The 67,931-nt window shown below is 35.0% G+C and overlaps 8 protein-coding genes and 3 pseudogenes across 11 annotated transcripts in view; 4 read left to right on the top strand and 7 right to left on the bottom strand.

Moving 5' to 3' along the window:
• The window catches only part of LOC140826242 (protein TIC 56, chloroplastic-like), a 3,830-nt gene extending 645 nt beyond the window's left edge, over positions 1–3,185 (bottom strand). Inside the window, exons 1-4 of the mRNA XM_073188438.1 lie at positions 3,070–3,185; positions 1,560–2,023; positions 1,335–1,496; positions 1,087–1,255 (exon numbers count right to left, since the gene is read on the bottom strand). Of these exons, the coding sequence (XP_073044539.1) occupies positions 1,228–1,255; positions 1,335–1,496; positions 1,560–1,885 (516 nt within the window). The 5' untranslated portion in view covers positions 1,886–2,023; positions 3,070–3,185 and the 3' untranslated portion in view covers positions 1,087–1,227. The remainder of the gene's footprint in view (positions 1–1,086; positions 1,256–1,334; positions 1,497–1,559; positions 2,024–3,069) is intronic.
• On the top strand, positions 3,120–4,287 carry LOC140826240 (gamma-interferon-responsive lysosomal thiol protein). Of its 2 annotated transcripts, none has more exons than XM_073188437.1 (5): positions 3,120–3,419; positions 3,499–3,564; positions 3,639–3,779; positions 3,872–3,964; positions 4,055–4,287. In XM_073188437.1, the coding sequence occupies exons 1-5, from the start codon at positions 3,120–3,122 to the stop codon at positions 4,184–4,186; spliced, it is 732 nt and encodes a 243-aa protein (XP_073044538.1). In that variant the 3' UTR covers positions 4,187–4,287. The 2 variants fall into 2 exon arrangements, with proteins under 2 accessions (XP_073044538.1, XP_073044537.1); XM_073188436.1 differs by having other exon boundaries at positions 3,860–3,964.
• Positions 4,288–4,566: 279 nt separating this feature from the next.
• Positions 4,567–6,552, top strand: LOC140826735 (xylan O-acetyltransferase 1-like; annotated as a pseudogene).
• Positions 6,553–6,636: 84 nt separating this feature from the next.
• LOC140826238 (importin subunit beta-1-like) lies at positions 6,637–10,521 on the bottom strand (annotated as a pseudogene).
• A 3,151-nt stretch (positions 10,522–13,672) lies between these two features.
• LOC140826237 (receptor-like protein 7) lies at positions 13,673–18,350 on the bottom strand. Of its 3 annotated transcripts, none has more exons than XM_073188434.1 (2): positions 14,802–18,349; positions 13,673–13,691 (listed from the first exon to the last, which is right to left on the bottom strand). In XM_073188434.1, the coding sequence occupies exons 1-2, from the start codon at positions 18,023–18,025 to the stop codon at positions 13,688–13,690; spliced, it is 3,228 nt and encodes a 1,075-aa protein (XP_073044535.1). In that variant the 5' UTR covers positions 18,026–18,349; the 3' UTR covers positions 13,673–13,687. The 3 variants fall into 3 exon arrangements, with proteins under 3 accessions (XP_073044535.1, XP_073044534.1, XP_073044533.1); XM_073188433.1 differs by lacking the exon at positions 13,673–13,691 and adding an exon at positions 14,413–14,452; XM_073188432.1 differs by lacking the exon at positions 13,673–13,691 and adding an exon at positions 14,459–14,608 and having other exon boundaries at positions 14,802–18,350.
• A 5,725-nt stretch (positions 18,351–24,075) lies between these two features.
• Positions 24,076–24,990, bottom strand: LOC140826734 (receptor-like protein 18). The gene is made up of 3 exons (XM_073189232.1): positions 24,866–24,990; positions 24,664–24,757; positions 24,076–24,582 (listed from the first exon to the last, which is right to left on the bottom strand). Exons 1-3 carry the CDS (start codon positions 24,988–24,990, stop codon positions 24,076–24,078), a joined length of 726 nt encoding a protein of 241 aa, XP_073045333.1.
• Positions 24,991–27,712: 2,722 nt separating this feature from the next.
• On the top strand, positions 27,713–31,932 carry LOC140826236 (transcription factor bHLH140). Its single transcript, XM_073188431.1, has 7 exons — positions 27,713–27,811; positions 27,916–28,055; positions 28,577–29,523; positions 30,324–30,942; positions 31,032–31,202; positions 31,421–31,746; positions 31,869–31,932. Exons 1-7 carry the CDS (start codon positions 27,772–27,774, stop codon positions 31,876–31,878), a joined length of 2,253 nt encoding a protein of 750 aa, XP_073044532.1. The 5' UTR covers positions 27,713–27,771; the 3' UTR covers positions 31,879–31,932.
• A 4,314-nt stretch (positions 31,933–36,246) lies between these two features.
• On the top strand, positions 36,247–45,580 carry LOC140826235 (uncharacterized). Its single transcript, XM_073188430.1, has 13 exons — positions 36,247–36,395; positions 36,495–36,653; positions 36,857–37,108; positions 37,255–37,374; positions 38,136–38,216; positions 38,560–38,655; positions 39,785–39,880; positions 40,407–40,460; positions 40,552–40,755; positions 41,194–41,319; positions 41,713–41,778; positions 43,856–44,155; positions 44,903–45,580. The coding sequence occupies exons 1-13, from the start codon at positions 36,333–36,335 to the stop codon at positions 45,374–45,376; spliced, it is 2,091 nt and encodes a 696-aa protein (XP_073044531.1). The 5' UTR covers positions 36,247–36,332; the 3' UTR covers positions 45,377–45,580.
• Positions 45,581–49,113: 3,533 nt separating this feature from the next.
• On the bottom strand, positions 49,114–53,467 carry LOC140826234 (ERBB-3 BINDING PROTEIN 1). Its single transcript, XM_073188429.1, is given in 12 exon segments — positions 49,114–49,380; positions 49,682–49,861; positions 49,982–50,030; positions 50,032–50,074; positions 50,178–50,314; positions 50,410–50,454; positions 50,456–50,626; positions 52,321–52,474; positions 52,595–52,744; positions 52,828–52,912; positions 53,067–53,166; positions 53,299–53,467. Coding segments are annotated over 11 exon segments (1,188 nt in total). The 5' UTR covers positions 53,158–53,166; positions 53,299–53,467; the 3' UTR covers positions 49,114–49,297.
• Positions 53,468–54,172: 705 nt separating this feature from the next.
• LOC140826733 (wall-associated receptor kinase 2-like) lies at positions 54,173–56,575 on the bottom strand (annotated as a pseudogene).
• Positions 56,576–63,302: 6,727 nt separating this feature from the next.
• On the bottom strand, positions 63,303–66,763 carry LOC140826233 (wall-associated receptor kinase 2-like). Its single transcript, XM_073188428.1, has 4 exons — positions 65,690–66,763; positions 65,419–65,586; positions 63,981–65,222; positions 63,303–63,417 (listed from the first exon to the last, which is right to left on the bottom strand). Exons 1-3 carry the CDS (start codon positions 66,579–66,581, stop codon positions 64,006–64,008), a joined length of 2,277 nt encoding a protein of 758 aa, XP_073044529.1. The 5' UTR covers positions 66,582–66,763; the 3' UTR covers positions 63,303–63,417; positions 63,981–64,005.
• Between the last annotated feature and the right edge of the window lie 1,168 nt (positions 66,764–67,931).

Here is a 67,931-nt window from a genome sequence, read left to right as displayed (position 1 = left end):
ACTGTGTTTGACAACCTGGATTTGGGAGGATTTTATGGGATTTGGATTTCAAAATCCTAGTTTTACTGTTTGGCAAGATATTAAAAAAAAAAATTCAGATTTGCTTATGATTTCATGGGATTTCATAGGATTTCCACAAGTATATCCAACTCCCATCAAATTTGATAAGATTTGGTGGGATTTGGATTTTAAAAACATAAAATTACTTTTTTATCCAACACATCATTATCTACCAAAAGTTTCTAAGGGTAGTTTAGTAAAATTTTAAAATTCCAAATTCGAATCCTTTTTTCTCCAAATAAAAAATGAATTTGTAAATACCATTTTTAAATTTTAAACCAAACACCAAATGAAATTTCAAATACTACCCTCATGATTAGACCATGTCCCTGAGATTTGATAAAAGAAAGGTGCATTAGCGGTTAATACGTTGCAATTGGATAAGTTATTAGGAATATGACGGAACGAAAGACCAAGAAGAAAGAAGAATACACCAAAATGCAAGTGCTGCACCAAACACGGGTGGTTGTTTCTTGTTGTAAGTGAATGCAACGAAAAGACCCGGAAATAACGAACAATGAAACAATTCATATATTGACATTTCGTGCTCATTTCAAAATTTCTGCTTTCTTATTCTTATCCTCCGGTAATCACACGATGATCCACAAGAAAGATGGCAGGATTCGAACCTATGGCCGGCCGGCCCGGCCCTGACCTGCTGGGTTGGGTGGTCGGGTTAGCACCCCTCGTAGCCAAAGCCGTTGGAATCTTTTTTTAATACATTGGAAAATTTCGTTTGATTATTAATGACCAGGAAAGGGGAAAAGAATAACGGTAGCCGCCTCTTCAAAAGAAGGAAAGCCCGAAGTCGCAAAAACGTTCGAAAACCTCGGCTTGAAGGCCTGTGATACCGGGGGTCGTGGAAGTAGCGAAAGAGAGCATTTTTATATCTTTATATAACGAATTTGCGAACTTGAGATCACTTGTACGGGGATCCGCATTTAGAAGGGGTCATAGATCACGTTCTCAAGTTGACAATGATCGAATTGCTCAAGCAACTACGAGCTCTTCTCAGGGCGGGCCGGCTGGAGTACTTTGGTGATACCAACTGTCTGCCTACTTGGCCTCCTTTCTGCGACCCTCTTCGCCTTAGTCTGCTTGGGCCTTCTCCATAATCTTGTTGAATCCTGGTATTTTTTTTCTCCAGGTGGCTGTACGTCTGCACGCTCAGATTGTGGAATATCTCAGAGAGTCTCTGCACGAGTAAAACTATGTTAATGAAAGACGTACTCCTAAATGACACGGGCTATATTTAAGAGGTCACAGGGAAATACCGTGACGTCTTTGTTCCATTAATTGATGTATGGAGGGCCGGTTGCATCGAACCAAGGGGTTCTCGATGCCATTTTCCACCATATGTTATTTGATCCATGGCTTGTTCGACACTAAGAACCTCCCATGGCCTCAAACCAGGAATAACCTTCGCCATTTCGATCCTGTCGCAGAAGTTTCACAGGTCAATTGATGAGCAAAGAAGGAAAAAAGGAGATGGGTAATACCTGAGATTTTTAGGGATGTATCTATTAGGCATGTGGTCCTCCTCGAGAAGAGTTGTTAGTTCAGAGCCATCTGCCCAAAGAAACATCGCATGGCTGCCAGGCCAAATGCCATCGTTAGCTTCTAAAGTTACGTCTTTTGCTCTCATATGCTTCTTTGGGAGCTGTTTGTAAGTTTTATTTTCATGCCCCTTGAGAGGGACCCAAGGCGGTATTCCTTTCCGTAGTTTATGAAGAAAAGCTGTTGCAGCAGCACCTAATCTAACTGAAATCAATAGCAATTGCACGCTCCATACCATAGACCATGCCAATGGATGCCACTCGTCCATGTCGTCACCCCATATAAAAGTATATTTGTCTGTCAATTGTTCCTGCACCCCAAGCAGTTTTGAGTTTTGTCAACTCCGATGGTCCTCTAGTACGACCCAATCGATCTTTATAGTACCACCCAGCACTTCTCATGATAACTACAGCAAAAGAACTATGATTGGTCAACTCCATGGAAAATCAGAAATAAATATGGAAAACTAGCCAAGTAGTCAAAGCATTGGAACATGCGCCACACAGCATACAAGATAGAACGTGGGAAAATGGAAGTAAGAGTAAGAGCTACAACTCAATGACAAGCAAAAACAATATCAAGAGCCATATTAGACATGCTTTCTACTGTAAAATGAAAGCACATAAAGTGAAGCACCATAAGACAGCCAAAAACAAACTAGTGCTAAATTTTTTTGCAGGACCGTGTTCATGGGCCAGGCTCAGATGTGTGTGTGTGTGTGTGTGTGTGTACCAATTAATAGAGTTTGACGCTAGACTGAGCTTCTTTATCATATTATAAATAAGCTAGACACTTCAGAGGCTACAAGAAACTCTCCATAATATGAACTAAAGAGTTTGTGCCTAAATCCAATTCATCATTTTCTACAAGTTAAAGATTTATATAAGACTTTTAAATTGTATAGAAGTAAATATATATCTAAAATAAGTTTGAATTATCTTTTAAAAATTAGCAGGCAAACGGATTGCATAGTATAGGGAGCAAACAACTTTACTAAAACAAAAAATTAATGGCAATAAAATAATTTGTGTGCTTTACCACTCAGATTCCTATATTGGGCCTCTTGATCCCCTCAGAGTATTGCCCATTTTATCTGGTGCATTGACCTACACATTATAAGTTTTTGGTATAGGTCTATTTCTTGAACACACATGAATTTTTTACAATTGCTATTAAATAGCTTACCAACTACACACTGATGATTTTTTTACAATTGCTATTAAATAGCTTACCAACTCACCAAACACCAATTACTATTTACCTCAAATTAACATGAGCAAAAGAGAAACATATCCCACTAATTACATAGTATTTGATCAATTCATCATAGGGCAAGTGTGCATTAAATCAAAGTGCAGTTGTGCAATAAATGAAAACCGATCCACAGAGGAAAAGTCAAAAAGTTGTAAACACGAATAAAGAAAAAATAATAGAGCCAACTTTGTTTGATACCTTGCACACACCACAATAAATTGGAGCATCATAGCAAATCAAATCAAGAAATGGCTTCCAAAAGACTCGTACTTGGGTTCATTTCTACATGTTCTCTGGCAATTCTTTGGTCACTTTCTCAAGCCAACAATGTTTATGCAAATAGCCTATTGGAAGATTCATCTGTTCTTGATTCTGAGGACAAGGTTAACTTATCTGTGTACTACGAATCCCTGTGCCCATTTTGTGCAAACTTCATCGTGAACCATCTGGTGAAGGTTTTTCAGACGGATCTTATCAGCATTGTGAATCTTAGGCTAGTCCCTTGGGGCAACACCCAGATTTCACCGAACAATTCTTGGATTTGTCAGGTTCCCAAGATTTAATTACCTCATTGTTCTGCAATACATACACAATTTCTCATATCTAACTTCTATGAATCTGCTGTAGCATGGTGCAGATGAGTGTCAGCTGGATGTTGTAGAGGCCTGCGCCATTAACAAATGGCCTACAGTGGTAATTTTCGCCATCCCGAATTAGCGTCTTCAGTTTTCGTTTTCGGGACTAAAATTTTTCAGTTATTGATACAGGAGACTCACTTCAAGTTCATATACTGTGTAGAGAGACTACATTTGATGAACAGACACACAGACTGGCAATCTTGTTTCGGTTCCTCCGGTTTGGATCCGAAGCCCCTCGAAAATTGCTATAATAGTGGTCTTGGCTATAAGGTTAGCTAGCTTTTCTTTCATTGATATCTATCATTGCCCGAATACTTGTATCAATGTTACATCAGTAAGCAAGAAATTAGAACGTAATGCAGCTCGAAAGAGTTTATGCGGATGAAACAGCTGGTCTCAATCCTCGGCACAGATTTGTGCCATGGGTGGTCGTCAATAATCAGCCTCTCCAAGAAGTTAGCGTCCCTATTACTCGTTTTCTTTGTTTCTTCACACACTGAGACAACTTGTAAACACTTTGCCTCAATTTTTTTTTGTGAGTGTAGGATTTCCAGAGATTTGTGGACTACATATGTAAAACTTACAGGGGGAACAAAACGCCCGAGGCTTGCAAATCGAGTTCATTCGAAATCGAAGCAGCAGCTAATTCCACACCTCAAGTTTGCTATATTACCTGATTGCTTGGTTGTACGCTTCTGAATTAAATACCTATGTATCAAATTTATTTATTTCAGTTTTAATTATATAAAAATTTGACTAAGGAAATGTTTGGATGATATATTTGAAATTGAAAGTTCATTGATTTGAAATGAAATATAGTTAGTAGCGCTTTGAAATACTTTCGAAAAGTATACCAAAATGTGCTGAGAAAGTAGAATTAATTGTGCCCGACTGAAATGTTTTGTTCAAATAATATATGGACACGGAAAACATATAAAACTATATATACAATATATATATATATATATATATATATATATATATATGTGTGTGTGTGTGTGTGTGTGTTTGTGTGTGTGTTAAAAATTTGGGTCCGTGATTTTAGTTTTAGTACTCACTAATTGGATGCGAAAATATGTGTACTATTGTCAAGGAAGAACACCACGTAATTATCTTGGTCTCTTGGTGGGTCTACTCAAATTTTGTATGATAAAAAAAACGAGACAAACTCGTACTCTCTTCCACTTGCAATTTTGAAATTTTTGCGTTCTTTGTGATTGGTAAATTAACTCAAAATTTTACATGGGTAAACCTCAAAACTACTATGGAACATGACAAGAACCATTCGCTTGCATTTAATAGAATTCTAATAGAATGGCCTAAGATACGATCCTTGTGTTAACACATGGCAGATAATGAAATATGCCCTTTAGGGCAGCCCACGAAGCAAAAGAAAAAATTATGGAAACAAGAAGTTTTGGTAGAATTGATTGCCGAAAGACACATTTATAATCACATGCAGGCCAAGAATCAGATACACGTACTACACTCACAGATAAACTCCGTGAAGTCCAAAAATTCTGACGCCAAAATCAGCAACTCGTCCTCGTGCATAGTTACACTGCTTTCCCCATCCCTTTTTTGGGGGTCTTAATGTTCAACAAGATGTAACTTTAATTACTCTCAGTCTCAGATGGCCTGCGTCTCCAAATGTTCCAAGGGTACAAAGCCAATTTTCTTGAACAAATCTGCAGCAATCTAAGTGAGGAAGAGGAGATAGAACTGCCACGAGAGAGCTGTGATTTGTCACAGGGAAAATGGGTTTTTGATACTGCACCCGGCCTCTCGACGAAGAAGAGGAATGTGCTTACTGAACGTCACGTGTTACTTGTGTGAAGAAAGGTAGAAAGGACACGCTGTATCAGAACTGGAGATGGCAACGCAATGATTGTTCTTTACCAAGTAAGCACTCATGGGTAATCTCATTATTTAGTACTCTACACACTCACACGTAGAATTCGAATGGGGGTAGGGGGTGGGGGATTGGTGGTTTGTGGAGAAAAGTCTCGTTAATTCTTATTCCATATTAAACATGTTTTTAGATATGATGATATTAGTTTTGCAATCTAGTAAATTATGCTTTAGAGAGTTTAGCATCGAATTAGTAATGTGAAGCAATAATGTGACAATTGAGTTTTACTCCATTCCTGGTTGAATCAAATTCAGATGATCCACGAAATCACAGCATATCGCAAAGAATTATAATGGCATAATCCATTTCCAAGCATGGATTCCACTGGAAGGATGCAGATATTCTAGTCTTTAACATATACATATGGTGGATTAAAAGTCGTACCATTAAACTCCTGTCAGTATAGACAATACTATATCTAAATATTCAACAAATTTAACTAGGGGCTAGAAGAATTTAAAGTTCCCACTACTATGAAGTTAAAAATTATGAACTGACGGATCAATTATGTAGGTCCTGTTTATGCCATCATTTCCCAATTGGGTTGATGATATCAATGAGGAATTGGAATTTTTGGTCTCATGGAACAGAAAAGGGTCATTTGATGAAGGATCTATGGAATATGACAAGGTTGAACGATCCCGAGCGTATGAACTAGTTTTGACAAAATGGGCTCAAGTGGCCGAGGCAAAATGCTTGTCACAAGCGTATCTCAACGTTTTGTCACCATGTCGGCAGTCCATCAACAGTTATTTCCCCTAAATCCTAATGGTTGTTGGATACACTAAGGTGAGACTGAAACGATGCAATGCAACTACGCAGGAGCTTAAATTGGAACAACAATGAGATTGCTTGTGCTGGAGAGACAACTCCAATATTCAACAATTCTATGAATAAGCGGTGGGTACAGACAGAAGGTTGCTTGACGCTTGCAAGAAACGTGACCAGGGCAACAGATGTTCCAGTGACCTTGTTAGACATTAGCACACTGTCTGAGTACAGAAAAGATGCGCATACCTCAGTTTACACCATTAGCCAAGGAAAGCTTTTGACATCCGAGCAAAAGACTGATCCAGTCACATTTACTGATTGTTTGCATTGGTGGATTCCAGGGCGCTAGACACATAGAATGAGTTTATTTATACCTATATTATCAGATCTTGATGCAAATAATGTGTACGAATGTTATTGAAGTACAATATACAACTCACTAAGTAAGAAAAGACCATTAAATTAATGGTGGTCACAGATTTATAATAATGCAACAGCAAAACTTCTGACACAATCAAGCATATCAGATCATAGTGTACATGACATTGACCCACACCTTCGTGAGTACACAGACAGCTTAATACGTAGAAACATATAAGAATTGGATGAAAGCTGGGACACAATGCTCAGCCATTTACAGAAAATGCACGACCAATCATTCCTTGTGTCCATGCAGCTGTTTCTTTCAGCTGTTCATCATCCGACTGAAGGCACTCGCCTAATAATTCTGCGCAGAATGAACAATCCTTGAACAGAGTCTTTATATTTGACCCCAGTGCATCTGCTACGTCACCCAAAACTGCCACCGCTGCTTTTGTCACACTCTCATCCCTGTAAGTTTACCAGTAGAAGCATTACAATGATAAATAATAATTATAATAATAACAACGATAATAACAACAACAAATAACAACAATAATAACAACAATAATAATAATAATAAGTAAGGAATGAGAATGATAGATGAACAAATGAATTTAGTCAATATACCTCTGTTTGTCTTTGGCAACCAAGTCTATGAACTGCAGAAGATGAGGAGCATATGGTAGCATGAGCCTCAGCCTTGGAATTCTTGAATCCCTGAAGAATCCCGGAATAACCCTCGAAAATACTACGTCTGAGCAGGTTGCCATAGTCCATCATCTCTTCGTCATTGTAATCCATCTGAGCACACACTTCTGAAGCGTTCTGCATCATTGGTAGTACATAACTGATGTACTTTTCAAAATGTTCACTGATTGCAAGAGCGATGTCACCAAAGCAAGAAAATATAGCAGGCTTAACTGAGCGGTGTAATTCAGCACTGGAGAGATCCTTGAGCAGAAGTGTCATTAGCCCATCACAATACGGTAAGATCTTTTCATCCAATGCACGGGAAATGTCGCCAACAACCCCAACTGAAATGGCGCAAACCTGATATTCCTCAAAATTTTGCAAACCCATCTCTAAATATTTATAGAACTCTTGCATGTACTTCCCGAACTCTGGCCCGGTGGCATAGGCCAGTGCACCAATAGCAAGCATAGCTTCTTCATGAACTGTAGAACTACGGCAAGCAAAAACATTGAGGAAGAGCAGCATGATTTGATCAGCCACCTGTAATATTATGGGCTTAGTTTCATCTGCACTGCTTAGTTTTTGAATGATAACCTGAAGCACACCACAAAGAGAGGCTTGTAAATCTCCTTGCTTTTCCCTGTCGTCAGACGATATAATTTGAAGATTTAATGTTTGTTCCAACTTAGACATGACAACAGGGAGAAGTTTGGCAATTATCTGAGATATCTCAACGAGGTTTGAACTCCTAACAACCTCGTTTAGAGTTTCATAAGCAGAAGATCTGAGTTTAGAGTCACTGCCATCAGTCCGATCGGCTGCGGTGATCAGAGAAGTCATGATATCTGGAACGTAATGTGTGAAAAGGGAAGAGCTTGGCCCAGCATCCTCGTACCCCTGAGCGAGAAAATAAATAGCTCCACAAACCTTCTCAGCCACATGTGGAGCATCTTTTATACTTTCCAACAAGACGCCCAAAATTTTCTGAAGGTTAGCAGGCGTGATTACAGAGAAACCACTAGCCGGTGAGTGCAACAACTCAAAGATACGACTAAGAGTCCAAGCAGTCGTATCTTTCACGTGGCTGTTTTCATCTTTCATCGCATTGAGCAGGAAATCTAGCCCCGCATTCACCATGGGGGATAGCTTCTCAATGCTTGGACCTTCGAGGATTGAGCCGAATGCATATGTAGCGGCCTCCCGTGATCTCCAGTCGGCCTTCGATATGTTTGTTTCTACAAAAGGCATCACCAGAGGAACAACAGCATCCCCAACAGTCCTGGCAACAAGACAAAGGCACGTGCCACCAGCCATGGCTATATTCCAAATCCCATCATCCTGGTCTTGGTCCTCGTCCTGCTTAAGTAGAGTTTCAAGCAGCATAGGCACTAAAGTTGGTAGAGCTTTTTCAATAAAACTGAGAGTGAGAAGCAATAGAATCACCACTCTCGGGGACTTCGTAGTCTTGAAGCTCTAATTCTTCATCACAAATGGAGCTCCAGAACTCTACTGCTTGAAGGGCAACGGCCTCCTCATCTCCTCTGACTGCATTAGACGTAAGCTCAAAGATCTTTTGCATATAAGGTTCAAGTACCTCGTAGTATGTAGATGCAATGGAAACTAGACACTCGAATGCGGCCTGTCTGATTTCTGTCTCTTTTGCCAACGCAGCATCACATGTCACCTTCATGATATAGTTCCTCTCCATCTCGTTTTCAAAGTTGGTCCGAGCAAAATCAAGGGCATTCAATAAAGCCTTAGTTGCAGCAAGACGAACTTCCGGGCTTTGCTCTGAAACATTCATTCCTTGAACAACAGCTGTTAGAACAGAATTGACTTCATCCTGAACAAGATCTTCGTGAGATATCTCCTCACACACATAACCAAGTGTTTCAAGTGTAGCCTGTTTCAGGGATGCAGGTTTATCTGGTTGAGTCATATTGGCAAGCAATGAACCAACAAGTTCTGGCCATTCTTTCCGGGGAATTTCAATCGAAGCTATCTTTGCAATTACTTGGGCAGCAGTGTGACTAGCTTCCTGAACAGCGGATCCGAGGGTGTTCAACAGAGAGCTTTTTATCTGACATTTAGAAGTGTTGTCAATTGCTATCCATTGTTGGACAAGCTGATCCTTTGTCGCAGCTTCCTTAGCATCCAAGGAGTTCTTAAGGACAATACCAGCAAGTCTACGAGACTCGGTAGGTTTGCCATCATTGGAAAGTTCAACAGACAACGATAGCAAGAATCCCGGCAAGTTCTGATCCCGGAACTGACCAAGAGAATTTTCTGCCCCAGTCCGAACATTTGCATCAGGGGATTGAGCAGACAATAGATATTGGGTGATCTCCAAAGCCATTTTTCCTGAATTTAGTTGGTTGATTTATTAATCCTGAAATTTACACGAGAGAATATAAAAAGTGACACACTCCTAATGATCATTAAGACAAAATCTGATGAACGTAACATCAAAGACAAACAACATAGGCCCATCACATAATGTTTTCCTCCAGGAATGATTAGAGAAATACCCCAACTCTGTTTCTGCTTTAATCCACCAAAGATATTAAATTGGGTAAGCATAATCCAATCATTTCTCCTTAATCTTTCTCCAAATAAAACGAACAGAAATTTATGGGTTAAATAAATAATATTATCAATCACAAGCCGAGCTCAAACCCTGAATTTTAGCCTCAAACACGTCAATGGAAACATCTAATAAATAAACTAAACAGCTTAAAACACCAACTTCAGCACCACCACAATCACGAAAATGAAGCAGTACTCAAATAAACAAACCTCAAAACTAGCCATACAAATCGTTTAATTTAAAATCAATCACCTCAACAGCCAAAAACAGACTGGAACATTTCGCAAAATTAACTCACATACAAATAGAACTAAAGTCAAAATTTCAACACAAACACAAGTACCTACCTAAATAACAATAACAAAATCACTTCAACTTAAACTGCAGCAGCTAGGGTTTACTCTTCTCCTCTTTGCTCCCCCACCAGCTTCCAGGTGAAACCTTCAACCAGTATACAACTTCCTTTGCTCGAATCGATAAAAAAATCCCAATATAGATACGGAAATAACTAAATAAATCTTCGCACTGTCAAAATTGAAAATCGGTGCAGAATTGCGGAGACCAGGGGATTTCGAATAGCGAGAAGAAGCGGGAGCAAATGGATGAGTGACGTTTATTGAAATCGTTCAAAAAGCAGCTGCCCGTTCTGCCCGAATTTGGCCACCTCGTGAAACCCTAAAAGCAATTAAAGTCGCACGTGGATCGGTGTGAAAATACTCCGTTGGGCTGGGTGATGAAATATGAGGCATTACAAATTGGGCTCACTTAATTTGAACTTGTTCACATTTGGGCCTGACTTGATAATATCACTAATCAATATGACTCAATGTGAAATCCTCCACGATCGACCGAAAGAGAAGCTACTGGCTGATGATAATGGAGATAATCACTTTGTTGTTTCACCAAGGAACAAGAGAGCAGCGGTCTTTATATGCTTTTTTGATGGAAAATATGGAGAGTTGCGGGTAATTCTGATCAGAAGATCCATGAAAATGGTCGTCTCATCCAAGTATTTACATATTTTTCGAATGTGGTATCAAAATATAAACGTTATTATCACATCACCTTCTATTATATCAAGCTTTGGAGAAAAAACCGATTCTTATATTAGATTCAAAATCATATGTTTAAAATCGATGTACTATTTGGTTCGAAGAATATTATAATTATGAAATATGTATAATAGATCTATATATATGAATAACATGGTAATTTATAATTCTATTCTTTTGTAAAAATTGAGTCAAACATTGGATATCTTTTATAAAACTTGAGTCAAACGTTAGATGAAATCAAGATGTGTAATCAATTCATGTATTATCTTTGGATGTTTATATAATTTGTTAAGTTGGTCTTTGTTGCCTGATATGGAACCAACATGTATGTGTACGACTTAGATATTATTAATATTTAATTCCAACAAATATATTCCCTAATATTTGACTTATGAGTGAGAGGGTTTTAGATTATAAACACTATTACTGGACTACCTCCCAGAAACTCTAACTTTTGGGTCGCATGTATTATTTTTATTAAAATATTTTAAGTACCATACTAATCATATCACACCGACCTTCTATTATATCAAGTTTTGAGGAAAAAATGGATTCAATATTATATTAGATTCAACATCATATGTAACCTTCTATACACTTCAATAATAAAATTTAACTCTTATATTAATTTTATCAAATAACTCATCTTTATACTACATTTAAATATTTTATCTTTTTAATTTTTTCTCTACATTTTTTTCCAATTATTTTATTGTAATTTTTTTAATTATATGAAGTGTGGATAATGTGCATTGTTTTCCAATTGTATAATAACAAAATTATTCTATACACACTTCAAGAATATAATGTAACTCCTATATTAATTTTATCAAATAACTCATCTTTACACTACATTGAAATGTTTTATGCTTTTAATTTTCTCTCTACATTTTTTTCCAATGATTTCAGTGTACTTTTGTAATTATATTTTTATTGCAATTTCTAATTAAGTAATGAATTATAGTATCACAAAAAGATATATGAACGTTTATTTCTTTTGATATGTTTCAAATTTTAATGGTGAAAATCATAACAATAGTTTAAAATCTATATTTAATAAATATCATATGAGTTTATTTGATATTTACCATACAATTTTATTTGAATGATCATTTCTTTACATATGTTGGTTTATATTATTTTAAAATTTATTTAACGAGAAATTAATAGTCATCAATGTTAATATATGAAAGATCGATATATAGAATTTATTATCCATGATATATAATTGTAAAAATAAAAAGTAAAAAAATTCTTGAGGAGGTTAAATTAATTATTATGAGTTATATTTTACTATCAATATTACTATTTCATTTGTTTTAATATTGTTTTTATGAGTCAGTCACATTGATTTTAAATTGATAATTATTTGTCTTAAGTATGTTTCGCTTTTGTAGATTATGATTTATATATTGATAAAATCCATAATTTAGTTGATTTTTAGTTTATTATGCTTTGTACGTGGTGTTTGAATATATAATGTTTTTTTAAAAAATATGTTTCAGTTCATTTTGTTATATATATTATGTTCATTACAATTTATTATATAACATAAAATCAACTGCTTGAATTTTAATTTGAGAAAAAAATTTGAAAGTAAGTTATATAAGATCTTATAAATCGTCTAATATGATAAAAATTAAGTCCAAATAAATAACAAAATTATTCAAATTATTTTTTAGAAAATCAATTTTTTTAAATTTTTATAATAGAATTTATTATCCATAATATATATATATATATATATATATATATATATATATATATAATATGATGATTTATAACTTCAATCTTTTGTAAAACTTGAGTCAAATGTTAGATGAAACTAACAATCAATTAATGTATTATCCTTCGAAATCGAACCAAACTGGTGTAAATAACTCGTTAAGTTGATCGTTGTTGTCTCATCTGGAATCAACATGTATGTGTCCAACTTAAGATATTGTTAACTCCAACAAATATATTCCCCAATATTTGACTTATGTGTGAGATGGCGTTAAAGTATAAAAACTATTACTGGACTACCTCCCATAAGCTTTTAACTTTTGGATCGCTAGTTCCTTTATGCGTTTAAAATATAAATCATAATATCATACGTCACTTTATACGGTTTATACGGCCGGTTTTGAACAACGCGAAAGTGTTCTCACACACTGATGAAAAAGTGATTTTAATCTAAACTGGTAACACGTTAAAGTGTTCTCTTGAATCTGGGCTGGTTGCTTATTGAAAGTTGATGAACATTAAGTGTGCCCTCTCTTTTTCCACACACTTGTATTATTTCTCATTAGTCTTCATTGATCTTCATTTTATATTTATAGGCGTGAAACTTGATCGTACAATGTGACTCAATTATTGTATCCGTTGCATTTGAATACATTCCTCGATAATTGATCTGTCCTTTCTGACAGTTATTCTGGAATGCTTTGTCTTTAAATTCTGATGCAATGTCCATTATTATCCTTTGACTGGACAAAAACTTTTCCTCAAAGCGCGCAGCTGGATTCCACCTTTGATAAGCTTGTCGTGTTCTGAAAACTGGTTGATTTCTAACTGATGCTCTGAAATGGTTTGGTGAAATCAGTTGGCTCGTCAACTGACGGATTTCACTGTTTCAGTTGAACTGGTCAGTTGGACTCCTCATCATCTGGCCGGAATTCTAAAGATCTTTTGCTGAACCGCCTATCAAAAGAACAATCAGTAGAACTGTTCTTGATACATCGGTTGGACTGGTTCAGTTCGGTTAATCATTTGATACTTTCATTTTGCATTCTCCGATAGTTTCAGTTACGTTCAACTAACTGCATACTTAAGTAATTTCATTATTAACAAAATAACAAATTTTGTTAACACCAAAATCAAGCATTATTGCAAACATGAAATGTTTCAACACATTATATTATTCAAATATATGAAATTATAAGTTATATGTTACACATCATTTATCATTTTATCTTTCGATCAGAATGATACGTTAATACAGTGATAGAAGTTAGTCCATGATATTTTTAACTCTAATAATTAAAAGAAAGAGTGTAAATTTTTAAGAGAGTTCCATAATTCATGAGAAGTTGATTATTGTTAAAGATCAAATATTGCCAGAAAAGTAACATTTGAACATAAATTTATTATATTTTAATATATAATAATAAAATTATATATATATATAAAATTTATAATCCCATTGAACTAAAGAGAACCGATCATCAGTGTACGATCAGCTCCGATGATTCTCCAGTCTTCACAATAATGAGGCAATATTGCTTCTTTTACCTGCGCCTGAATTTATCATAAATCGGTATTTTATATTATCTGAAACTATTGCCTGTTTTGGTTTCATATTTGGCATGGATTCCATTCTAGCTTCAAAACCTGACGCTTCTCCTTAGTTCTTGGTGGATAATGCATCATCCCATTATGTACTATATCTTCTGATAATCTTTAGGTCCTACTGCTATACCTCTTTAGTTGTTGTTATAATTTGTTTGTCATTAAGAGTAGAACTGCCATTTTGGGCTGCCATGATCTTAATGAAGTCTAACTGTTTTGGCGTGAGTTCCACCTGTTCGTAAAATGTCCTCAAGCAGTATGGTAAAGTGAATTGACGTTTGTGTGTGTGTGTGTGTGTGTGTAAACAAATATTTTCACATGACATTGAAAAGAAATTAGTCTCATTATCCCATATTCGGGGGAACTGCATGCTTCAACTATAGAGTATCTGTACAAAGAAAAACATGGAAATTAATTGAGAAAAGATTCAAAATTTTATACCATACATGAATAATATAGATGATGATGATGATGACATAGTATAAGCGGAGAATGTGTGCGGTAAGTAATGGCATGTACATTCGGTATTGTGCACTGCATTTGTCATTTGAATGTCAAATTTGGTGCAAAATATGCAGTACCTTCCACGTGACAAGTCATCTTCCTTGTTATCTTCATTTTCATCTTCATTGTCGTCATCCGAAGTCTCATATTCGATGTCTTGTCTCGCTTCAAATTTCCCATCATACCTGACATAACTGAATGCGTATCTTGGAAATATAAGTCCTAGAAATTGGTCCATGTGCTCGTTGCACTGATCCCTCCATTGCTTGCAGAATGCAAGAGGTGCAATGACTAATGCAGCTCCAACCCCATATCCCAAACCAGTGAGTACAAATTGCCAATCAAATTCTATTAGACTGGAGCTACGTAATCCCTCGGCTGCTGGTGGAGAAACCTCACAGGTTGTGTTCAAAGGGAACCCACATAGGCCTGTGTTTCCTATGTAGCTTGATTCAGAAAATGTTTGTAATTGAGGACCCTGGGGGATTCTTCCACATAGCTTGTTGTAGGACAAATCCAGGAATGAGAGGAATGTGAGACTTGCTAGCTCCACTGGTATCATCCCTGTTAGCTGGTTCCTTGAAAGATCAAGTGATCCGAGACTTGTTAAATTTCCAATTGATTTTGGAATTGTTCCAGTGAGACTATTATGCGATAAATTGAGAACATATAGTGAACTAACTTGTCCTACGGCTTCGGGTATCTCTCCTTGAAAATTGTTGCTAGAGAAATCAATTGATGTGAAGATAGTCAAAATCTTGACAAGCTCCAACTCTAATCCTTTGATGGTTACTGTCACAGTGTCCTGGTAGTATAAGTTGGCCAGGTGCAGATAGTTGAAGCTTATGTGGCCAGACCCATCACTTTCCTGCATCATTCTTCTCCAACGTGAGAACCAGGATGCATTCAGATACTCGACAAAGTTGTTTGAAGCTATATCGATGATTTGAAGATTTGACCAGCTTTGGTTTGCCTCAGGACATGTGATACCTCCATGAAATCTGTTGGAGCGCAAGACCAGAACACGCAAGCTGGATGAAGTTTGTAGCATGCATGGGAACTTATCGTAAATATTGTTGTTTCCAACATTCATGACTTCTAAAGATGTGCAATTGGCTAAGGATGCTGGAATTTTCCCTTCCAAGTTGTTCTTACTGAGGTCAAGAGTTTTTAGGCCACAACTGACAGAAAAACTATCAGGAATATCACCACTAATGTAGTTTCTACCAAGATTCAGTACTCCAAGACTCTTGTTATTTCTTAAGAGACAGGGTGGTATACTACCACTCAGTAAGTTGTCAGATAGGTCAAGAACTTGAAGGTAACTTGCATCACAAAGGGATGTAGGAACCGATCCAGTAATGCTATTATTTGCCAATGACAAAAACGAAGCAAAGCCAGTGAAATTGCCAAAATCATGTGGAATGGGTTCTTGAAATCTATTACTCGAGTAATCTACATATATAACTGATTTTGGGGGAATTGGAAACTCTCCATGGAGTTGGTTCGAGTGCAAGTCTAGCATGTAAAGCGTACGAGTCATGTTGTATGGCATTTGTAGACCAACCAGAATATTGTGAGAAAGATTCAAATGCGTGAGGTGTCCATTTCCAATTTCCCAAATCCAACTTGGTATTTCTCCGCTAATAAGATTATTTGATAGGTCCAAGAAAGTCAATTTTGTGTGGTTCCTCAGATCAGGAAAGTTGTTCAGCTTACAGGAGGCCAAATTTAACCTGGATAGACTTGAATTTGTGGTTCCTACTTCAACTGTCAAGTTGTTGTAACCAAGCTCCAGCCTCGTAAGTTTGGGAAGCGTTTGAATCATTTCCAGCTGTGTGCGGCCACTGAAGGAGTTGAAAGAAAGTGATAGGACATTAAGCATTCCAAGGTTAAAGAATGACTTGGGAATGGGACCTTCCAACATATTACTGCTCAAATCTAGTGTATCGAGGTTGGAGGAATTCGGTGTGTAAAATTCTTGGACTTGATCACTAAATTGGTTGTTAGAGAGCTGAAGTTTCTGTATTGAAGGGAGACTGAAGAGAGACGAGGGAATGCTACCATTGAGTGAATTAAAACCCAAATTTATAAATGTCAGATTTGTGAGACCTTCAAACTGCCTGGAAGATATCGATCCCATGAGTTTATTATAACTGAGGTCAATGTAATTAAGTTTCTTGGACATTTGTAATGTTGGGATTGAACCGGTGAATGAATTGAATGAGAAATCCACGCTAACCAGTTCTGTTAAGTTGGTTATTGTGGATGGAATCGGTCCAGTGAAATTGCAATGAGAGAGGTGTATCATGGACAACATTCTAAGATTGCTAATGGAATCTGGTAATGAGCCTGAGAAGCTGGTGTAGGTGAGCATTATTGTCCTGAAAGATCCAATTTGATGAAACTCGGGTATGGTCCCCTTGAGTAATACATTGTTGGATAGATCAAGATTTTGCAGAGTGGATAATTGGAAGGTCATCTCTGGAAAGGAACCATGTAAAGAGCAAGAACTTAGACTCAAGGTAGTCAAATTTGAGAACTTTGTGAAAGACTTTGGAACTGTCGATGACAGATTGTTCCTATCTAGGCGTAGAACTGAAAGAGAAGGAAGCTCTGAAAGAGAATCCAATGGACCTGGCAAACCACAATTCCGCAAGCTTAAATTTCTTAAATTGGGTGCAGATGAAGATATAGTCCGGGACCAATCGCTTGGTGAATCTGAAATTTTAATACCGTCAAGATTGAGTTCCATGAGAGAAGTGAGGTTTTGGACAAGCATCGTGAAATTTGGATTCTCTAGTGTTAGGCGATGGAGACGGTCTGGGAAAAGGGTGGAGAGATCAAGACTGATCAAGCTCCTTAATGTGGATAGTTCCATGGGAATCTGCCCAACAAAACCAGCATTTGAAAGATTCAAAAATGCCAGATTCGTGAGATTCTGAAGCCCTTTTGGAATTTCACTATTGTAGAATCTGTTGAATGCCAAATTTAGCTTTTCAAGATGTTTAAGACTGAAAAGACTCGAATCCTCGATCCCACGTGAAATTGACTCACCATCGAGCTCCAAACTTATCACATGCCCTGTGCTATCACAAGCTATCCCATCCCATTTGCAGCAGTCTACATTCTGGTTCCAGTTAACCAACCTTCTCGAAATTGCGGAGTTGTAAACAAGGCTGCTATTCAACTGCAACAACAGTGATCTTTGATCATACAAACACTGGCCAAAAACCCAAGAAACCGACAGAATTTGGAACAAGAACAGCAGCAGAATCCATGGAAGGAGAAGAATTCTCATTAGACGGAGTACTCTACACACCCTTGAGCCAATCAAGTAATCAATATGTAAAATTACTGCCCATCAACTTCAACTCTCTAGCCTTTCCTGATTCAAGCCAAAAAAAAACAATTCATTAACGGCTATGAAATAGACTTCGGATTAAGGGATGCAGGAAACAATGAAGGGGTCAACAAACTGGGAACTGCGTGTTTTTATATTCTTCTTTTTACTTTCTTGTAATATATGAGTCTCGACAGATACTTTTCCACGCGCTTTTGGTCTCCCGTTCTAAATTTTATGGGCTGGATTGACTTTGGTGGCACCCTTACACGTGAGAGTACTTTTCCGTTTGATTGATTCTATGGTCATTATCTCTCTTGTATTTCGTTATTAATCAATAATCTATCTTGTCTTTATTGAACATCAATAATAAAAGCCGTGATCATATCTTAATGCATTCTACATTATATCCCGTGTATTATTAATGGTTGCATCTTATAAATATCGTGTGAACTCTACGTATATTCTTTCCACATGGGTGTTTTATTTATTATGAAAATTATCAATTCAAACAGCGATTTGATATCTTTTAATTTAGAAGATATTTGTATCTTTCATAAGATTATACACGAAAATCGTGAATTTTTTAGTTATCTTCCATTCATGACGAAAAGTAGCAATAGAGTTTACGCCTCGAATTGGAAAAGACGTGATTATTCTGTTTGTTCTATTTCACTTTGAACCTCAGACCGAAGCTAGCTCACGTTGCATTTGAAAACAAAAGTTGAATGCACCTAGACCTTGCCACGGGCCAGGTTCGGGTCCACACAATTATGACCCTTAATCGGTCCGCTCATGGTCAGTTAAGGTCTTGGTCACGGAACAGGCTATCCAAGTCCCGTTAACCTTTGGTTCGGGGATTGTTTGGCTCTTTTATTTTTTTAAAACAAGATGTTTTTTTTTTTAAACATTTAAAAATATTTAAATAAAATAAATAAATAAAAAAAGACTTGCACAATTGAACTTATAAAAACTCTAGCAATATTTTCATTATTTCAATAAAAAAATTTATTACATTTCTTCAATAAAAATTATATTACATTTCAACTTTGAACATCTTATATAAAAAAATATTATATTACATTATGTTCAATCACATTCACCTGTATTTCTTCTCTTCATTGTTCCAGATGTTCCATCGGTTTTGTCTTGGTCTTCTTCATCACTTTTATTTTGTTGTGTTCGTCTAATGGCTTTTGACTGATCATTGAGCAAACAATGAGTTTTCAGATTTTACGGTCTAAAGCTAAATGTCTCACATCCAATATATTTCTTCTAATATTAAAAGCATGTTCTATTGCAACCGTTTCTGCATCATTAAAATCAAAAGTAGTTGTAAATTAATTCTCAAATTTCTGACTGGAACTTGATGATCTTTGTGGACGTTTCGTCTGATATCTTAATAAAAGATGTGTTTTAGTAAGTTTAGAAGTAATATTACTAGTTGTAGTAGATTGTGTTTTGTGTGGAACATTGTGTCACCATATTTGATGTTATATTCATTATAAATATCATATAAATGAATTTTAACATCAAACAAACAATGAAATATTAGGAATCATTTCTATAACAGGGTCTAAAGATTCATAATATAATTTTAAGGTTTCTTATAAATGATTTAATTTAAGTCTAGAATCTAAAACAAAAGCACACAAAAGTATTTTAGGAATTCGTAATTTTTTTTTTCTATTTTTCTTTCATGACTTAGTTACATTGAACTAAATCATCATCATTAGATTTAATATATTCACTAAAAATAGATGTAATGTTGTAACAATGTGTTAAAACTAAATGAGAAGTAATAATAAACACCAGATAATTGGTCACTATGATAATTCATTTTTTAAAAAAAATTCACAAATACTAGTGCATATGTTCCATAGATTTGAAAACAAATAAATACCACGAGCTTGAACATGTTGATAAAAATATACATAATTAATCTTTATATTCAAAAGATGATAATAACAATTTATATGTTGAATTCCAATGAGTTGTAATGTCTCATGCAAACTGTTATGTCTCATACTATTTATTTTGCAAAAATTACCTCCTTGTTTCATAACCGGTGAATGTGTCCATAAATAAGGAATTGTGCTCCTAATTGGTTGAATTAATGTCTAATGACAAATTTTTTAGTTAATATTGAATATGCAAAATTAAAATATTACATGTGCACCTAATATAAAATTTTTTACCGCATAATGTTAGTTTACATATTTCAATAAGCTCAATAATATTATAAGTATTTCCATACGCATTATCAAAATAAATTTAAAAAACTTGAGAAGTTATAGTGTGTTTCATTAAAACATCTATATGCAAGTAATGCTTTTTAAATGTTCTAAGAATTATCAATCCAATGAAACATAATACTCATGTATAAATAATTTTGTCAATGATCACTCCAAATATCGGAACACAAAGAAAATTTATTATTTAAACTAACAAATTCTTTAATTAATTTTTTTTGATCAATGACTAAATTTTTAAGTGTGCGTTTGAGATTATTTTGTGGGATGTCTAATAAAATGATTTGTACTTGTAGAAAATTATTTTCAAAAGAAATTTATTACTAAAACTAAAAGAAAGTTGTTCAACTGCACAAAATTTAGCTTTTTTTTCCCTCTAAATTTAGCTTCGTTAAATTTAAAAAGTTGAGAATCATTACCCAACTGAGAAGAAAATGCTGAGACGTGAGTTTGTGAACGATAAATATGAATTTTCACTAGGTGATTTTTCTCCACGTACCACATCAAAATTCCATTAACATCTCCTTAGCTTGTTGAAATTTGTAAGTTTTCGAACAATATTTGCATTTGGCTGACATATCACCGGATTTTCGAAGTATTTGGTTAAGATAGTGGATGTCGAGCGAGGCACAACTCGAGTTTTACTTTTATACGCACTCAGATTGCTCATACTTTATTAACATTGATGCTGACATGTTTGTTGAGCATCTTGTTCACATTCTTGATATTCTTCATCAAAAAAATCAACAACATAACCATTGATATTAAATGAACGAAATTCGTGAAAGTCGAACTCGGACATTATGTGTTTTCTCTTTCCTTTGTCACCCCTACAATTTGATCCGACTCCGACTATTTGTATAAATATGAAATCGAAGTAATTATGAAAATATAAATCAACAATTGACAACAAACTAATAATCAAGACTTCATGTTTTGATAATCAATAAACAGTTGAGAATTAGAGATAAAGAAAAAATTGTGTGAAAAAATGAAGGGGTGAAGGGTATCTATAGAAAAAAATTCGGACGAAAAAATTGCAACAGTCGACCCGCTGGTCTGGTATACCCGTTGGGTAGACTGTTACACAACGGTAATGTCATTATTGATCATCAACGACCACAAATCATCCCCGTTGATTTCAAAAGAAATCTATTTAAAAAAAGAAAACCATCGGCCCGACAGGTTGAGTCACGTGATCAACCGATCGTGACCGTTATATATATATATATGTATACTGTTCAACCTGCACCTGTTTATTTTTCTTTTTAATAAAATTAATTAAAAAAAAGAGGCACCTACTTACCAATTTCCTAACCTAATTTTCTAGATAGGGTTGGTCGACCATTTTTTATTTGAAACTTAGGTTTGAACGTTTTATTTTATTTTTAATTTTCTATAACTAGTTTTGGTCGATTATAAAATGTAAATATTGGATCTTAATTTTTGTCTTTTCGCCTTCCTTTTTTAATGTAAAAAGTACCACCAATGTAATTGCATTCCTTAAAAAATAATTCAAGTTGTATATATATAAAATTAAGTTAGTTATTCTGTAAAAAAATACAATAAAAATTAAATTTTGCCTAGGTTGAGAGGGGGGAGGGATGAGTTGGGAACATTTCATAAAAAAATAAATCAGGCCTAGATTTAATATATCAAAAAAATAATGTGAGACGATTTCACGGATCAATTTGTGATATGAATATTTTATTTAGACCACTAATGAAAAAATATTATTTTTATACTAAAAACATTATTTTTATTAAATATGAATATAATTTACCTTCTCACAAAAAAATTAATGAGATCTTTTTAACATATCCTCCAGATATCTAGAAGGGGACAAAATTGCGTCATTAATTGTTCGATGAAATGGTATCATCTTACAAAAATAATTTATCGAACATCTCCAGAAAAACAAAGATAAGGAAATTGCCGTCCCTTAATTATTGGGCCCTCCCATGACCCATCCATTTTTGTCAAAGAGACTGTGATTTTCGTTATGACCAAAATATGGGTCTTCCAAATTCTACACTCATTTATTCGCAGTATATTTCACTGAATTTAATGTATGACTTTTTGTTTTTGCATGCATCGGTCTCGACTTTTTTGTGCTGTTGATATTTCCTTGTAACTTCGTCTTGACTGGTCTTCCGCCGCTCATCCTTTGTCCAAAGGCAATTATCTTGTTTCATACCTGCTATTATCACGTAGCATATATCAGAAACTTCCAATTCCAACATGGAATTTGGCTAGAGTTCAAGGGATTTAATTTTTGTGTACTTCTATTCCAATATGAGAATTCGCCCCGATAAGGGACGGAGCCACCCCAAAGGTTGGGGTGGGCTCCAGCCCAGGCTAAAATTTTGGCTCAAAGTAGTAATATGTATTGGGTTTTTTTGTATTAAATTTTAGCCTTCTTAGTAAATTTTTTGAGCTCACTTTAGCCCATTTCTTTCAGCTAAATTTTGGCCCAAAGTAGTAATATGTATTGGGTTTTTTTGTATTAAATTTTAGCCTTCTTAGTACATTTTTTGAGTCCACTTTAGCCCATTTCTTTCCGCCTATTTTTTTAGGCCACTTTAGCCCATTTCTTTCAGCCTATTTCGTTGATGAATGACTTGCTTTTCATTTTTTAGGACAACAATTATATGATTATGATATGCATCTCAGCCCAAGATAAAAAAAATTCCTGGCTACGTCCATGGCCCCGATCCACTGCTGTCATCTGCGTACTTATAAACTTGCAACACTGCAACCTCATCACTAGGGAATATGACCATCAATACAGAGAACATATGCATGCATCTATCAAATAGGGGCAAGTTGGTTCTCTAAGGATTCATTTATTTCGAATATTCAGTTATATTCAAGGCAGCCGCTACTCAGATTTATAATTTGGCACACACTTTGAATCGATCCTATTGTAAATGTGAACACTAAGCAGCGTGAGCCTAAATATCGTGACCAGCCCACGTGACCACGTTATGCGCCCTATGTCGTCTTAGCCAAGTTTATGCTCCTCCAAGAGCTATATACCGGCCTCATGGGAATTGGATGATTGGCATGTGTATCATTTTTAAACAAACGAAGAAGAGAAAGTAATAAAACAATATAAGTTGAAACATGTCAATCATCCAAAATATGGGAGGAGGATAAACTTCGACTGGAGACTTCATCAAATTTCAGTCGTGAGATTTTGCATCCATGGGACACTCGTCTAGATGTTATAATTGCTTGATGTATTTTAAAATGAGTATGATCAGTGTGCGATCAGTGTTCTTGTAGTTATATTTTAGATACATGAAATTTGTTCTCTAATCGCATAATTTACGAAACATCAAAGATGCAGCAGTCTTCACAGATCACGTTTTCATGCAAACTCCAACGATTATATCACGAAATCCTTCACAAACAATCAGGCGTACATAAATTATCTATAAAAGGATAAAACTTGCGCATGCATTCGCTGGAATACAACAACTGAAAATACGGTTGACTTAAATTAGATTCCCTATTTTGGAAACATCAGCTTTAGAAAGCGTTTCACTCGTTTGTTCCACCTGTTGCTCCATTTCTTGCAGAATGCAAGCAGCACAATGACTAATGTTAATCCAAAAACATATCCAGAGATGAACATGCATGATTCTCCAATCCAATTCTGTTATAATTGAACTACTTTATACCTCCGCTGCTGGTGGAGAAACCTCACAGGTTGTGTCAAAAGGGAACCCACATAGGCCCCTTCTAAATAGCTTATTGTAGGATGGATTCAGGAAAGAGAGGAATGCGAGACTTGCTAGCTCCCCTAGTATCATCCCTGTTCCTTGTAAGGTCAAGTGATTCTAGACTTGATACGCTTACGATTAATGATTTTGGAATTGTTCCTACAAAACTATTATGCGATAAGTTGAGAACATGAAGTGAACTGAGTTGTCCTAAATATTGGGGTATCTCCCCTTCAAAATAGTTGTCAGAGCAATCAATCGATGTAAAGATAGTCAAAATCTTGACAAGCTCAAACTCTAGTCCTTTGATGGTTACTGTCACTGTGTCCTGGTAGTATAAGCTGGACTGTTCCAGATAGTTGAAGCTAATGTGGTCCAACACATCACTTTCCCGCATCACTCTTCTCCAACATGAGGACCAGTTTGAAGTCAGATACTCACTGAAGTTGTTTGAAGCTATATCAGTGATTTGAAGATTCGACCAGCTTTGGCTTGCCTCAGCACGCGTGATAGCTCCATGAAATCTGTTGGAGAGCTAGCGCAAGACAAGAACACGCAAGCTATATGAAGTTTGTAGCATGCTTAGGAACCCATCGTAAATATTGTTGTTTCCCACGTTCATGACTTCTAAAGATGTGCGATTGGTCAAGGATGCGGGAATTTTCCCTTCCAAATTGTTCCTTCTGAGGTCCATAGTTTTAAGGCCACAACTGACGGAAAATTTGTCAGGGATATCACCGCTGATGTTGTTTTTACCAAGATTCAGTATCCCGAGTCTCTAGCTATTTCTTAAGAGAGGGTGGTATACTACCACTTACTTGCCAGAAAGGTCAAGAACCACAAGGTAATTCGCATAACAAAGGGATGCAGGAATTGTTCCGGTAATGCTATAATTCTTTGCCAGAGATGTGAAATTGCCAATATCATGTGAAACACAGAACATCGTGTCTAATAAATTTCTTGTCCAAACACAACCATAGTACTTCTATTTTCTTCTTATTACATCCCCAATCTCAATTCAACTCAAACAGATTACTCGTATCTCTGAATTAAAAAAATAGAGACCAAAGTATGCTTCAAGCAATAGAGATTAGGATGCCCAAGTATAGTTTTATTAATTTCACTTCAGACAATAGCCTTCTTAGATTGACATTTGGTTTTTTGTTACATCTAGCTAGGATCAATGTGTAACTTTTTAACTTTTGAATGTAACTAACACCTGAAGGTCATGTTGTGAATTTAAATGTGATGAATTCCTTGATAATATTACTGAGGTATTTGCTTCACTACCTGAAATTCCAATAGTAATATTTTCCTATCCAAAAAATTATGGCAATAAAATGTCATTAGCTTATTTGATGATTGTTTATCCACATTTCTGTTTATGTATTTGTAAATTATTAATTACATTTTGATTTTTAATGTAGATATATTTATTTCAAAATTATGTATTATCATAAAAACAAATATGTTGTCATTTTAGTAGCCTGAAAACACCAAGTAAAACTGAATTAAAAAGTACCAGCAATTATATTGTGTACTTATATAATTTTTTTTGTCTTTTGTATTTTTATTTTTATGGAGGCTCTCTGCTTCTTTTATTTTTCTTATTTTTTCTTCTTCAAATTATTCAGTATAGCTATCTAAAACTATTTATATATATATATTGTTTATTTTTGGTCTATAAATAGAGGCGCGAGGCTTCACTTTTCAATTACCAATTCCGAGAGTTCCAGAGCGTTTTAGTCGTTTCTGATGGGTTTCTAGCTTTTCCCGAGGTTCGGGCACTAGCAGGGAGCTACTGGCTTTGTAGCGGAGCTGTGCTCTAGTTGGGAGCTAGCGGCATCAGTGGGCTGACTACGGACGCAGGTATGGTTCTAGGTTCCCTTGAGATTTGGAAGTATCTATTAGTCTAGTTAAGGCTTTTAGATGTGGTTTAGTGATATGGTATCACTTGGATTGTAGGCTTGATTCTAGGACTGATTACTAGGATCTACTGGTTTGAGGTACGGAAGTACTATCCGAGATATCCTGGTTGAGTATGCTTTACTATGTGTTGCATGTTTATGTGTTGCATTATTATCTGACATATTATGCATGGTTTATTATGCGGCATTTGCATAATCATGTTGGGCCTGTTTATCTTATGAGATAGCCTGTTCAGAGGGTGCTCAGCCCTCGGTTGTTGTGGATGGTTGGACCCCGTTGGCCGACGGTGGTCAGGATACCGGTATATCCACAGGTTTATGGTATGGGAGCCACCTCCTGGTGCGACGGCGCAGAGTGCTACATACCTTGACGTCATTTGCCTGAGCAGTTTTTCGTTATACCCAGACCCTGGTATCCAGTACATTTTGCATACATGCATGTCATAGTCTTGTATACTCATTCTTTCGGTACTGAGCGTTTTATGCTCACGTCCTCGGTTTATCTCTGTTTTGGACACCCTATTCGATGGGGCAGGTCTCAGGCTGGACGGTCCAGGAGGGAGAGGACAGGGAGCTAGCAGGGGTTGACCTGTAGTTGCTGGTATTTTATTCTTGGGATTTAGTTTGATTTGGTTGTTTTAGTATTCGTACTTGCTGATTCGATCGGGCTGTATATGTTGTTTTTCCGCTGTTTATCTGATTCAGTTTTATTAAGTTAATTGCATGTTTAAGTTCTGATTAGTAGGTGATTCTGGAACGGGTCACTACAATTTTTGTTGGATAATTATCAAATATTAATTTTCAAATTACATAAAAATAATGGCGATAATTGTAATTTTGAAGTGGTCATATCAAGATAGTTATTCTAAGACGTCCCTCTTTATAATAATGTATAGTATATAGTATAAAAGTGTAGAGAATGGATTATAACCAAAATAAAATAAAATTATAGATCAGTGTTAAATGGTTTATGTAAATAAATCATAATTTTATTAAATATATATATCAATTTTAGGTAGCCCATTATTAAATACCTGTGGCATCGGTATTTGGACTTTCGAGGATTTTCTTCCTCTAGGAATGTCGTATGTGGAGATTTTCGTTTCAGCAAAAATTATTTTTATTGCTATTGATTACCTAACCGTGCAAGAAAAATTAAGTAACAAGGATAATATTATTTGAAGATATAACTTCAAATTTTTATTTGGGTGTCTGATTGGTGCTTAGCCTCGGTCAACGCTTTTTCTTGAAACAGAACTTTTTTCATGGGTGATATTTATTTTTTATTAAGAAAAAATTGTGTGAGATGATCTCATAGCTCGTATTTTATGAGACGATATCACGGATCGTATTTTGTGAGACGAATATCTTATTTGGATCATCAATTAAAAAATATTATTTTTTATGCTAAAAGTGTTACTTTTTATTGTGAATATCGGTAGGATTAACTCGTCTCACATATAAAGATTCGTGAAACTGTCTCACAAGAGATCTACTTCTATTAAAAAATTTAAAATCACAATTTTATTATTTTAAAAGGAATTTTATGATTTACTTATGCGACCTAGTACATTAACAATAATACCTAATTAACATAAAATACGTTAGTTAGTTATTTATAATCATTATTATAAAATAATTAACCTTTTATGTTAAGCGATTGGGCTGTTTGGGGACTTGGGCTCACTTAAGTCGCCTATGTCGGCCCATTAACTGTTAAACACGCTCTTCTATAAAGCGCAGTTCTTTGTCTTGTGAACTGTGAGAGCTGGAGGGAGACAGACCGTCGAAAGGCGATGGAAGTTGATCAAGAAACTCCCTCTCAATCTGAAAATGGTCGGTTGATTTTGAAAAAATTAGTAGATTTCGTCGTGTGAACTTTATTTCACGAAGCAGTAATTTTTTGTTTCCTGCTTTTATTGATGTTTCCTTTTGTGAAGGAGGTGGAGAAATGGAAGAAACTAAAGAAAAGTCGAAGCCGGTAATAGTAATGCTGATGGGCTTGCCCGGAAGTGGAAAATCCACCTTCTGTGATGAAGTAATTCGAATTTCTCGACGACCCTGGGCACGGATTTGCCAGGTTTGTTCTCGTTGTACAATATGAATATTTGCTGAGACAGATGAATTTTGCTACAAATACTTGTACTTGGAGAGATTGATGACATGCTTCAATGGATATTAATTTTATAAAATGTTAACGTGTAACTGAAATGCTTGGTTGATTAATTTGTTCTGTTTTTACTATCATTTTTCATATATAAGCTGTTAAATAAGTTAATGAACTGTATTGTAAGGTCCGCTCGGAATTTTATTAAGCTTTTAGGCTAGAAGGAGAGACGATCTAATGGTAATCAAGTGAGTGTTTTTTGAATGTTTGATGATTGATGTATCTTGAAAACTAGACACTTGGGTTCCGAGGTCAGAGGTCTGTCTTTTTGCCTTTGAATGATCATTATTATATCATATGATCATGCATTTGCTGGTTGAAAGTTAGCCAACATTTTATTTTTGATGTGCTTTGTGAAGGATGTTTTACCCTCTTTATTGATGATTGTATTCTTTTGTTGTTGAACAAGTTTTAATCTTTATCCTGAAATGCAGGATTCTATTAATAATGGTAAAGCTGGTACAAAAAATCAGTGTCTATCAAGTGCTGCTGCTGCATTAAAGAATGGTGAAAGTATATTTATCGACAGATGTAATATTGACAGAGAGCAGCGCACAGATTTTCTAAAGCTCGGTGGCGAACAAGTGGAGAAACATGCTGTGGTGCTTGATCTTCCAACCAAGGTTTGTATTTCTCGTTCTGTTAAGCGGACTGGGCATGAAGGAAACTTAGAAGGCGGGAAAGCTGCTGCTGTTGTGAACCGAATGGCTTCAAAGAAAGAATTACCTAAACTAAGTGAGGGGTTCAATCGAATTACGATCTGTCAGGATGAAAAAGATGTCAATGTAACCATCAGCACGTATGGTTTCTTTGGCCCATTAGAGTCTCTGCCTTCGGGCTACTTTGGCCAGAAGAATATGGATACCAAGACTCAAGTAGGTATTATGAAATTTCTTAAAAAATTGGATCCCTCAGGTAAAACTGGATCCGAGTCAACCAGCTTTCAGAAACTTAATCCTAATGACATGCTAGTAGAAAAGGATTCTGGTTTTCAGGGAGTAAATAAGGGTTCTGATCTTACGAGTGAGGCTTACGAGAATTCAAAAGGACATGATACAACTTGTTCTCCTGATACGATTATTTCAAACAACGTTCCCACTTTGGCATTTCCATCTATTTCTACTGCAGACTTTCAATTCAATCTGGAAAAGGCATCTGATGTTATTGTTGAAAAGGTTGAGGAGTTTGTAAGTAGAATAGGAGATGCTGCACTTGTTTTAGTAGATTTGTCACATGGATCCAAAATATTGTCTCTGGTCAAGGCTAAAGCTGCACAAAAGAACATTGACTCTAAAAAGTTCTTTACGATGGTTGGAGATATAACTCGACTCCGTTCTGATAAAGGTTTACACTACAATGTAATTGCAAATGCTGCCAACTGGTGAGCTTGTAAATCTTAATTTTAATTCAGCAATAACAAGCATCTAATCTTTGTTGCCTGCATGTAGTTGACTGGTAGCATTATTTATTTTTCAGCTTTGAAATCTTTTCATATTCATGATTGTTTTTCTTGGTTATTGTTCGTTTCTTGGTTGTAAGTTGTGTCCTCATGACAAATGTTTCAGTTTCCAAGATATGAACTGGTTATGAGATCTTAAGTTCATCACATCTAACTGTTTGAGGTGGGTTTGCGATTCCTGCATTGTGGTGGAGGTTGGTGCAGGTTCCTAGAAACATGTCATTGTAAGTGGATTGATTGAAATTAATGATTTATCCCAAATCTTTAAACAATAATTAATAGTTTAAATAAAAAAACAAAAAAAAACTTTTAATCTGATAGAAGAAGCTACAAGAAGTTGATGTTAGTGGATAATGAGCATTTGCTCTCTCCAGTTTTGTCCCAGGAGAATTCTGCAGTTCTGTACTATTGAGCTTTGGACATTCTTCCCGTCATAGTGGTCGATTGTGAAGGGCATTAGTTGAAAAAGTGGCTTTTTTTGGAACCAGAATGCAAGGATGGCATAATATTTCTACCTATAAGTTGCTATCTCTTAAGCGCGGAGTGTATCTTTATCTGATGTTGGCATTTTTCAGTTTCATCTTTCAAGCATAGTGATGAGGATGATGGTGGTTAAGTCAAACATATATCTTTGTTTTTATCCTTATGCAGCATACAGTGTCTCTCTTATTACTTATGCTCAAGTTTGTCTTGTTTGTCATTTGAAATTTAACTTAGTGCAGGCGTCTAAAACCGGGAGGTGGAGGCGTGAATGCTGCCATCTTCAATGCTGCGGGATCTGCTCTGGAAATTGCCACCAAGGAAAAGGCAGCATGCCTGAGACCGGGAAATTCTGTAGTTGTGCCTCTTCCTTCATCTTCCCCATTGTTTATTAGGGAAGGCATAACACACGTCATACATGTACTTGGACCAAATATGAATCCCATGAGACCAGACTGTCTCAAACATGACTATGTTCAGGGCTGCAACATACTTCGGGAAGCTTACTCATCTCTGTTTGAAGGGTTTGTGTCGATACTAAAGTCACACTCATCATCAGAATCTGGAGATTCCAAAGAGTTAAACCATTCAAGGGATCATCTGAAGGGAAAAAGGGAAGCTACTTATGAATCGGACAAGAAAAAAAAGTACAAGGGATTTCAACAGGACCTTAAGACTGGTGTCAGCAGTTACTCGGATGAAAAAAACTCCCAGGATAAAAGGGTTACAGAAGGCAAGATCAATGCTTGGGGCTCATGGGCTCAAGCTCTTTACAAAGTTGCTATGCATGCCGAGGAGCATGAGAATGCTCTACTGGAGGTATCGGATGACATTATAGTGATGAATGATGCTTATCCCAAGGTTCTCTCTCTCTCTCTCTCTCTCTCTCTCTCTCTCTCATATAAGTAAAGGAAAAAATGGTTGAAATATTTTTCTTTCTTGTCCTACAGGCACAGCATCATTTATTGGTGTTGGCACGGGCTGATGGTCTCGACTGCCCTGCAATTGTTCGTAGAGAACACATCTCATTGTTGAAAACCATGCATGCTGTTGGTTTGAAATGGGCAGAAAAGTTCCTGAATGATAATCAATCATTGTCGTTTCGCCTTGGATATCATTCGGTAAGTTTCTGATCGTGAGGTCATAATTTTACTGTAGTGGTTGATGCTTCATGAAAAAATGTCAATAATAAATCCAAAGCTTAAAATATGAGTTTATGCTTCACATTTATTTGAATTGTGCTTCTGACGTGTTTCTTTCCGTGATTTACTATCCTGATTAGCATATCACCATAAACATTACATGCTAATAGATGACACTATACTAACCCATCCTCCAGGATCCTTCCATGCGACAATTACACCTTCATGTGATCAGCCAAGATTTTGACTCCCATTATCTAAAAAACAAGAAGCACTGGAACTCATTCACTACTCCATTCTTCCGAGATTCAGTAGATGTGATAAAGGAAGTCGAGGAGCATGGGAAGATCATATTGAAAGATGATGAGTTTTTAAGTATGGAACTTCGGTGTCATCGGTGTAGAAGTGCCCATCCAAACATACCACGTCTCAAATCCCATATCAGTTCTTGTAAAGCACCTTTCCCTGCCGCTCTACTCCAAAATGGCCGACTCGTTTCCTCCGGAAGTAACAACATACTCGAGTAACTTACAGATTCAACTTGCTGTGTTTTGCTTTCTTCATTTTGTCGTTGTTTGACTCCAAGGTGGTTATAAGATAAGTTGTATATACTGACTTGTGTAATCTTCTTGGCTTATTTTTCAGCCCACATTGAACTCGGTTAACGCGGCAATAAATTGGAAACAGAGTAAATGGTGGAGGAATTTAAGTTGGTTTGTACTCATTTTGAAAAATATTTTGTACAAATGTGTTTTTGGAGAAATTACAGTAGAGAACAAATGTATGTGTGCTTTTTTTTTTTCTTGAATGAAATGATATTTTGTAAAAATATCAAGCCACGCATGTCATATTTACTCTTTGTACACGATTTATTTTTATTTAATTTTTTAAAATAAAAATACCACACTACAATTATACAAAAAAATATATAAATAAAATAACAGTGTTTTTAACAACATTAAATTACATAAGAAAACTATGGTTTCGGTTGATTTAAAGTGGCATTATAAACTTGTAATTAAATTATATCATGAAAATTAAGTACCGATTTATAAAGTTTAATATTTTAATTTAAGATAATGTAAGATTCTCGTTCAAGATGTTATTTTTTTCCATTGCCAGCAAAGTTCAATCTCTAACAAAAAATAATATACGTTTGATTCACTACGGAACTAATTTCTATATTACGTTAAACAATCAAACAATGAAAAATAATGAAAAATCAAAATTTGATAAATAATAGCCATCCATATTCGATGTCATATGAAAAATTTGGATTATTTTGTATCAAATATTGGAGAAAAATTATTGTGATGCGTGGAACTAAAATAATAATAAAAAAATTATATACACTAGTAAAAATGAATAGATTTAATTACATATTTTCTATATAAAAAAAAATTTACATATCTGAATCATCAGCAAATAATAGGAGCAACTTGTTGATTTCTTTGAAGAGGGAACGAAGGAAATTTTCACATGGAACCTAATGGTCACCGATGAATAATGGTAGCAATTTCTTTTTTTCTTGAAACAAGAAAATTTTTCAGTGAGAATTTAATATGATATATTTTGTTTTTACTGCATATGTAAACCTAAATAAAGAGTGTAGCATATTGTGACGCATGGAGTGAAGTAGAGGATCCGCAGTCATCTAATCTCAATACACACACATTGTTCAAAATACTTGTCAGAATCGTAACCTTATCATAAAGATACATTCAGAAAGATAGAATGCAATTTTCACCAATATCACATATCTGTTAAAAATATGACATATTTTATTCAATCTTTTATAATTTCAATCTTCATCTAACACAAACGGAATAAATATCATTAAAGCAAAAAACAATATTTTTTCAAGTGACCGATGAGATTAGGGATGTAAATGATTCAAATCAAATCAAACAGTATCAGGCTTGAGCTTGGTTTGTTTAAGATCATTTGAGGCTCTAGCTTGGTTTGTATTCAAATTACTGAGCTCGAGGTTGATTCATTAATAGCTCGTTTAGCATGTTTAATAAGCTTGACTTGAGCTCGTCTCGTTTTCGAGCTCGATAAGCATAGAATGGAGCTCGAGTTTGAATCGAACTTGTTAAAAATTAAATATATCTATAAACTAATTTTAAATCAGACATAAAAATGTAAATTCATTCAAAAATAACCAAAACGACACAAATAAGAGCTAAAAAAACATAAATGAATATATTATTGAACATTCCAAAATCATTCATCTAGAATATTCATTATATACTGATATAACTATATAAATAAAAATGAAATAATTTCACCGCTTTAATACTCCAACTAAGTTGATATATTTCTGTTAATTTATTTTATTTACTGTATTTTAAAGAACATTTTAGTATAATGATATGCAAATAAGATTAAAATGTAATTGTGACTAAATGGTGTGAATTCATAATTTTTTTTTTTTCAAATATGTCTTGTATTCAATTCTTTCCATTGACATTAGTACTAATATTTTTATTTGTCAACTCAACAAATGAGCTAAGCTCAAGCTTACGAGCCACCTAAACGACTCAAGCTCGAGCTCGAGCTTACGAGCCACCTAAACGAGCCGAGCTCGAGCTCGCGAGCTTATCATCAAACATGTTTGCGAGGTCACGAGCCGAATATCCTTAGGCTTGAGCTTGGTTTGATTAAATTTTCGAGCTCAAAATCGAGCTTGGGTGGATATGATTAATAAACAAACTCAAACGAGCTTTTTATCGAGCCGAGCTTCGAATAGCTCGCAAACGGTTTGGTTCATTTACATCCCTAGATGAGATCAATGATCCGTTTTAGAAAATTATCTCGTGAAACAATCTAGATAAATTTTTTTTAGGAGCAAAACATATTCTCACAAATCTAAAGTTGTCACAAAATCAATCTTATAAAACATGACCAGAGAATTTCTTTCTCAACACATAAGGGATTATACTCGATCCAACAAAATATATTCCATATTAGCAAAATCCGATATTCATAAAACAGGAAGCATGTCTCCCAAAATCAAGATAATACCGAAATAATAATCATCAAATTGCAAAACAAGCCAACAAAAATATTCAAATATCTGGTTCAATTTTCACGTCCTCTTGTTTGTTAAGAGTGACGAGAAGATGTTGGAGTTCGGCCCGAAAGTCACAGTTCTCACCAGCAATTCTGACTCTTCCGGTCCAATTTGGTTTCATCCTCAAGAAGACGGCCACTGATTGCACATCATCCACATGAGAGATTTCGATCACCGCCTTCCGTGCTTGCTCCTCCACGAGATTGGCGAGTTCCTGTTCATTCTCTTCGATTTCTTTTTTCAATCTCATGCTTTCATTTTCCAAGGCCAACGCCCTATCTATCAAGTCTGCCGTACTTTCTTTGCACGCCTGCTTCATATTTAAATATAATTACTAAGAACTATAATACACAGATATAAAGTGGAAAATTAATAATTCTTTATCAAGAAAAGATAGATGAACAAAAATCCATTAAAGATGATGTGCTTTGAATAAGCTTTATTCACGTTATTTGAAGAAAGGGAATAAAAAGAACACAAAAACTCCGAGACGGTAGAGAAAGAGAAGATGAGACTAGTTCGCTACCATTGATCAGTCGAAAGGTAAGCTTACGCCTGCAGGGAATTAAAGATGTTTTTTGCAACAAAAAATATTGCGCAAGTCCCATATTATATATAGAGGAGAGGCGGCGGCCCGGATGGAATCTGACTATTAATCTAATTCCTTGTGGATTTGTGAAATATTATTAAAAATTGTTGCACTAAATAATTTTTACTTATTTATAAAATATAAGAATAAAAATTTTATAGTGGATAAATTCTGTTGCATGGCACCGATATTTATTATTCAATACGTAAAATTAAATAGAAACAATAGATATTCTATATTTTTCATTCCCTTGTCAGCTCGGGTTTAGTTTATGGACAAAAACTTATGTGAGACGGTCTCACGGGTATTATTTGTGAGACGGATCTCTTATTTGGGTCACCCATAAAAGAGTATTACTTTTTATGCTAAGAGTACTATTTTTTATTGTGAATATGGGCATTGTTGACCTGTCTCACAGATTATGATCCGTGAGACGGTCTCACATGAGACTCACTCTTAGTTTACAGGCATATGAATTCTAAGCCCGACGGACGACACAAAATCAATGGACATTATTTAAGCGGTAGGTAGGCGATACTTTTGGTATAAAAAAATATTTTTTAATAGATGACTCAAATAAAAAGATATGTAATACAAAATTGATTTATGAAATCGTCAATGAGACCGTTCACAATAGTTTTTCTGTTATTTAAGGAAAAAAAGATAAAAGGACTCGTTCCATCCAAATGCTATTAGTCGTACATTATAAAAAAATGATATGAAAAACGGAGAATAATTTGAAAAATTTACCTTGTAGATGGAGGAGAATTTAAGCTGAGAGACGAAAAGATAGTGTTTTGATTATAGGTTATTGAAAAACTTTTTTTTTAAAAAAAATTTTTTTTAAAAAGCTAATAATTTGGGCTTTTCAAGAAGCTCTAATATTAGCTTTAATAAGTACTTATAAAAAAAAAAACATTAAAAATCCTATCCAAACCCATAAATTCTTTTTAAAAAAAGACTTTTCTTGGAAGAGTGTTTTAATCCAAATGGGCTTTATATGAATAAGGAGTACAGATTATTCTTACGACAAACTCTCTCAAAAATTCAATAATGAAATTTATTTTAAATAACCAAAGAAGTGTAAGACATTGATGTTATTACCCAATAAGTTACAATAATTAAAAATAATTATTTTAAGATACTAAATTAAAAATTATGATAAATTTTAAATAGAATAGAAATTTTAGTGTTGACACTCTAATAAATTAAATGAAATAAATAAAGTAGAGTTTTAAATATTTAAGTCAAAAATTTGTGTAAAACAGTTTCACGAATTATATTTATGAACAAATATTTTATTTGAATTATCCATAAAAAAATATTATTTAGATAATATTATTATGATAGTATTTTTATCATTCGCATACTGTTGGGGCTTAATTCGGAGGAGAACAACATAGATTAGCAAGCTCCTCGCAAATTCTCGTTCAGAAGACGAAGTATGAGGAAACGAGACTTGGCAATTCTGATGCTCTCAGCTTTCGCCATTTTCTTCTCGCTCCAGGTATTCCAAAACCCTTTTCTCTTTTCCCGTGATCTCTAATTTTTGTGAACTACGTTCGGTTTTGTAAGTAGTTAAGTAATTTCGTTTTTGTTTGTTTAGCACGAGGGTGATTTGTCTTTCAGTGAGGCGTGGTTTCACCTATCGGATGATTATCCGATTAAGTATGAGGGTGAGCATCTTCCGCCGCCAATAGTCACCGATTTGAACGGAGATGGCAAAACAGAGGTTCTCGTGCCTACACACGATGCCAAAATCCAGGTGCCGTGTTTTACACTATATAATTTCGTATTGATAGCAGCTGAGAAGCTCAATTGCAGTTGTCCCTTGTTTGCGTTGTGTTGTGTTGTGTTGTGTTGTGTTGTGTTGTGTTGATTTCATTTCGTTCTTTGAAATTTTTTAGCTACTAAGGCTATTCATCTGTCTTAATGAAAATTCTGACCATGATTTTGTGACGGAATTAGATTTTGGAGCCTCGTGCAAGACGGGTGAGTGAAGGTTTTAGTGAATCACGTTTACTAGCAGAGTTCTCTCTCTTGCCAGACAAAACCCGAATAGCCACCGGGAGGCGTGCAGTAGCAATGGCAGCTGGAGTTATCGACAGAAATTATAATAAAAGGGAACCGCGGAAGCAGGTGCTAGTTGTTGTTACGTCAGGCTGGCATGTGATGTGCTTTGACCACAACCTAAATAAACTGTGGGAAATAAATCTGCAGGTACGCATAGAATTCTATATTTAAGCACTGTGAATGTAATTTATCCTTCTGTAGTCTAGCAGTTTTTCTCCATATTTATGCTACTCTTATTTCTGTTAACTCCTGGTTAGTTTTCTCTTATTTACTGATTCTCTTTCTACTCGCAGAAAGATTTCCCCCACAATGCTCATCACAGGGAGATAGCTATCTCAATTAGTAATTATACATTGAAGCATGGAGATTCTGGCTTGGTAATTGTTGGTGGTAGAATGGAGATGCAGCCTCATGTGCGTGGTTTTTCCTTTCTATTACTCTTTACCAGAAAGCATACACATAATAGATAATTGTTAGCTTCAGATTCTAATTCTGTGTAGTAAGGGATTTGAGGATTCTTCTCTTTATGATGACTTCACCTTATTGTATCCCTTGTACTGATGTGGCAATTATTCAGGTAGACAAACATTGAATTATTTAACATATTGTGAATATGCTATGTACTGTTTGGTCCAACAAAAGGCCTGATTAATATTATATTCATATGTTCAAGAAGGGATGTTTGTTTTGCTTCTATGAGTTGTCTATTAAAGTGCTTTCTTTCTTTTTTGTCTTCTGGTTTTTGGTTACTCGAGTCACGCTCATCTTTGTGGTGAATTGAGATGCGAGGATTAGAATGTGCAGTTCCTAATTAATTGTTTGCGAGTTGACCCTGAACACTTTTTCTATAATATGACAAAGCTCATTCATTCTGGATATTCTTCTGCACAATGGACGGATTTTTTTCGGTGAAATTACTAGCTCAACTGGTACCAACACTTTAAGAATCTAGGTAGTTAAGCCTAGAGGTCTTGGGTTCAAGTGTTGGGAGAGGCGAAATAAACCACTTTCCAGGGGTGAGATATTCTATGAGTGATGGTGCATTGGCATAGGCTAGGGCTCATGCTGGACCATCCTAACTACCCATGATAAGTAGTGGTGCATGGGTATGGACCGAGGCCCATGTTAGTTTTCCATTAATGGTTTTCCAAGTAACACTTAATATTTTTTCCAGATGCATGTAGATCCTTTTGAGGAGATTGAATTGGCAGAGAAAAACGCTGAGCAGCATCGAAGAAGTGCTACCGAGAAGGATGTAAGAGCAGATATGAACTTAACTGGTTTATTTTTTACGTGCTAATCTCTCTCACCATCATTATTTTAGCAGTGTGTAACTATCAACTTATTAGCAGTGTGTATTAAGGTGCTATTGAATGTGATGTTAATACCTCCTCTTCCTGCGCTTTTCTCTGGATGTTGCTTTCTTTCTTCTATTTTTCCCCTTTTATGACAGAAGTGTTTCCTTATTTCTTGGATTCACGATGGACTTCCAATGTATCCTTTTTTACATCCTTTTTCCTAGGTTTAAATTGCTAATCGCAAACTCATAAACAATAGTTGAGAAAATGCTCATGTTTGCTATTTTTCTTTCCTTTCAGGTATTGGAAAATGCAGGGAATGTAGATTTGCGACACTTTGCTATTTATGCATTAGCCGGTCGAAGTGGTGAACTACGGTGGAGCCGAAAGTTTGAGGTATCATTTTTTACATGAGTTTGATTTCTCCTATCGATGGATCTCTTTGTACAGTTTAAAGACAAAATATAGGATTCTTTTTTTATGGATACTCAAGAATCACCAAGACATCAAAATCTTAAGCTAAGAAGTCTGTTAGCAGTTTGTGTGAAACAATGATCACCTTGTTCGTGTCTCTGACTCATTGGTACTCCCAAAAGACTGGAAGTATGAAACACATCATTCAGTGTCAGAGAGATTTTTGCGGGGCCCTTTTACCTTTGTATGTATGGTGGTGATCTTTATTTTTTCCTGTTGATTTTTACAAGATAGGAGACTGTAGCAATGGTTGTTCATCTGGCCCATGTGATTTGTTTTGTGGCCCGTGAGCACTTTTGGCAAAATAATGTATATTTTGGTGTTCATAGAGAACTTATAACCAAAAACTAAGCATAGGGTGTTGCTTGATAATCATTAGTTGGAGACTTATACAGCTTATTTGGCTGTGTGTATTCTTGGAAAGTGTAGCTTTATAACTTGTACTTTCTAATTCATAATAAGTAAAATGTTTGATTGTGAAGAGTGTACTCAAGCATAGAAGAAAAATAGGAAGGCGTGGAAAGATGAAATTTAAAAGAGGACTCAAAATGGTTAGACAAATTCACTACCTTATTCAAATATTCATCGTGATAATAAGTATTAACTGGAAGCATTGAAATTATTTTACAGTCTAACCATGGTAATACTAAGTTTCCATAATGCCTCACAAAACTCATCATACTTTCTTAATTATGTTAGTGATGTTAAAACTCAAAGGACCTGACTTGGGTACTGAATCTCTGTGTATTATGGTTTCTTGGAAGAGGAAAAAGTGCACAGAACAAGATTCTAGACGCTTGAAAGTTTATATAACTTCTAACAACAACACTTTTGCCAGCCACAATTTGAGAATGATTTGAGATGTGCTGCTGTCAAAGATCACTCTAATATTTTATGGAAAAATGGGTAGGAATTCATTTGCTTTATCTGGCATCTGTCAAAACTGTTTCAATAAAATAAATAAAATTGCTTTTCCATCTGCCTTCGGCTTTCCCCATTCGAGGTGAATTTCTTTTTCTCTTCTTATTTCAACTTTCTGATGAATCTGCAGAATATTGATGCTCAGTCATCGGATGCCTCTCTGTTGATTCCACAACACAATTACAAGCTCGATGTTCATGCATTGAATAGCCGTCAACCTGGAGAGGTATGCCTATGGGTTGTTGAAGTGAGATTATTACAGGAGAGCGATGATGTTTCACTTGAATATTTCCTTTGGAATCATATTTCCCGATTCATTTTGATTAGCCATCCATAGAAGAGATTGCTCAGCAGGGGTGGAAAATCACCCAAAGAAGATGGGAAAAAAGTTCTGCAATTGGTGATGAATGGGTCGTTTGTTTCCAATTGAATATATCGTTATGACCTTAAAGAAATGAATTCATAGGCATTCTGAAACTGTAACTATGCAGGAGTCCACTTACTTTAATCTCTCTCCCAGCATACTATTTGAGGTGGTATGATCTTTTAGCAGAAGAGGTGGAAGAAAATTTGACCTCTAAGTGAAGGGAAAATTTTACTCCAGAAATGACTCAGCATTCTATTTGTTAGGGTTACATCTACAACACAAAATCACAGTTTAAATTAAGCTGTTCTTATCCTGTTAGGATTAAGTTTTTTGAACTCTAAATAAAACATTTAGAAATGAGTTAATTGAATTGTTTCAGCCATAGTTTGAGTGCAGGGAATTCAGAGAATCTATTCTTGGAGTCATGCCACACCATTGGGTATGCCCTGTATTAGTCCCTATCCTACAATCTAATAGGTTGTGAATGTCTATTGTGATCGTGATATTTACTGGAATTACCTCTTTACCAGGATCGCCGTGAGGACACTTTACTGAAGCTGACACATTTTAGGCGCCACAAAAGGAAAACACTGAAGAAATCACCTGGCAAGATCAGCAACTACCCTTTTCACAAGCCTGAAGAAAAGCATCCTCCTGGAAAGGATGTTACCAAAAAAGTTTCGAATGTGATTGAGAAGGCAGTTACCATTGCTAAATCAGCAAAGACAAAAAAGGTAGATTTCGGTATCTCTATCCAGATTCTAAATATTCCATTTGTAACCCATTATCCACTGATTTATTTAGTTGTTTTAACTTTGAAATTTTTTCTTTTTGATTCTTTAAATTCCATAATGGGAAAAATGCATCGTATTATCTATCATTTTTATATTGATTTGATACTAGGGCATGAATGAATATGAGAAATTCCAAATTCAGAAACTATTTGCTCACTTCTTAGTTGGTTCATGCTGTATTAAAAAAACATGTTCGAAGCTAAAGATTTTAATTTTCGCTAAAGCTAAAGCTAATGCTAGGCGGATTGGTTTTGGATTTAATGTTTCCCTAATTACAGTAATGTACTAATGTTATGGAGAAATTGGTACCCGTATTTTTACTGTGGTATGTTTCAATGTTATTGTTGAACTATCACAATTTTTATTTTTGGTATCCAGCCTTCGCAATATATACCTACCATAACAAATCACACTCAACTTTGGTGGGTTCCTAATGTCATCGTTGCTCATGAAAAGGAGGGTATTGAAGCTATTCATTTGGCATCAGGTCGCACCCTATGTAAGGTGACCATCTGATCCAAAGCACAATTTTTATCTTCTGTTGTATTCTGCAGCGATCAAAACTTTTGTAGCTAGTGAGTTGCAATTCTTGCGTGTGCCTTTTTTCTTCTTCTTCTTCTTTGTTTTTATATATGTATATATTTTTTGGGAGATTCTACCTAAATTGTGATTAGCATACAGCAGAGCATCATGTTTTGCCAACACGGCAACACCTATTGGTTATGTTAATACGTTTCTAGAAATTTTAATGTATGATCGTTAGTTTTGCGAGCTTAGAATCCACTCTCTGGAATATGCAAGGCTTATTGCAAGGGTGTTTTATTAGCAACCTAGAACGTTACTATTCTCCCTTATTGTCAACATCCATTTGACATTTTAACATTTTCACTCACCCAGCTTCATCTTCAAGAAGGCGGTCTTCATGCTGATATTAATGGAGATGGTGTCCTCGATCATGTCCAGGTGAACTTTTGTCTCAGATTTGATTGTTTTGGAGTGCATTTATTAAAATCATTCAGATCTTAATTCAACTTATTTCATTTAAAGCTATATGAATCGATTTAAATATTCTTTCATGCCAACTCTGATATATTTGAGGTGAAGTCCCCTTAGGGCTCGTAAAAGTGTGAACTATCATGTTTGGAATGAATTTCCTTTTGTGAAGGTGAAAACTGAAGTATTACTTGGTTGAATGTTATTGTGTTAGAGTTGACTATATTCACACTCTTTTTAGTGTTTTTTTCATGTCATTTGCATGTTCGGTAAGCACCCATATGCGGTCACACATCACTATTTTAGGTATCAATGTGAATAATTCGTGGGTTGTGTTATTTCTGAATAAGGGAACCATTTTTTGCTTGGAGTGGTTCTTTGCTATAGCTCCTTTGGTTGTCTGTCCAATGCATGTGTTGGAAAATAACTCCTGTCAAGATCATAATTTCCTTTTTAATACCTATTTTGTAACATTTTTTGGTTTGGGATGAAAGGAAATATCTTTTTTTACTGGGATTATTTCCAGATTTCTCAGTCACTATTACTCATGCCTTTTTTATTGAAGGTGACCCACTACATTTAACGGTCACGTAGCTGCATCACTTGTCATCGAGTCATTCTTTTCATGGCATTTGACTCTGATAATTTAGATGGGTATCGTGTTACATAGAACTCCTGATTATCATTTTTTGTTGGATTCAAAAGAAAAACATCAGCGAAGTTCGAAATCATATAGGGAATTTACCAGGATCATTTGTATGCGAAATCATATAGGGAATTTACCAGGATCATTTGTATGTGTACTTTTCTCGTCTTATGCTTGTAAAAGAAAATAATGTTGTTTTAACTTTTATTTTGGTACGAGGGAAAGAAGTTTTGACAATCAAATTTTCATTCATTTCTTCATTAGTTTGTCGGTCCTCTGTGCAACATGGGATAAAAAATGAAGATCTATTATGTTAGGGACCCAATTATAGGGTCTAGATATTTAACAATAGAAGGATCAAGGCCCGAGTCAGGAAGGCCCATATTAGTTACAGTTCACGTGGAAGGAGAGTAAAAGAGAAGCATAAAGTGTGAGTAGAGGGAAGGGATAGGCATTCAGTTATTCTTTTGAGAGTCTTCTTACTAGCATTGCTAGGGTGAAGTGAAATATATCCCTTGTATAGAGATTTTTCCTATCGGAAAATACTTTCATACACCATATTTTAATATGGCAGTTTCATTTCAACATCTATATTTTCGGTTGTTTCTTTTAATTGTTACCTTGATCTGTTAAAGTGTGAGAAAATTATCGTGGTTGCAACATATTATGATGTCACGAACCTGCCCTAGATTTGTTGAGTTAACTCTTGTGAATTTATAAGATTGCATATGATGCCGAGTGAATTTAAGTTTTTCATTGATGTTTGGTGAAAATAGTTGCACATCCTCAGCTGAAATTTTGTAGAATTGCGATACTATCTCACACAAAACAGAAACAAGATTTCCAAGATACCGATAGCAAGAAGAAAATTGTTGTTATAAAAAACAAGCAACAATAATAGCGATTCCTAACAAAATAATGACGAGGGCTTTCATTTAGGAAATGACTTCCCATATATAGAAATAAAACATCACAGGAAATTTTCCCTTAAATACCCCCTCTGGGTCTTTCAAGAGTGAGCCGTAATGTGGGGAGTTTTAAACTACTTGGGCTGTCTTGTATTTACCCACTTTGTCCCAAATCCGTAACAAGCTGCAATCAACCTAAAGTTGGCACTGGGCTCCTAGCAACTGCTATTCCTGATAGATGTAGCATATTGGTAAAATTAATACAGAAAGTAGTTTTGAAGTTTGAACCAGAGTTGCATTGAATGGAAATCCGTAACAAGTTGTAATCAACCTAAAGTTGGCACTGGTCCCCTAGCAACTGCTAAACCTGATACTTATAGCATATTGGTAAAATTAATCCAGAGAGTAATTTTGAGCCAGAGTTGCATTGAATTTAAATTCTTGTTCAAATTGATTGATTGTTTTTCAATGTTGAGGCTCATTTATACATTAGGTCGTAGGAGGAAATGGTGCTGAACAGTCTGTTATAAGTGGATCTATGGAAGTGCTTCGTCCATGTTGGGCTGTTGCTACATCAGGTGTGCCAGTTCGAGAACAGCTTTTTAATGCTTCTATATGCCATCACTCTCCTTTCAACTTATTCCAACATGGAGAATTTTCCAGAAGTTTTGGCCGAAATTCAGATGTTACTTCATTAGATGTGGCAACTCCCATTCTTATCCCAAGAAATGATGGTCATAGGCATCGTATAGGTAGTCATGGTGATATCGTCTTCCTTACCAACCGAGGAGAGGTATGTTGTTTAATTTTCTCCTCTTCGCGTCATGCCTTCTGTAATTAGCCTTAAAAATGGTCCTCCCTCGTACCGAATTTCCCCCCCTAAATCAGGATCGACATTATTAATGCTTGTTTTAATTTGATAATTAATATTTTATGGTGGAGGAATTCATATTTCTCGATGGAATTTTCTTCTGATGAAATCCTCAAATCTGTGAATCTCAACACAATTCACAAGAAATTTTGTATTTCACAGTTCACCGGTGCAGTTTGTAACCGATTCCTATAACTCGTTGAATGCCGATATGACTAAATTTTTAGGTTGCTTCTCACAAAAAGAGTGGGCCTTAGGATTTGAACAGATGTAAAAATATTTGAGATTTTTATTTTTGCAAAGGAATGTGTTGATCTTGGTGGATAAGAGATTAATGGACTTAGTTTATTTTTGTTTGTTTATAATCTAAATATGGTATTTTGAACGGATATGGGTTTAATTTTTAAGGTGGTTAGAATTAATTTTGTTTGGCTAGAATTACATTACTTATATCTAGCGTACCAACCTTTTTGTTTTTGAGTCGTTCCAAGAAAAGGATTGGAAATAAAGGTGTGAATATTTTATATTAGTTTTTAATCAAATAATACCAACTCCTTTGTAGATATAGTGTCAAATAATGGGTTTAACTGTTTTCTGTCACAATTTTTCATTATAATATTTTACATCACTGTTTCTTCATTGTCAATTTTTTGATAAGTAATGTTTCAGGTGACATCATACTCTCCTGGATTGCATGGGCATGATGCTGTCTGGAATTGGCAGCTGTTGACTGGTGCCACTTGGTCCAAGCTTCCATCTCCATCTGGAATGGGCTCTGATGTCGTTCCCACTCTTAAGCCATTTCCTCTACGTAGGCACGAGAATCCTGAAATGATTCTCGCTGCAGGCGATCAAGAAGCCGTCGTGTTATCTCCTGGAGGAAGTTTATTAGCGACCATAGATCTGCCGGCACCTCCCACACATGCCTTAGTATGTGAGGACTTCTCAAACGATGGACTGACAGATGTTATTGTTGTGACTTCGAACGGGGTGTATGGTTTTGTACAGACGAGACAACCGGGTGCACTATTCTTCAGCACGCTCGTGGGTTGTCTTATTGTTGTAATGGGAGTGCTATTTGTGTCACAATACTTGAATTCTAGCAAGGGGAAGCCACGGGCATTATCATCATCTCTATTGTAATTGCGCTTATTTTCCTGTGCTACATGCCTTTTCTTTCTTCTCTGAATGAGCCTTTTAGTTGTTCTGATGAATGATGATCACATGAATATGTATAAACCTTCCTATGCTTCTCTCTTCTCCCGGTTTGCATTTTAGAACACAAGCCAAGCAAGCCCACTTGACAAGCCACCACACATTATACATAAAGTAATTATTGAAATGGTACTCCTTGCAACTTCCTTTGGAGGTGGAATGATTGTTTTATGTATTTTGCTCATATCTGATTTTTAAATATCAAACTTACTTTTAAAAAAATCGAGTAGGTCTCTTGTGAAACAGTTTCACGAATCTTTATCTGTGAGACGGGTCAATTTTACCGATATTCAGAATAAAAAGTAATATTATTAGCATAAAAAGTAATTTTTTTGAATGGATGATCCAAATAAGATATTCGATCCATAAAATTGATCTGTGAAACCGTCTCATAAGAGTTTTTGTGTAAAAAAAATATAATCGAGTTTTAGGTTAAAAAAAAGTTTCTCATCCCAATATTTACATGCACAAATTTTCCTTAGCCCATTACTATTTTTATTCACAAATTGTCCTAATATAAATTATTTATATTTCAGAAAAATAAATGCTTTAAAATTTAGACCAGTTCATTTAAAAAAAAAAACATCTAAATTTGTTTAAATAATTGATAACGTTAGTTTAATAATAATAATAATATTTTTTGAACAACTATTATTTTGAATTTTTAATTAAAAAATATTTGAATATTAAAATATTTTTAATTCAATTTATTTTATATTTTTTGGTATTAATTAATTGGAATAAAATATAACTATCATGTTTGTTTTCATTTCATTCCAATATTAATTTCATTCATATCTTATTTCATTCATTTATTTTTTTTTTTAAATCCAACTAAGAATTATATTAATTCAAAGAAGAGTTATTACAATCAGAAATTAAAAACTCGGAAATAAACAAAGGAGCCTCATAAAAAGTGTGCGGACTAGCATAAGAAGTGGTCGCTTTTGCCAGGATATGAGCTACCACGTTCGCTTGTCGACGAACAAACTGGACCTTGTAATTTGGTTCTCTTGAAATAATGTAACAACACTCTGTGATTATCGTTCCAAATTCGCTACAAACCACATGGTTAGAGTTGATAGCCTCAGCTACGGATTTGGAATCTGTTTCGAAGATGACTTATTTCATTCATTTATATCAATTATGCCTTGTGTTTTACAATTAACTTGGTGAAGCTATGGTTACATGGTTAGAGTTGTACTCTGATTACAAACTCAAGGTTTCATATTTTCCGCCTAAAGCACCAATTTTCAAGGAAAGCTCACTACTCATTTCACATCTTTTTACATTTGCGCCTCGACAATTTTCTTTTTAGATGAGAACAATGAGTTTAATGAATGTCTAAATAACATTGTATTTATTCTAATTTGATATTGATAATTCATTCTTCAATAAGATTTTTATATATTCTTTGTCGATTAAGTTCAGTATATGAATTTTCTTATACCGCAAATTATTCATTTAACATTTCGGTAAAAAATATTTTAAGCTCACAGTTCATTGATTTGGTAGAACATATATACCAAAAATAATGGATGCATAGACAATAAAACATGGTAAACAACAAGCTCAGACAGCGTGAAATAAATCGTGAAAACAAGACAAGAAGCACGGACGGTGTGAACTAGCTCATGCAAACGACCGAGACAAGACTTAACGAAAACTTAGTGACAAATGAACCCGATTGAAAAATAGCCGTGAATGTGTGGAAAGCTTATGCAATATGGAGTATTTTCAGGAAAGACTTGTGTTCTTTCTTCAAGTTTATGTTTCGAAGAAAGATGATTTAAATCACAGACAAAAAGAATAAGAGTTTGATCTACAAATGACAGAGTTTCCGACAGCCAATTGGCCAAATAATATCTCCTGAGCTCCACCATTATGACACCATCGCATAAAGAAAACTATTTGCAAAAGAGAACGGCATCACACGCAAAAACATAAAAAATCTGGCGAAACAGAAGCAAGAAGATCGCAGTACAGAGAAATATATATAAATTTCACTGCATACATCATAAAATTTTAATTAAAATATGCCATACGTTGCTATAACGTGATTTGTAATGGTATTTCACTTTAGTTTAAAAAAAATTGTAAATTACTTTCTTTTTTATTAACTTGCAAAATTGTGAATATTATCTTACATTAACTCCAACATTTTCCCGTGCTTGAGTTTTAAACATCATTTAACTTTCAAATTACTCAAATTTATTTCATAATTGAGTATATGTAAGTTCACATTTTTTTTAGACCTTTTATTTTAAAAACTTTTGAATCATATGCGTTATAAATTATTTATTCATTAGAATTCTTCAAAATAAAATAATGTTTTATTCCTTTTGTGACCATATATTAAAAATCAAATTATCAGAAGGATACATCCCAATTGAACGTTTAGCCAATGATCAGGAGTTTGATTCCCTTATCAACATCTTCTCGGACAAGTGTGTCAAACAAAGATTTGCCTAGTGTAATTTATCCGACTAACGTGGTTGGCAAATTATTGCATTAGTGCGGGATTTCCCAGTACAGATTGAAAGATAACGGTTTCAGATTCCATCTTCATAAAAATAAAAAAAAATCAATATCATAAGGGTAAATCAAACTAAATCACTCGCGGAAAATTCCAGAAATAGCCAATTCTAGGCAAAAACGATAGTGATTCATTATAGATCAAATAATGTGATTCACATATTCTAAAAATTAGATAACCAAACCATTACAGATTAATTCCATACGCTTCAATTTAAAATCAAGTAATTCAATGGAAATCCAAAAAAAAAACATCAATAGCAATTCAACGCAGCAATAGTAAATAATAACACAACGAATGGAAAATCATTTAAATCAAATAACGTGATTCCGCTTATCCTTAAAATTAGTTAACCAAATCATTTAATTCAATGAAAATCCCAAAAAAATAAACAAATACTACATTAAAAACGAAAATATCATCCCATCCACATCGACACCAAAAATTGCATGACGTGCGATATCATGTCAACACTCTGACAAAAAAGGACTAAAATTGAGAAAAAGTGCAACCTAACATACTAAAATTGCGAATTAACTGACCGACAATTAGATCAACAGTAAAAAGAAGTGCAAGTTACTCCAAAAAATAATTTCCCCTTGTTTAACAAGTGGAACATTTTACCATTTTTTCATGAATAATATCGGGGTCAATAATGGTCCTGTATTTTTTAAAACAGGAGTTTGTGTTGATCCAACCATATTAGAGGCATAAATGTCGGAGTTCGAGGCATTTCAGGTTTGAACAGTATTTCATACGTTATACGTATACTGCAGGGGTGTGCGTACAGATGTTTCCTGCAACAAGGATTCACACATGAAGAGGCAGATCTTTTTCCTGTTTCCTAATAATTCTCGAGGTCTGATGTACGAGGAGATTATATCCTGATATTTAATACAGGAGCATATTTTGAAAGAAACAGTTTGTAACTTGTCACTTGTTATATCCACACTCCCGTGCAAATGGTTAATTAGACGCTATCCTTCGACAATACCCTGGGCGCTGATATCCAATGGTCAAAAATTTCGGTAGGGTTGCGTCGAAATTTTTGGTGCTAATGAGCATAACGCCAGTAGGTGACAGGGTGGCCTGATATCTACATGTTAATGAATATAATTGAACTCCTGGATTGAAACAATATGTATCTTTTTCTATCTGAAAAACAAAATGGATACATGAAAGGTCAAGAAGGCTGTGTACAAGACACATTTGAAGCACTCAAGTCCAAGGATTCACATTACATGACTAAAAACAACCAAGATGAAATGGAGCGGCCCAATTTCATAAGAAAGTAAACATAGAATCTGGATCTCTCATTCTTGGGAAGCTGCACCTTTTGGTGCAGCGTCCATAGGCTCTCCATCGCCTGCATCCTCTTCTTTGTCCCCTTTCTTACCTGCTCAACACATTTTACATAAAGATTTCCGAACCAATTCACAAAATAAACTGCACTGGGAATATAGGAATAGAGAAACAATCTTAAGATTATATATGAGAACATGGATAACTGCAGGAAGAATTGGGTCAATGACCCTGTAGAAGTTTGAATTTAAAAAAAATACCTCCATTTGTTAAAATATTATTGAGCAATGGTTGCATTACGCGTATTTTTACTAAAGACTATTTATTTAAATAAATATGAAGGGAAGTTTATAAATTTAAATGATACTACATTGTGGCCGAGATAAAAAACTAACCTTTCTTCTTCTTTCCACCACCTTTCTTCTTTGACTTTGTCGCCAACGCCAACCAGGCTTTGATTTCGAGATCATCAACCGTCTTGGTGGGTTGAAGATCCTGTAGAGGATGCGATGTGATTCGATCTGAACCGTTTGGCATTAGCAAAACAGTGAACTTGATGTGAGCAACCAGGTCGCCTGCAATACCAGTTGTTAGGCACCAAACAAGTGTAGTGAAACTGAATCATAGGTCACCATAGATATCATGATACATCAGAAGCAAAAGAAGATTTGTTCACCCATATCTTAGGCCCATACCTGGCTTCTCATGAAGAACTGGATACGGCTGCAAAAGCTCATGATTCACAGCATTCTACAAGGCCCAAACGAGCACGCTTCTCTTCTAAAGCCCTGTTCCATGTATATCCTGTTCATTATCCCCACTGACTGACTAAAAGAAACGATGCCTAGTTGTTAATACACTTGAGCTTGCATCAGGTAGAACAAAACTAACCTAGCAGAAAACGGCATGATTGGGAACTTCTGGCTGATCTCACTAAATATGAACCGAGATGCTTTCATCTTTAGGTGATAATTCTTGTCAACAGCTCTTTTATATATAGTTGTTTGTTTCTCATCCAACAATTTTGGCTGCATGTTCCATGATTAAATTCCATAACCGACATTCGAGCAAACATATTACATATTGCAAAATAATAGTTAAAATCATCTAACATCATGATTACCTTGCCTTCACCAGTGCTTGTAACAATGTCAACAGAATACACCTCAGTTTTCCTCAAACTCAGCTTCATCAACTCTTGTATCAGTGCCAGAGACACTTAACACAACCTTGTTTCCATCAATCACAAATTGTTTCATTTGATGACTTAAAACTCCTTCAACTATCTTGCAGTCATATGCAGCAGCAACCTTTTGAATGGCTTCAGTGACATCTTTGTTCTACCATCAATTAAAAACAAGAGTTAGAAATTATAAAAGAGAAGTAAAATTGCGGAACTATATCAGCTATGACCACCACATAATAACTGATGACCACATTCAACTTTTCACCAACAATTTACTTGAGCTCGGTAAAAGTATAGATTCCCAAGACAATTTACTAAATCACAAAGTCCAATGCATTGACAATCTCAGTAATTGGCATTTGACCATGAAAGGAGAAGATGCATACGGTCGTCATTTAGGCTTAACAAGATGAAAGGACTGAAGAGTGTGAAAATCAGTCCCAAATATCAGCTATGCAGCCTTAGAGAAATATTGGCAACAGGGAAAGGAGGAAACCAATAGAAAAAATTGGTAACCTCTGCAAAGTTGCCTTTACAACCCAAATAAATATTTCTTTACAGGTGATATAACCCAGATCCTGGAGAACATTAACTATAAAGATACAGATAAATTGAAAAAGTGAAACAGTCGAGTGGCACTTGAATGCTTTGAATATTAGTTAACTTACGAAAAATATATAAATTTGAAATTGCTCAGAAGACAAAATGGACAAAGAAGATTTAAGAAAATCTCTATCAGAGTAACTAAGACTAGACAGAGCTTCACAGGATGCAAGATCCTCACTCATGAATAGCATCATCAAGAAGAGAATAACTTCAACCTTTCAAAAGAATATTCTCTCAAAGCGAAACTAGCCGATGGATTTGGCTCACGGGACTTGAATTGGAAACTTGACATTGGAATATTTGCGCGACTGACTTGAATGAACAAAAAACATGAGGAATGTAATTCCTAATTTTTGTCAGACAACTATAGAAAAAATTACTAACGGGTTCCCATGTTAACATAGTAATTAAAGGTGCAAGGCGCATCAACACGCCGATGGGTCTTGGAGCTGAAGGCGCAAGGTAAATAAAGCTCCTTTTAAAAGGTGACGCTGACACACATTGAGGGAAAAGTTGGTGTATAGTATTTATTCTAAATTCGAACATAACGGATAATACCAGTATCAACATTTTTTATTCAACATCGCCATTCAGTAGATGCTGCATATTTTTTCAAAAGTAAAGGATAATACCCGTAAAAATTTCAATCAATACAACCAAATGGACTTGCAAAAAGTGTAACAAGATTATAAATGAGTAAGTTTCCATTAATATAACAATTAAACATTTAGACCTCAATATTACTAGCTAGCATGCCCGAGGAGCACCTTTTAACAACCCTTAATTGTTAAACAGGCAGGACTGGTAGTCTGGTACCGGTAAGTAATCACCAATCAAATCGGGATCAGATTACAACGTTAACGCCTTCAATACACACTGATTCAAAAAGATCCATATGTACACATTAAAGGCCACGCACAAATCATGAAGTACAAAATTAAAGATTGCATAATCATCTTGACAAATGGCTACAGAAAAGTAAATTAAAAAGTAACAGAAATAAGCAGGAATTTAATTGAGTTCGACAATTACGTTACCAACTATAAGCTAGAAATAGTAATATTATATTCCAAACTTGGCAGTCACTGACAAAATTTTTGAATCCAAATAGGAAATCAAACTACAAAATGCATTATATTTCAACAGCGCATCACTTGTATTACACAAATTAAAAAACCGTACGGGTCAAAACAAGAAACTAAAACTCATACCAAAAGAAAAAGATCAAGGAAAGGGAAAAACCTTTTTCCCTGGCCGCATGAGCCTCAGAGCAACCTCGGCAGCAGTATTTGCAGCAGCAATAACATCAGCTGCCCGGCCGGTGACAGGTCCTTGCGAAAGCACATGGGTATGCGCAACAACAGCAATAAAGCCATCTATGTGACACCCCATATCACTGCAATTAGGAAACCAATCACGTGACATACAGAAGTCCCAATATAAAGATAAGATGAAACCATTTCATTCTATATGGTGAAAGCATAAATTTGTGTGCAGGTAAGTTGGCAAAACTTACATTTTCAATATATCTCCGTCTTCCAACACGGTCTCGTCACTGGCCAATGGTGAAAAATGGCAGATCGTATTGTTCACTGAGATGCAAGTAGGAAATGCAACACCCCTTTCTATCTTCTTCTTCACATTCCTATACATGTTTCCAGTCTGCCTGAAATTAAAACAACATGATTTGAATACAAACTTTACAATAAAATATGCATAGCAATATTCAAATTAAATCGAATTGCTTACTCTCTGATAAAAGCATCTCCTTTCTCACAGAGGTCTACAATCTTCACTTTCGGTTTGCATTCTGACAACACTAATTGCAATGCCTCTACACCAAATTACCAAAAATCCATCAGACCAAAAAATAAAAGCCACAAAAAAAAGCAACCTCCCAATAACCGTCAAATACCCAAAATTACAAACATACCAACGCTGTTGCACACACAGTTACACGTAAAGAGAAAATAAAGCGCGAGACTCACTGTTAACAATTTCGGCAGCGGATTTGTATTTGGTGACAACTTCAGGAGAGGTGAGATCCAACTCCTTCTCCTCTCTTTCCTCGTCCGACATCGATTCAACCTTTAAAAACAAACAACATCAATCCACATCGTTCGACAAGAATCAAAGCGTTTACACACAAAATTGAAGATAAAAAAGCTACAAACTTGGGGTGCGTATCGTATAGAAATTGAGGGGAAACACGTCACGTACCAGTTCAAAGTTGCGGCGGTTATCGATTGTGAAGAAGGCAGCAAATGAATTAGGGCAAGAAGTCGGTGGTGAGGTGTTCACAGTCTACAGTTTGGTTTATATATAATGTGGTGTTCGACTTTGCAAAGCGTCTGGGGCGTAGGGTTTTGGCAAGTTCCCCCCCGCTTACATTTCATTTATTTATACATACATAATATGATCTTGTAAAAAAGATAATAAAATAAATTCAAGTGTAAATAATATTAATTTATTATTACAAATTGCTGTATAGTAACATAATATTTTTACTAATAATTCCTTTATTTAATTCGTGCAATTATTATTATTACATAGTTTTTTTAGGTTCTGTTAGTTTCTAGATTCTTGGTAATTTTATTATCATTTTTTTAACCTTCATGCAAATTTTTAAATCGAGTCAAGTTACTTGTAAGCGTCTCGATCAGAATTCGACCCTTCACTCGAGTCAAGTTCAAGTAGCTCGACTCGAGTTCGAGTCAAGCTCGAGCTTAAAAAATTTAAATAGAGTCAAGCTCGAGTAGTATGACACTCGAATTAGACTCGACTCGTTTGCACTCTTTAAAAATTATTATCATATTTAACTAATTTTATTTATTTTTGCAGTTTTAATTTTTTAATTACATGATAGACTAGCCACCCAAAATCATGTAATCTGTAACATGTACACAAATAAGGAAATGCATAAAAAATTCAATACACCGATACAAAAATTGAAAGCTTATCGGGGGATGTTTATAGCTTGGAGCAAAGGAGCAGTCCCCTGACTATGCCTTGTGTATGCCCCAGTGCTAAGTTCGGGACTAATTGTCTCAGGATACAAATATGTTGCTTCTGCCAGACTCGTTCATCCCGCAGTTTATTCTTGAACCTCTGGCTGAATCCATGGATAGCTCGAAAACTTCCGTAGACCTTCGAGCTCCATCGCCACTTCTTTCATGATCGGCCTCTCCTCGCTGTGTAGTTTAAGGCATATCTTTATGAGCTCAGCGACAGTCTTGAGTTGCTCTAAGCTCCCTTCTCTGCGTACTTGGGGATCCAAGATTTGGAACAGGGGTTGGACTTTAATGACATCAAGAAAAATGTGGAGAGGCTCTTTTCGTCATTTATTTTGGTGTTGGAGAGTGGCCTTCTCCCTGTCCTTAGCTCTGCAAGGACGACACCGAAGCTGTAGACGTCACTTTTCTCAGTTAACTGGTTTGTATGGAAGTATTCGGGGTCTAGGTATCCTAAGGTCCCTTGGATTAGAGTGCTCGCTTGTGTTTGATCTATGGGGACTAATCTTGAAGCCCGAAATCAAATATTTCCGCGTCGTAGTATTCGTGTAAGAGTGTGTTTGGCGACTTAAAGTCTCTGTGGATGACATGCATTGCTGCCGAAGAAAGAAGATACGACAATGCACTTGCGGATTCAATGGCAATTCTCTGACGATTGTCCCACGAGAGCCAAGGCATCCCTCCAATGTGATGTATGTGATGAAACAATGTCCCATGTGAAACATATTCCAAACAACAACCCAAAAGTTTCACCACCTTTTGATGGTTGACTTGAGTCAAGATTATCACCTCGTTTATGAATTGTTTGATCTGGTTCTGATCCATTACTCAGAGACTTTTTTATTGCCACGATTTGCTGGGGATTAGTCAACATTCTTTTGTAAACTATGCCATAGCCACCATGGCCTAGGATCCGGTCTTCTGCATAGTTGGTCGCCTTTTCGAGTTCTTCAGCAGTAAAGACCTTGGTTGATTTCATGTCAACCTCCTTGGAAGAAAGCTGTTGTGTCAAGAGCAAACCGCCATTCTGCTGGAAGAATTTCTCCCTTTGTTTCATAAGCTTCCTGGCTTCGATACCGAAGTATAGCCAAGTCAGAGCAATTATTAAGCTTAAGAAGCCAAAACTCGTGCCTGGATTCAAATCAAGAAAGATCAACCAAAGGTGATTAATTATGCCTTTCTGATGAAAAGGGCCACCTACAGATTTAAAAAATATGCATCTTTTGATAAAATTCAAATTAAAAAGAGCAACTAATGCAAACTGGAGAACTGGAAACTGTGAGTTCTGAGCAATGCATTTGTGCCCATCTCTTCTTCCACTACCTATGCATCCCTTCGTTCAAGAGCTGTTATAACCACCAGGAGTGTTGATACAAAGCGCATGAGCGTCGCGCGGATTACTTTCGCATTAAGTGATATCTGCCAAAGAAAATTATGTGATTCATTACTCTATTACTGTTAAAAAGACAAAAAGGATCTAGGATCAATATTTGCTATTGCATAAAAAATTATAGCTGACAGGTAGCTAAACTATGCCACACTCCTTGACTGCTTTCCATGTAAAATATTTGCTATTGCATAAAAAATTCTTGCAAAGAACATATGTTTACCTGTGCTGCCTGGACTTATATATGAATTCCCCTCAAATCCTTCGGAACAGTTGCATCGATATCACCGGTGTCCGAATCAACACAATAGCTATTCTGCTGACAAGCATGATCATCAGATCTTTGAATTTATAAATTAGATGAGAAATTGAAGAAAGTGCAAGACTTTGAAATAATTTATTTATTCACAATTTCAATTGGCTTGATTCACTCATTTGGTATCACTTATTTATTATTTTTATTAACTCAAACGCTTGGTATAATTTATAAATTAGATCAGTTTTTATATTTTGAAATTAAATCATTCTAGCACTGATGAGATGAAGATTTGGTTTAAAAGAGGAAAAAAGGAAAAAAAAATGGCGATTAAAAATAAACACTTTTGTTCTTATACGAAATCTAAATCATTTCAATTGTATACCTTGGTCCAAACCTGATATGTGTGTGTGTGAAAAGGTGCCTACATATTATTTTCTGAAAAAAAAAATAACGGGACTGATATTTACGAAAAAATGGGTCAATCATTTATGGTATTTATCATTAATCGTCATATAAGTAGTTAATGATCATAATTTTTTATTTAAAAAAATAGAAAATTGTCATTTTCATAAAATCCGTTTAATATTTCCAGTGAATGGGAATCATGAAAAAATATGAGTATGTCTGAGACGGGTCAACCCTACCGATATTCACGATAAAAAAAGTAATACTCTTAGTATAAAAAGTAATATTTTTTCATGGGTAACCCAAATATGATATTCGTATTACAAAATACAACACGTGATACCATATCACACAAGTTTTTGTCAAAAATTAAACATTATACTTTAAAAAATCAATGAATTACCTGAAAGTGAGAGTAATAAGGTACTTTACCATATAGTCTTTAATTATCATTCATAACATGTCCACAAATCAAACCATCAAATTTGCCCAAAAAAGGGCAATAATAATACTTAAATTACTATAATTCATTTAGTTATATCAAAATTAGAGCAATAGACAGTGCCCCTCAGGTATCATCGACTTAAAAGCAATAAAAGATTTATGTATAATTATTTTTTATTAACTTACTATTTAACCGTATAAATTTGCTCAGCATTTTTTTATATGCACTGGTACTTAATTTTTTTTGTAAGATTAATCTCAATAATAAGTTAAATGCGACATTCAAAAAAATTAAAACACAAACACTTTAAAAACTGAAAGACGGAAATTTAAACATCGTTCGATTTTGAGAGAATGGATTTGACGATTTTTTTTTTAAAAAAAAGAGACATAAAGATTGTGATAAATTGGTTTAGCATAATATTATTTTTAACCATTATGTTATTTGATTTATTATGTTTATTTTTATATTTTATTTTAACTAGGTAAGGGAACCTCAATTCTTGAGGTGTCTTGCCCAAATTTGTAGTCATATGAGCATTTATATTTGTCTCTAGACCAACTAACCATGTGTTCATATCTGTGTATATCTTATTTAATAATTTAATTTTAAAGGCCATAAGTATTTTGAGTATAGTAATTTTTTATTTTCTTTTATATCCGTAGTCATACGATTAGTATTTCAAGTTGATATTGTGCTTAACAAAGTAAAAAAAAATATGAAAACCCAAGGAATTTATAAAATTGAAAATAGTTATGAAAAAGATTGAGTTGTTGTTCAAATAAGAGAATTTTAATAACATGTCTCAAATTGAATATAAAGTATTTGTTCATCTTAAAATTTAATCATGGATCTACTTCATAAATAGATTATTATAAATTCAAAAATAGAATATCCATATTTAAAGCAGGGTAATGGTTGTAAGGGTGCCACACTTAATGACATGGTTGACGTTAATCGATTTACAAATGTGACAACTTTAACTTAAATATTAGTTGTAATATGAATCATTAAACAATCGATAAGAGCATTTAAAATTTTAGTGTAATCAAAGAGCTTTGAAAACTCGTTAATGTAGATAGGATTTCAATAGATATAACACTTTTTTACTTTAGAATTTAGTTGATGTATCTATGAATTTTGTAACTTCGAGTTTTTAAGATATTTAAACATGAAAATCAATTTAATTCACAAGACAGCTGAATAAATGATTACAACGAGAGACTAATAAAAAAAATCAAAGTATATGAATAGAAATTGTTTGGAACTCATATTAAGAAGAAAACGCATGTCAATAACATGTAAGCAAAAGAAATTAACATGGAGGTGGTTGATGTATTATGAGAAAAATAAAAAGTAAACACATAGAGTAACGATTGATCACGCATAATCTAAAACTTATAATATTTCTACACATATGGACTAATACTAAGCATTTTCGATACTATACGATAAATGTTTTATTATTCATTTAATGTACATGGTTGTTTTGATGGAGCTCGTTGATATTTAGGGTTGTCTCAATGTCTGTTGCACAGTCTAGCACGAGCAAGAGCTTTGATTTCATGTTAAGCACTCTTCGTAAGATGATTGTATATACTGAGTTGGAGTAAAATCTTCTTATTAATTCTTCAACTTCTTTCTGAAGTAGATAGTTGTATTGAAATTGTCCAAAATCGATACATGTACAGTAAATATTGTTTTCCATCGAATTTGGTTGATGTATTGAACATGTAATTAGCAAATGATGGGTATTAAGAAATTACAACATAGCAAGTATGTTAAGCTCCAGGTAATTGAGCATATAAGTATTTATAAGGTAAGATAGAGGGTGCCAAGTGAATTTTCATATATTAAATGACAGGTGTTGAGTCATAGATAATTTATAATAAATGCCGTGGTTGTTTTTGCCGATTGTAATAAAAGCAGGTTAGTCATATGTACATGTTGGCAGGTGGTGAATTACAAGCTATAATTTTTAATCACAAATCTGAGTCATCACAACATTTGGTGTATTTCTGACACATGTGATGTTAAAAAATAAAGATAGTCATCATTTGTTCATGTCACGTGTCAATGAAATAAATATTGTTATAAAAAATAGAGTATTTTTGAAAACGTATGCATGTTTTCGTAATGAAAAAAATACATGTTCTTAGCTAATTGTAAAAATAACAATACATGTGTGGTTAATAAGAAAGGGGTGGATAACAACCTATGAACTTCGAAAGAAGCAACAAATAATAGAATTATATAAAATTTTATATAAAGAATGCAACATGTATTATATAAAATTTTTATATAAAGAATGCAACAGTAAATAATTATGAATAGAGGAGAAAGAAAGAAGATATTATTGTCATGTACTTTAGGAAAATAAAGTTTTTTAGATGGAAACAAACGTATCAATATGAAATTTTATCATCTGGTTGAACATTTTAATGTTTATTTATGTATAGAGATACATATGACCTATAGTTTAAGGAATATTGATTGATATGTTTATGTTATAAGAAGCATTAATTAGAACAATTGAAAAAGTTGATAAATTTTATATATAATCAATATTAATATATAATTATCTAAGGTAGATTTTTGAGCTAATAGTTTTAATATGATATTATATATATGGAAATGTATATATTTATTTAGTTTGTTTACTTTGCAGAATTGAAGTTGGGAAAGTCGCACACCTGAGCGCACACACACATATTTACATAATGCAAATTCCTTTGTATCCAAAGAAAAAAAACATATCACTATATCGATATCCTTACTTTTCTTCCATTCATAACTTTCACAAAAATGTCAATATTTAAATTTTTTTTTTTACAAAAATTTTAAACAATATTGTAAATTTTTACACCTCAACCTAAAGTGATCACTCACTATATATCATCACAATTCGAAAGAGTTAGTTATTAAATCTTATTTATGTCTAGGATTAGTAAATAGTAATAGTAACTCCACCAAAATATAAGTGTCTTGTTTGCTAACATAAAGTTCAACGCGTATTATGATCAAGTTTAGTCTTCTCATTACGTGAAAAATTACATTTTCAAATTCGTAATTTACACAATTTTTATTTTTTATTTTATAATCGATGAATTTACGATTTTAGGCTTTAATAAATTTGGTCGTTAGTCAGTATTTTTCGGTGTTTTATTTTTTATTTTGTAATCGATAAATTTATGACTTTAGTCTTAAATATAGTTTCAATTGTAATAATTTTTTTTACTGAAATGCTATCGTAACACTGAAAAATACAATAACGACAAAATATATACAATATAACAAGTATAAATATTCATTGTATCTATTTGAATATTTGTCATTTGAGCATAAGCTCGAATTTAGGGTACTTTCGATATCATATTTTTTCTCAAAAGAGTTTTTATGTACTCGTCCTATTTAATATTTGATAATAGATACATATTTATATTTGGTTTTGTTGAATTTAATAAATAGTGATCAATATTATATACATTCCGTAAGGTCATAAAATAGTTAGATCGCGGGCACTTTGTTCGGGTTTTGACATTTTACAGTAGATGCTTTGGAAAATAAGAAATATGATTTTTTAATATAAAAAATCATTTACTCCGATGCTTCTACACAACGGAAACAAGGGAAAAAAAGACTGTAAATTTGTACTTCATTTTTAAATATTTGAAGTAAACTACTTGTTAGACACACTGATATAAATAAGGAGGGTATATTTTTTTCTCAAAAATAATAAATTTTAAAAATGGTTAAAATCATGTTTGATTTCATTGCTTAATGTTAGAGAATTCAAAAAATAAACTTGTTCAGTATAAAATTTAACCTCTACTTCCATCTTTGCCAGTTGCTAATGTACACAACACAACACAAGACAACCACTTTCTTTGAGCTTTCATCTTCTTAAATAATTTTCCTTCATGACGGAGAGGAAAAAAATAAGTTGCATTAAATTCCCACAATAAGTCACTCTCAGTCTTAGAAAAATGTACAAAGATAATCCTGCCATATGTCACAAATTTCTTAGTTCATTTGCCTTGTGTGCGCAATGGAAATCATACACTGCTTATTCGTGTTACGGATCTTGAATGTTCAATTCTTGATCCAAAATTTAGCCAATGTGGATGGAGGGAGACATCATAATCACATGAACAAGAAGCAAAAGAGTGAAATTTCACCTGAACTTACCCCAGCCTATTCCCGGACCAATCTCCCACTGTTCCAGCCGACTCGCCTCTTCACCAACCAGGGAACTTCTCGAGCACGAGCTGCATTTTCAATGTGTCTGATTATGGTGTAGTTGGAGACGGAGATACTGATGACACTGATGCCTTCAAAGCTACATGGAAGGAGGCATGCTGAGTGGAAAATGTAGTGGTTCTGGTCCCATCATATCAGGTGTTTCTTATTACTTAAACCATTTTTTCCTGGACCCTGTGAGCTGGGGACATTTTTCAGGTAAGATCATAGTTGTTTCCTAATGGTGTTGAATTTTGAATAAAAAATTGTGCACTATGCGAAGTAATTACAAGGGAATGTTATTAATTACCGTACCTGTGAAGGTGGATGGGGTGCTAATGCCGCCTATCTTGACGGCTTGACTTTCATTGGAGCTGGGAGCATTGAAGGAAATGGCCAGAAGTGGTGATATACATTATGCATACATACAAAGAAATTAAGTTGTATCCCCCTCTGTGGGCGGTGATTAACAACTAATGAAATTGATTTCATTTGCATATATTTTCAGTTGATTCAGTTTTTCATGAGTTTGAGCTTGGTGGTGACCGGTTTGCGGATCCAAAACAGCCCACAGTTTCACATGAAATTCGACGGATGTCAAGGTGTCCTAGTCGAGAAGATGTCGATTTCTTCCCCTAAGTTAAGCCCAAACACAGATGGAATACACATCGTGAACACCAAATCTGTTGGCATATACAACTCAGGCATAGGCAATGGTAATCACACACTGACACACATATACATAAATCGATGCACAATTCAATGAACCAAAGAATTACTTATATGAATTAATCGACTGAGTCGTAAAATGCTTTACGAAACAGGGGATGATTGCATTTCAATAGGTCCAGGTTATTCAGATGTGGATGCAGAAGCCGGCACTTGTGGGCCGAGTCACGGGATAAGGTATGTGGTAACACTGCTTTCATCACTCATTCTCGGAAGAACAACATTGAACTTTATTAATGTACCGCGTAGTGCTTGCTACAATAACTTAAAAGATTCCTTGGCAAAAAATGCGGATTTCTTGCTTTCCAAGAGCAACACGTTTGAAGTTGTAAAACAAGAGTCAAGAAACGTCGACAACAAAATCTTGAAAGAGGTAGACGCGAAGTTAGAAGCCGATTTCAAGGTCTTGAAACATGCAATTTGCTCACCGAGACATAGGAAGAAAAGAAGAAAACGATGAGGCAAAGAAAGAAGCAAACCCACCTGAAGTGCGGTGTTGTGGTGGTGCAATGGTGGAAAGACGAAGACCGAGGCTCCAGAGCAAAGTTCCCCGCAGCAGAGTTAAAACCGATAAACTGAAACAAGCAGGAGGCAGAGAAGACAACAAGCAAATTTTTTGTTGGAATTTGCTCGGTGCAATGGTGTAAAGAAGAAGACGGAGGCTCCAAAACAATGGAAGACAAAAGGAAAACGAAGAGGGAAGAAGGAAACAAACAGAAACTGTAACATGCAGGTGTGTGTTGCGATGGAGAGAGGAGCCCATCCCACTTGCTATTGTCTCTGTACGTAGTGTGGTGGAAGAGCAGGCTAATGACACTTGTTATGGAAATTCCCGGCAATTTGGCTTGGAATTTGCTCGGTGCAATGGTGTAAAGAAGAAGACTGAGGCTCCAAAACAATGGAAGACAAAAGGAAAACGAAGAGGGAAGAAGGAAACAAACAGAAACTGTAACCTGCAGGTGTGTGTTGCGATGGAGAGAGGAGCCCATCCCACTTGCTATTGTCTCTGTACGTAGTGTGGTGGAAGAGCATGCTAATGACACTTGTTATGGAAATTCCCGGCAACTTGCCACAAACTGGCCAAAAACGAATTATTCTCTCTTTTAGATATGTAGATGTGTGGCTGGCGGTTAACTTTTATTTGATTTAACAAAAAACTTGGTGTGTTTTTTTCCCGTGAAGAAGTCGTGAAAGATAGAATTCATGCTACTATAAAATATCTAAAGATTTGGACATATGTAGGAATGACGACGGAGTAGATCTCCGATGGGTTTGGTCCATCCCGAGACCCACCTCACTACCCAACAGGTACAATTTGGGTTGAACTCGTTAGACCCATTAATTTTTTTTAGCATTTTTTTTAATAGTAATCATCACACAATAATAAAATATTTAAAAATTAATAAATTATCAAAATTATTTTTCATATTTACATTAATATTATTTAATAATTTAAAAATATTAACACAAGTCAAAATATATTAATTTATATTCAACAAATAACAAAACAAATTCATAATTATATGTTCAACTTAAATGGGGTGAGTTTAATATCGACTCGGGTTTGAAATTGAATCTGGTCCATTGTTATCCATTGACATGTGGATTTATAAAAATATATGGACCTACGTGACCAAATTAAAACCGAATCTTTGGATATATTGTGACCACTCTTATGTTATATCTCACCAGAATGAAAGATATTATCAGCTAATGAAATAAATGTAGCAACTCAAAACAATATCTCAATTAAATAAAAATTATTATTATTTCAATCATCGAAACAAACGATTGATATATTTCAGAAAAAGGAAAGGTCAGTATATCAAAAGACTTAATAATGGGAGACAAAAATTACAAAATTCTAACTTCAAATCAAGGTTTTAAAAAGCGTAAAGCGTCCCGAAACGTGAATGTCGAACTCCAAGCTTTTTAAGTTTAAACGAGATTAGCATATGCTTAAGCGTGAAAAAACGTTTTTTATTTTTATTGTAATTGTATTATCTCAAACCAATAAATAGATAAAATAATACATAAATATGATAAATTTAAGTTTGATGCATTAATTCTCATATTTATAAAAGTATAAAAATCTCAAAGTTACGATCTTTATTTTTTTTTGGAGCTAGACCACACTAAAAAATGTTAAATATTTGTCAAATTATTATCAGACACACTTAATCATAATTAAAATTAAAAATAAACATCTAAATTATAAACATAATTTATTATTTTAAAATAAAAAGACATACTTTTTTCAAAATAAAAAATTTAAAAATAAATAGATGTGATTAATTGTGTTTAAGTGAACTTAATTAAACGTATTAATTAAGTTTAATTCGGTCTAACTACAGTTTAATCGTTTTTGTCTCAGGCGTTTTTATCAGAACTTCAATCTTAAGCGTGCTTAAACAAACTTTTTAGAACACTGCTCCAAATGAATGAAAACAAATCAGCGGGGCCTGTCTATTGCGTGGATCAAAGGGGAACTCCCCGTATGCTGCATTGTGTAAGGCCCAGTGCTAGGTTCAGGACTTATAGTCACAGTGTATAAGTCTGTTGCTTCTTCCTCGTTCATCAATCTCACAGCATCTTCTTCATCCTCGGGCTGGATCCACGGATGATTCGAAAACTTCAGTAAACCTTCGAGTTCCATCGCCACTTCTCTCATCGTCGGCCTATCCACGCTGTGTAGCTTAAGGCATCTCTTTATGAGCTCTGCAACGGCCTGGAGTTGCTCTAAACTCCCTTCTCTACGTACTCGGGGATCCAAGATTTGGAACAAGCGATTGGTTTTTAATGACATTAAGAAAAATGTGCACAAGCTCTTTTCATAATCTGTTTTTGTGTTGGATAGTGGTTTTCTCCCTGTCATTAGCTCTGCAAGAACGACTCCAAAGCTATAGACGTCGCTTTTGTCAGTTAACTGGCCTGTGTGGAAGTACTCGGGGTCTAAGTATCCCAATGTCCCTTGGACTAGAGTGCTCACTTGTGTCTGATCAATGGGGACCAATCTTGAAGCCCCGAAATCTGATATTTTTGCGTTGTAGTATTCGTCTAGAAGTATGTTTGGCGACTTTACGTCTCTGTGAATAACCGGCATTGCTGCTGAAGAATGAAGATAGGATAATGCACTAGCAGATTCAATGGCTATTCTCAGACGATTGTCCCACGAGAACCAAGGCATCCCGCCGCTGTTATGGATGTGATGGAACAAAGTCCCGTGTGAGACGTATTCGTAAACTAATAAAGGGACCTCGGTCTCCAAACAACAACCCAAAAGTTTCACGACGTTTCGATGGTTGACTTGAGTCAAGATAATCACCTCGTTTATGAACTGTTCGATCTGGTTCTGATCCATCACTTTAGACTTTTTGATGGCCACAATTTGCTGTGGATGGGTCAAAATTCCTTTGTAGACTGTGCCATAACCTCCCCGGCCTAGGACTCGGTCTTCTGCATAATTGTTGGTTGCCTTTTCGAGTTCTTGAGCAGTAAAGATCTTGGTCGATTTCATGCTAACCTCATTGGAAGAAAGCTGCTGTTTCAACAGCAATCCGCCATTCTGCTGGAAGAATTTCTCCCTTAGTTTCATTAGCTTCCTGGCTTTGATACCGAAATATAGCCAAGTTGCAGCAATTATTGAGCCTAAGAAGCCAAAACTCATGCCTGGATTTGAATCGAGAAAGATCAAGCAAAGGTGACTTATTATGCCTCAGTTGATGAAAAGGTCCACTATAGTTGCAACAGATTTGAAAATTATGCATCTTTTGATAAAATTCCTAATTTTGAACTCGAAATAATGAAACTGTAGGAAATTTGGTTGAAGATTCAATGAAAAAAATATGGGTGTTAAAATGAGTACCTAATGCAAACTTGAGAACTGGAAACTCAGAGTTCTTAGCAATGCACCTGCGTCCATCTCCTTTTCTATCACTAACGTATCCCTTCGCACAAGAGCAGGTATAACTGCCTGGGTTGTTGATACAGGTCGCATGAGCATCGCACGGATTAATTTCGCATTCATTTATATCTGCCAAAGAGAATTACATGTAATTCATTAGTCCATTTGTAGACAGCTATCTAGGGGCACTCTTTACCAATGTGAGAGATTCTTGGAGATAAAATATACGTACCCATGCAGCCTGGATTTAGATATGGATTCCCCTGAAAACCTTCGGAACAATTGCACCTATATCCTCCACGGCCGGTATCCGCCAAATCAACACAATAGCTATTCTGCTGGCAGGCATAATCATTAGACCTCTGAGCTTCACTGCAGTTTTGAGACCCAATGCCCCAGTCAAGAATCACCGGTACTTCGTTCACTACTGTTTCCAGGAAACTCGTGTCGTCGAGGTTTGCTATGGTGAATCTAAAGCTGTCGGGATCTCCAAGAAAGACGTATCCACAAGGGCTGAATGACGAAACAGTTTCATGACGATTGATAGTAAACAAACTTGTTTCGAAGTTCTGTAAACCCTTCGGAATCGCAGTTTGGCAGCATCCAATTCCAGTACACTCCCCTTCGATCACATCCTTGGTACTGGAGCACATCGCGACACATCCACTGCTGAAATTGCGCGGTTCTGATCCTTGTATCACTGCGAAATCATCACACCCCACAATCGTGAACCTATTCGATTCAGAAAAGGTGAAAGGTGTCCCTGAAACATTGATAGACATGCTGAAATTCACAAGGCCATTCGGGACGTAGCAGGTTCGGCCGACCCAGTTCTTGATCCTTATTGTGCCATCTGTGATGTCAACAATCTCCAGATTTCCTGTGTTTACAAAAGGTCTCGGAGGATTGAATGAAGTGTTGCAGTTAACATTGAACCGGTCGCTCAAAGAACAACCCGTTCCGATCCCGACACCGAATGGATATGGGACTGTTAAATTCCCGCAGCTTCTTTGGCAATTAGGCTGGGTGATTGTTGCACCTTGTGTGATAAATCTTGAATCCGTTCTTGCTAGTGCCAATTGGAGGCATAATAAAAGATGGAAGAAAATGGATTCTAACAACATGGTTGTGATTATTACAGCATTTAATGTATAACTTGATCAATATATACTCTTTTCTGGATTGAAATAATGGAATATGGTGGATACATTTTCAGTTTCTGGGAATCTGCAGAGAGTTGGTGAAGATAATATAGAGCCTAAGAGTCGACGTTGTGAGGTAGAGAAAGTAAATGCAGCTACTCGTTGATTTCATATTTTTACGCAGGGTTGACTGACTCGCTGCGAGGACGTTACATTGATTTGCCATTTTATGTGCACATCACTCACTGTGGCCCATACAATTTAGTCTAATTATTAGTTTCAACCAGCGAGTTTTTTTTCATGCAGATCGGGATTAGAACCTTAACACATGTATCGTTCATGTCATCAAGTCAAAAAAATTTTGACAACCACGGTTTTTTTTATTACAATATTCGTTTGTATAAAAATAAATAAAATTTTATTCACAATGATTTTAAAGAATCCAAAATTTCTTTTTCTCTTCACTATTTTGATCTCATCAATTGTGGTTCTATTAAAGGACATGGTAATATATTATATGTGTGTGTGTGAAAATAATTAAATGAAAAACAAATTTTTTTTTTTTTTGGATTTTCAAATGAAACAAGTTGAATTACAATATAATTGGGAAGTTGACTTGGATGATTTTGTGTCCACGCAAAAAAAAAAACGCGGAAATTCAAAGTTGGCGGCTCGTGAACAGAGAGCCGTTTTATCTAAAAATCACAGCTAATGAGATTTGTTGACTTGGTATTTATGAGGCAGAAATGCTTTAATGAATAATCCATAAAATCTTTTTGGCATTTAAGAAAGCATAGACAAATAAAAGTCTCCATTTTCTGCCAAACCCCATCAATTGTAGGAGTGGGTCACACGTGAGACCGTAGGATCCGTGAGACGGGTCAACCCTACGGATATTCACAATAAAAAGTAATACTCTTAGCATTACAAGTAATATGTTTTTATGGATCACCCAAATAAAAGATCCGTCTCACAAATACGACTCGTGAGACCGTCTCACACAAGTTTTTGCTCCATTGTAGAGTAGGTTTATTGTAAGATGATCTCACGAATTTTTATTTGTGAGACATGTCAACTCTATCAATATTAACAGTAAAAAATAATACTCTTAGCGTAAAAAGTAATACTTTTTCGTTGATGACCCAAATATGATATATGTCTCATAAAATACGACTTACAAGATGTCTCACATAAGTTTTTACCTCAATTGTAATACACATATGGAAGAGAAGACATACTCCACATGATTATTTGCACTCCAAATTTGTTAAATAAGTTTTTTTTATTGATTTTATATCACAGCACGATTTATTATTTAATTTATTTTGATAT

This window comes from Primulina eburnea, chromosome 3 (genome assembly GCF_022965805.1).
Source record: "Primulina eburnea isolate SZY01 chromosome 3, ASM2296580v1, whole genome shotgun sequence".
NCBI lineage: Eukaryota > Viridiplantae > Streptophyta > Magnoliopsida > Lamiales > Gesneriaceae > Primulina > Primulina eburnea.
Note: the sequence above shows the minus strand (reverse complement) of the source record. Positions and strands in the feature narration are given on the sequence as shown.

Bases quoted from the DNA above. Each gene is read 5' to 3' on its own strand.
- LOC140826240 (XM_073188436.1), top strand. From the start codon at position 3,120: ATGGCTTCCAAAAGACTCGTACTTGGGTTCATTTCTACATGTTCTCTG. The intron at 3,565-3,638 runs GTAATTTTCGCC...TTATTGATACAG, and splicing joins TTAACAAATGGCCTACAGTG to GAGACTCACTTCAAGTTCAT. The intron at 3,965-4,054 runs GTTAGCGTCCCT...TTGTGAGTGTAG, and splicing joins ATAATCAGCCTCTCCAAGAA to GATTTCCAGAGATTTGTGGA.
- LOC140826237 (XM_073188432.1), bottom strand. From the start codon at position 18,025: ATGAGAATTCTTCTCCTTCCATGGATTCTGCTGCTGTTCTTGTTCCAA. The intron at 14,609-14,801 runs GTACTGCATATT...TTCTTTGTACAG, and splicing joins GATGACTTGTCACGTGGAAG to ATACTCTATAGTTGAAGCAT.
- LOC140826734 (XM_073189232.1), bottom strand. From the start codon at position 24,990: ATGTTCTGTGTTTCACATGATATTGGCAATTTCACATCTCTGGCAAAG. The intron at 24,758-24,865 runs GTAAGTGGTAGT...ATTTTCCGTCAG, and splicing joins GTTCTTGACCTTTCTGGCAA to TTGTGGCCTTAAAACTATGG. The intron at 24,583-24,663 runs GTGGGAAACAAC...GTCTTGCGCTAG, and splicing joins CATCTTTAGAAGTCATGAAC to CTCTCCAACAGATTTCATGG.
- LOC140826236 (XM_073188431.1), top strand. From the start codon at position 27,772: ATGGAAGTTGATCAAGAAACTCCCTCTCAATCTGAAAATG. The intron at 28,056-28,576 runs GTTTGTTCTCGT...CCTGAAATGCAG, and splicing joins CCTGGGCACGGATTTGCCAG to GATTCTATTAATAATGGTAA. The intron at 30,943-31,031 runs GTTCTCTCTCTC...CTTGTCCTACAG, and splicing joins TGAATGATGCTTATCCCAAG to GCACAGCATCATTTATTGGT.
- LOC140826235 (XM_073188430.1), top strand. From the start codon at position 36,333: ATGAGGAAACGAGACTTGGCAATTCTGATGCTCTCAGCTTTCGCCATT. The intron at 40,756-41,193 runs GTAGATTTCGGT...TTTGGTATCCAG, and splicing joins AATCAGCAAAGACAAAAAAG to CCTTCGCAATATATACCTAC. The intron at 41,320-41,712 runs GTGACCATCTGA...TCACTCACCCAG, and splicing joins CAGGTCGCACCCTATGTAAG to CTTCATCTTCAAGAAGGCGG.
- LOC140826233 (XM_073188428.1), bottom strand. From the start codon at position 66,581: ATGTTGTTAGAATCCATTTTCTTCCATCTTTTATTATGCCTCCAATTG. The intron at 65,587-65,689 runs GTACGTATATTT...TCTCTTTGGCAG, and splicing joins TCTAAATCCAGGCTGCATGG to ATATAAATGAATGCGAAATT. The intron at 65,223-65,418 runs GTACTCATTTTA...ATTCAAATCCAG, and splicing joins AGTTCTCAAGTTTGCATTAG to GCATGAGTTTTGGCTTCTTA.